At 57.5% G+C, this 66541-nt stretch overlaps 1 protein-coding gene and 1 long non-coding RNA gene across 6 annotated transcripts; one reads left to right on the top strand and one right to left on the bottom strand.

The window, feature by feature from the left end:
• Positions 1-21711: 21711 nt before the first annotated feature.
• On the bottom strand, positions 21712-30075 carry ENPP7 (ectonucleotide pyrophosphatase/phosphodiesterase 7). 2 transcript variants are annotated; one of them, XM_087854030.1, is made up of 5 exons: positions 29681-30075; positions 28308-28453; positions 26482-27108; positions 25454-25838; positions 21712-22515 (listed from the first exon to the last, which is right to left on the bottom strand). In XM_087854030.1, the coding sequence occupies exons 1-5, from the start codon at positions 29949-29951 to the stop codon at positions 22352-22354; spliced, it is 1593 nt and encodes a 530-aa protein (XP_087710156.1). In that variant the 5' UTR covers positions 29952-30075; the 3' UTR covers positions 21712-22351. The 2 variants fall into 2 exon arrangements, with proteins under 2 accessions (XP_087710156.1, XP_087710158.1); XM_087854032.1 differs by having other exon boundaries at positions 22452-24849.
• Positions 30076-31877: 1802 nt separating this feature from the next.
• On the top strand, positions 31878-59806 carry LOC123803071 (uncharacterized). Of its 4 annotated transcripts, none has more exons than XR_015721230.1 (4): positions 31878-31939; positions 36937-55300; positions 56294-59415; positions 59599-59806. It is a non-coding gene; the product is annotated as an uncharacterized LOC123803071 (long non-coding RNA). The 4 variants fall into 4 exon arrangements; XR_015721228.1 differs by having other exon boundaries at positions 36937-54629; positions 55221-59415; XR_006782744.2 differs by having other exon boundaries at positions 36937-59415.
• The last annotated feature ends 6735 nt before the right edge of the window (positions 59807-66541 follow it).

Here is a 66541-nt window from a genome sequence, read left to right on the forward strand (position 1 = left end):
CTCAGCCTTATAAAGACAGCAGTCATTGAATTTAGGGCCCACCCTAATTCCAGGAGGATCTCATCTTGAGATTCTTAACTCAGTCACATCTGCAGACACCCTATTTCCAAATAAGGTCACATCCACAGGTCCCAGGGACTAGCACGGGTCACATCTTTCTGGGGGTCACTACTCAACCCTCTACAAATAATGTACGGTATTATTTCTGTTGTGTAACCAGGAGTCGCGTGTTGGCGGGTGTGAACACCTTTCCTCCGAGGATACCCAAGACACTGAGAACAATCGGTGTCTTTTGCCGTCAGTGAAGAGTGCTTAAATGATCCATTTTTGGCCTTGTGAACTACGTGCGATGTTTTATTATTTTTTGAAAGATTTAATTTATTTATTTGAGAGAGAGAGCAAGTGAGAGAGCACAAGCGGGGGGAGATGCAGAGGCAGAGAGGGAAGCAGGCTCCCCGCTGAGCAGGGAGCCCGACGTCGGACTTGATCCCAGAACCCTGAGAGCATGACCCGAGCTGAAGGCAGACGCTTCACCGACGGAGCGCCCCTGTGCGTGCATACATTTATACAAAGTACAGTTTCCTGAGTTACTTAGTGTTTTAGCTCTTGGATCTCGTTGAGCTTTGATAAAGTTTAATTGAGTTTTTAAAACTTAAAGTTTATAAAAATTTTCTATAATAAAAATATTCAGGACCTGGTCGCCCTTTGAAATATTCTGGTTTCTTTATTGCTGAGAGATATTAGAGATTTAAATAAAGAAGACTCTGTTTATGGATTGGAAGATTTGCTATTTCTTTTTTAAGATTTTATTTATTTATTTGACGGAGAGATAGGCAGCCAGCGAGAGAGGGAACACAAGCAAGGGGAGTGGGAGAGGAAGAAGCAGGTTCCCAGCGGAGGAGCTCGATGCGGGGCTCGATCCCAGGACTCCAGGATCACGCCCTGAGCTGAAGGCAGACACTTAACGACTGAGCCACCCAGGCGCCCCAGATTTGCTATTTCTAAGATGTCGATTCTCTCCAAATTGATCTATGGTTGTAACACAATCCCATTCAAAATCATACTTAAAAAAAAATAACAAAGAAACATACGCTAATTCTAAAATTTGTGGGGAAATACCAAGGAATTGGAGTCTTCAGTACAATCTCCAAAAAGAGCACAGTAGGAGGACTCACACTCTCTGACTGGGATTTGCTGTCAATACGGAACCTGGCGTGGTGTGGCTTGGCCCAGCGAGGTCCGAGAGCCGGGAGCGCCGTCCGGCTGGGTGGCCGCCTGGAGGGCCAGGGCACAGCAGACTCTGGAAAACTGGTAGAATGAATGCAGACGGTTCTGCCTGCCTTTCAAAGTGAGGACAACCAGGGAGGGACAGGGATGTGGGGGTGGAGGCAGGGGAGACTTGGAAGCCAATGGGATAGTGTTGGGACTGCGCCTAGCTCCCCCAGCCGGAGGAGAGGCGGCAGTGGACTGCTGATGACCTCTGAAGCTTCTGCTGCACATGGAAACACACATCATCCTCATGGGGAGGAGGTGAACACCGGGTCCTGGGTCCCACTGCTGAGACAACGGTACCGGGAGCTTAGGTATTGCCGTTGGTCCTGCAAAGCCATGGCAGGTGCTGTTTGTACCAGGGGGTGGTGTGCATCAGGGGGCAGAATGCACCAGGGACACTTTGCAGTAGGGGACAGGGGACACAGGGGACAGAGGACACGGGGGACAGTATGCAGTAGGGGATAGTATGCAGTAGGGGACAGTATGCAGTAGGGGATAGTGGATGCAGGGGGCAGTATGCAGTAGGGGACAGTAGACACAGGGGACAGTGGACACGGGGGACAGTATGCAGTAGGGGCCAGTATGCAGCAGGGGACAGTATGCAGTTGGGGACAGTGTGCACCAGGGGGCAGTATGCAGTAGGGAACAGTGGACACAGGGGGCAGTATGCAGTAGGGGACAGTAGACACAGGGGTGTCTTGTGATGGGTCTGTTTCGATTCCTTCTCGACACCCCCCCCTTCAGTTACTAGTCTCCTGTTCCGGTGGACACGGGGGACAGTATGCAGTAGGGGCCAGTATGCAGCAGGGGACAGTATGCAGTTGGGGACAGTGTGCACCAGGGGGCAGTATGCAGTAGGGAACAGTGGACACAGGGGACAGTGTGCAGTAGGGGACAGTGGACACGGGACAGTGTGCAGTAGGGGACAGTGGACACGGGACAGTGTGCAGTAGGGGACAGTCGACACAGGGGACAGTGTGCAGTAGGGGACAGTGGACACACGGGACAGTGTGCAGTAGGGGACAGTGGACACGGGACAGTGTGCAGTAGGGGACAGTGGACACAGGGGACAGTGTGCAGTAGGGGACAGTGGACACACGGGACAGTGTGCAGTAGGGGACAGTGGACACGGGACAGTGTGCAGTAGGGGACAGTGGACACGGGACAGTGTGCAGTAGGGGACAGTGGACACGGGACAGTGTGCAGTAGGGGACAGTGGACACAGGGGACAGTGTGCAGTAGGGGACAGTGGACACACGGGACAGTGTGCAGTAGGGGACAGTGGACACGGGACAGTGTGCAGTAGGGGACAGTGGACACAGGGGACAGTGTGCAGTAGGGGACAGTGGACACGGGACAGTGTGCAGTAGGGGACAGTGGACACGGGACAGTGTGCAGTAGGGGACAGTGGACACAGGGGACAGTGTGCAGTAGGGGACAGTGGACACGGGACAGTGTGCAGTAGGGGACAGTGGACACAGGGGACAGTGTGCACCAGCATGCATGCCTTCCTTGTAGCTTTATCATCATGATTCCTTTTGGTCAAAATTTATCACTCTTTTTGGTTTGAAAATCTCATTAAAACATTCCAGCATTTTTTTTTTAAGATTTTATTTATTTATTTGATGGAGAGAGAGAGACAGCCAGCGAGAGAGGGAACACAAGCAGGGGGAGTGGGAGAGGAAGAAGCAGGCTCCCAGCGGAGGAGCCTGATGTGGGGCTCGATCCCGGGACCCTGGGATCACGCCCTGAGCCGAAGGCAGACGCTTAATGACTGAGCCACCCAGGCGCCCCAAAACATTCCAGCATTTTTACAACTCTGACATGAATTGCCCAATTGCCCCATGGAGAGAATCCCTCTGTCCTACAGCCCCCACTGCGCACACGCGCCCCCCTCTCTTCAGCAGGCTCATTCCCGCCCGTCCAGTTTGAGGACCTCCTGCAAGTGAATGTGGGTTCCTTCGTGTAGTTAATTTGCATATTGTTGTTTAATTGTTTCTTGGTTTGAATTCCTCCCCATCAGGGTATGAGTCCCCAACAGTGGGATTGCAATATTTGCCACAAGCTTGGCACAGACCTGGGACCCCAGCCTCAGCCACAGAAATGAGTAGTTTGAAGGTGGGCATGGGGCCCATTCGTCCCCAGACAGAGCGTATTTGTGATTTTAAACCGTCATGCTCTCAATTGAATTAAAAATCCATTGAAAAGGCACTGGTAAAGTTTGGGTGAGCGGTGGAAACCATGTGTAACATGACATGAAAAAAGTGGATTGGGGGGGCGCCTGGGTGGTTCAGCTGGTGAAGTGTCTGCCTCCGGCCCGGGTCGTGATCCCAGGGTCCTAGGATCGAGTCCTGCGTCGGGCTCCCTGCTCAGCGGGGAGCCTGCTTCTCCCTCTGCCCCTCCCCGACCCGTGTGTGCCCACTTGCTCTCTCTCTCTCTGTCTCAAATAAATAAATAAAATCTTAAAAAAAGAAAAAAAGGAAAAACTGGATGAGGAAAACACGCAGTGTGGTCTCAGTATTGTGAAAATAGCCGTGTATAAAAGTGCACAGAAGAGGGGAAAGAAAGAATAAAAACAGAGAAGTGCTGACAATTATTTTTTTTTCCTTCTCGTACTTGTCCGTTCTTTTCCAGTGTTTCCGCGATGAACACATAGGACTTTGACGGGTGGTGTTTCTGAGCAGACTCGTGAGCCACAGGCTTCTTGACTCAGAGACGTGGGTACGACGAGGGGCTGGTGTCGTTAAAAAGCATCATCCACGAAAATCATGAAACAGGAGAAAGGAAGTTATTACAGCTCAATCACACTTACAACCCATCCAGGGTTCCTATTCATGAATCGTACAGGAAACACACAGCGTATGACGCCCGTCAGGACAGCAGAGACTTCAGCACATCCTTCTGAGAAATCGCAGACTCAGAGGGCGCGAAGGGGTCAGGCCTCCCAGCACCAGAGCCTCGCGCTCTTGATGCCGGGCTGTGAGTCTTGTTTGCGGGGCGGGAGGGATGTGTATGTTCGGCTGCCTCACTCTGGTTCTGGGGAGGGCGCCCAGCTCCCCCGGGGTGTGACGCTCACCCTCTCCTCCTCCGTGGGGTCCTGTGTGTGTTGGGGGAGGCGGGTGGGCCTCGGTCCTGGGAGCTTCCGCAGCTCCCGGCCTCGGGACCGCTGTGACTCAAGTCCTCCCCTGGGCATTTGTCCGAGGACCGTGTGGAGAGTCTTGCTTCCTCCGAGGTCGCTGCATTGGAGGGATGCCCACCATGCCTGCTTGCCCCAGGATCCGCGCATCTACTGTGAGTGGCTGGGACAGCACACGGAGAGAAGCAGGGTAAGAGGAGAACAAGACCCGGAGACACAGACAGGAACCCGGCACAGAGCACGAGCATCGGGACGCACCTGGGGCCTTCCTAGTTGGGCCATCCCCTTGGTGGCTCGGCTAGTCTGAGCTGCGTGTCCGTCCCTTTGTCAACATGAGACCATATTTCATTTCCATTTCCCATCAAACATTTGTAAAACGTTTCGAAGTTCTAGGCCAGAAACAATATCAAATTCCCAAAATGGAAACAGGAAACTCCGTTCTCTGGTCACGACGTCGCGGAACAGGAGACTAGTAACTGAAGGGGGGGGGGGTGTCGAGAAGGAATCGAAACAGACCCATCACAAACGCAGGCGTGGGAATGTTACGCCTTATGCTGACCCCAAAAGATGCTCCGCGTCGTGGCTCGGCGGGCAAACATGAGTTCAAACCGCACGTCGTGAGAGTGGACGGGGTTTAGAAGAGCGACACCGCCAAGTGCTGGGGAGCGTGTGGGGGAGCTGGGACCCACGCACGATGCCAGGGTGCCGGGGCCGCTGGTGGCAGCCAGCAGGTGCAGCCGCTCTGGGAATCAGGTTGGCAGTCGCTTAAAAGCGACATAAACAGTTACCGTATGACCCCGAGGTCCCCCTAGGTATCTCTCCGAGAAAACTGAAAGCCTATGTCCGCGCTGACCTTGTCCATGAATGCTCATAGCAGGTTCACTCCTAATAGCCCCGACGTGGAGCCAGCTCAGACGCCCGTCAGCGGGTACACGGTAACAAGTTTCGGGGCAGCGTAGAGGGATGACGGCTCGGGGATGGGAAGGAAGGGGCGCCCACGACAGCGACAGCGGGGATCCGTCTCAAGGCGTTCCGCTCAGTGAAGGAAGCCAGACAGAGTTACATCCTAGATGCTTCCATTTCTACAAAATCTAGAAAAGGCAAGACTTACCGACACGGGAAGCAGACGTGCGGTGGCCTGAGCCACGGGCGGGGTGGGTGCTGACTGCCAAAGGGCACGGGGGCTTTTTAGCAGGATGCTCCCCAAGCTGGGCTGGGGTTGGAGTCCTGGAACCCTGCTTTGCGGTCCCAGGGGTTTCTTTTTCCTTTCTCACGGGACGGCCTCGCAACAGAATGTTTTATTACCATGAAGAAAGTTGTAGAACTTTTTTCTTCTTTTATTCTTTTTTTAAATGTTATTTATTTTTGCGAGAGAGAGAGAGCACGAGCAGGGGGGGCGACAGGCAGAGGGAGAAGCCAAGTCCCCGCCGAGCAGGAAGCCCGAAGCGGGACTCGATCCCAGCACCCTGGGATCATGACCTGAGCTGAAGGCAGACACTTCACCGACTGAGCCCCCCAGGCGCCTGAATTTTTTTTTTCTCGTCATGGGTGGACAGATATGTTAAGTTTTAAAAAACCAAATTTTAAAACTAGGTACCCAAAATGATTCCATGTTTGTGAACTAAATCTATGGGCACAAAAGTCTGGAAATACATTGTCTAATTTCTGCATATTTAAAAAAATAGTGTCTCAGTCCATGAATGTGTTTTGCTTCCATGATGAAAACATATAGAAGGTGTTTGTAAGAATCCCGGGGACCCTCCAGTCCAGTCTCCTCCTCCTCCTCGTCTATTTTCTAAAACTTAATTATGGAGGTGATCGCACACTGTATCCATTTACCAAAACTAACCGTAAATGGCTGTATTTTATTGTATGTGAACTGTGCCCCCCAAAGCGCAAAGTTAGCAGAAGTGGAGAAATCCGTGTATAAGGTCTGTGGATTGTAGGGACGGTGTCCTGTTGTGATGTCGTGCTGCGCGGGGTGTCACCCCCGGGAGAGGCTGGTGCCCCCAGGAGCTGACGAGGCAGGGAAGGGCCCTCCCCTAGAGCCTTCAGAGGGCACGTGGCCCTGTCGACACCTTGATTTCAGATCTCTGGTGTCTGGAACCACGAGGGACTAATGTCCTGTCGTTTCAAGCCACACAGTTTACAGAACTTGGTTCCGGCAGCCCTGGGAGACTCACACAGAGGGCTCTGACCCTCTGATGGTAGTGACGTTAGAACCAGTGGAGGGAAGGGATAGGTCATAAAACGTGCCGGACTAATTGGCAATCCTTCAGGGAAAAAATAATCACGTTGTACTCCTAAAAAAATTTTTAAAAATTCAGATGGACAAAAGGTTAAATTTGTAAACTCTGTGCCCAGGAGCTGTCCCTCCTCGTCCCCAGCCCCTGACGGTCGCTGAGCTACTTTCTCTCTGTGGATTTGCCTGTTCCGGACGTTTCCTAGAAATGGAACCATACAGTGTGTGGCCGGGTGCCTGGCTTCCTCCACTCAGCATTTGTGTTTCCCTGACCCACTCGTGTTCTTTGTAATCGGAGCTGGAGTTTAAAAGGTGGGATATTTCTGGGGCACCCGGGTGGCTCAGTCGGTGAAGCATCTGACTCTAGATTTTGGCTCAGGTCATGATTTCAGGGTTGTGAGATCGAGCAGTGGGATGTTTCTGGAGCTCCAACATTTGCCATCCCTTGAAAACCGTGGAAGGCAGGTCGCCCTGGGCTGATTTCCCACGGGGGCTCCTGCATGCACCTGCTTTCCTCTTTCCAACTCCTGCCTGCTATTCTGGACTTGGGGCCCTACCCAGCTCCCGGCCTCTGGATGGACGCCCCCAGGAGGGAGGGGTGCTGTTTTGTCTCATGCTGCCCCCAGACTCTGGGTGTCCAGCAGGTGTTAGATGTACTTATTATGTTACCAGGTGCCTGCTCCAAAAAGAGCCTGAGTCGAAGAGGAGGGACCCGGAGTCAGAGGTCGTAAATGGATGTCAGAGAGCAGGACAGAGACAACTGGAAGAGAGGCCACGGGTGTGGGAACCACAGGCCTTCCATCCCAACAAAGGGGCTGCTGGATGCTCGTAGGCAGATAAAGAGGCTTTCTTCTATCTCCACCCCAGGGAAGGAGGCCTTTTGCCCAGGAACTGGCCGCACGGGCCTTGCCCAGCGATGGTGGCAAGGTGTCCACTCGCTGAGGGGAGCACAGGGGTGGATCCGAGCACCCCACCTCTGCCTCCTGCGGAAGGTCCGCCCTGAGTAGTCGAGGTGGCGGGAGGGGACAGGTGACCATCATCCTGCTTTTCTTCTGCTGGAGTGGGTTGACTTGCGTCCTCCATATTCCCAAGTTCTAACCCTCGGGAACTGTGAATTTAATCTTATTTGGAAAGATGAATTTGCAGATGGAATGGTGGCAAGGATCTCAAGGTGGGATCCCCCCAGATTTAGGGCCACCCTAAATCCAATGACACCTGTCCTTATCTGAGAAAGATTTGAGGCAGACACAGGGAGAAGGCCACGTGGGGATGGAGGCAGAGACTGGAATACGTCTACAAGTCAAGGGATACCAAGGATCACGGGACAAGGTCTGGAAGCTGAAAGAGGCAGGGAAGGAATCTCTCTCCGGGTCTCCAGAAAGAACCAGCCCTGATGACATCTCGATTTCAGACCTTTGGTCCCCAGAACGGGGACAGAATACATCTCTGTTGTGTTAAGCCCTCCAAATTGTGGTAATGAGTTACGGCAGCCAGGGCACACGGCTACCCAGTATGAGGGATTTCAAGGGAGAATCTTGAGCAAATTGGGATAGTTGGTCAACCTGGCCTTTGAAATATCTGCCATGTTTTTTGAACTTGAGTCAGAACACGTGAGCTAGCTCTGGTTCACACAGGATTCAGTTTCTCTGGTCACGTCTGGTAACTTTCTGTGTCACAGTTCCTACCCTGTCCGTCCCTTTGTCACGGGGTGTAGTATTTGGGGCCTTCTGCCTCAGTGGGCCATCGATACCAGGGGGTGGGAATGGGCAGGGGGTGCCGTTAGCCTTCTCAGCAGCCCTGTGTGTCTTTGGGGATGTGCAAACCCCCCATGTCTCAGCTTCCCCTCCTTTGGAAAGAGACATGCTCCCGGCCTGGCCCTCACACAGCTACATGGACGACCCGGCCTCCCGCGGAAAGATGCAGCTTAGCCACAAAATGCCAGGCGGTCCTTCCCTTCCCGCCACTTGCCCCGGAGCCGGGAGGCACTCGTGGGTTCGCCTAGGAAACTGCCAGCATCTGGGTGCCAGCGGGAGTCCGGAAGCTTCACCCTGGGATGAGAGCCGGGCTGTCCCGTGGGCAGTACCTCCTGGGTTCCTTTTCCTTCTGCTTCCCCATCTCCTCCTGGACCAAACCAGCAGACCCGTTGATTCTCTAAGCGGTGAGATGACCGGAACGAACACACTCCCCACCACCTGCTGGACCCTGTTTTCCTGGTTATGGATATAGGTGCTGGGGGACTGCGGTATTCACCCCGGAGCACGGCTGTGGGCACCTCCTTCTCGCTGACCCCTTGGGGCTGACTCTGCAGCTATAGCAGAAAAGTCAGGTTTGTCTGGACACCACGGGAGCCTTGCCTGGATTCATCCCGAGCTCTCCTGCCTTCCCACTGTGGTCGATCGCAGGACACCTCCCCTGAAGTGCTGGATGTGGCCCAGGAACCCCCGGAGCCCCTCCCTCGGTCTTTGGCAGCACAGAGCCCTGCGGCTCGAGATGATGCTGCCCCGGGGCCAACCCCCACCCCCATCCCCCGGACATGGCCTCTGGAAACACAGGCCAAGATTCCTTTGATCTCACCATTTCTGGAGTGCAAGTATTTAGAAATGTCTCCCGCTCCAAAGCTGGGGTGGCCAGGTGCCAGGGAGGGGAGGCAAGACTGAGGAGCGTGGTGGGCTGTGGGCAGCCCTGAGAGGGGCCCGCTTGCACGTGGAGGGCCGGAGACAAATTCCTTTTGGGAGAAGCAGTCTCTCTGCTGAGCAGGGAGCCTGGAGCACAAGGTGCTTGTAGAGTCTGCAGGTTTCCCCCAAGCCCCAGCCAGCCCAGCCCACAATAAGATATCGTGGCCTAGGGACGCCTGGGTGGCACAGCGGTTAAGCGTCTGCCTTCGGCTCAGGGCGTGATCCCGGCGTTATGGGATCGAGCCCCACATCAGGCTCCTCTGCTAGGAGCCTGCTTCTTCCTCTCCCACTCCCCCTGCTTGTGTTCCCTCTCTCGCTGGCTGTCTCCCTCTGTCACATAAATAAATAAAAAATCTTAAAAAAAAAAAGATATCATGGCCTATTTTCACACCCGTCGATGGCCGCACAGTTACCACTCTGAGATGCGCAATGGCCTGGAGAAGGCCTCCTCCAGCCCCCAGAGCTCCCCTCTGTTTTCACTTGCAACCCCACAGATTGGTTTGGCTGTTGTAGAAATCTGTAGAAATGGAATCGTGCAGAATGTGCTCTTTTCAGTCCGGCTCTTTTCATGCAGCAGCTGTCTGCGAGGTTCGGAGAATTCACACTCAGTAGTGTTCCGTGGGGTGTCTACACCACAGATTGACTCATGTTTTGTGGACACGGCTCGTGTCCTGTAGGAGACATCATGGGCAGTGCTGCGGTGAGCTCCACATGCGAAGTGAGAGCGAGAGGACAGAGAGGACCCTTTCCAGATGGGAAATCTCTGGGTCAGAGGCGAGTGGAAGCCCGTCGCTCCTCCCGAAACCCTGACCGACAGGCGGCCGGAGAAACTAGGACCCTGTATTTGAAAGGCATGGAGAGGAAATGATTTTATACCTACAGCAAAGCAGGTAGGGTGGCTCTACTGGTGTGAGATTCGAGACTCAGCCGCTCAACTGCGTTGTCCCTTTGCTTATATGCCTTCATCGCACAGTGTTAAAACGAGAAGTGTCTGGTTTTTGTAGGCACTTTGGAATAAAACCCGCAGAACTGGAAGGCACCATCATTCCCCATCTCATTTCTGAGGCCACTGCCCAACTCGCTACAGCGCCCTTGCCTCTGAGCCTAGACGGGACCTCGGAACCCTTCCTCACCGAAAGCTCCCCGCAGTCGGCTGTGCCGGAGTTGGTGGGAGTTGAGGGCTCTCCGCCTCCATGATGACGTGTCGCCTACTGTTGGGTTGAGGAGAGGGTAGAGGTGGGGAGGAGGGTGGTGGACCGGTTGGATTGAAGAGGGGAGTAGGGAGGGGGGAGGCTGGGCCAGGAGGGTTCAGGATAAAGATGGAGAAGCAGTTCTTGGAGCAAGACCTGGGTTGACCATGTCTGTTGGTTCCTGTCCGTACTTGTTGGCCTGGCAGGTGGGTTGGTTTGGTGGCAAGGTGGGGCCTCTCCAGGGCAAAAGAGCAAGGGGCAGGGGGTGTGAGCCAGGGTGACCACGGGGAGCAGCTGCCGCTCCCCTCCCCAAAGTCTTTGATGTCTTGTTGTGGGCTGGGCTGGCTGGGCTTGGGGGTAACCTGCAGACTCTACAAGCACCTTGTGCTCCAGGCTGAAGATCTTTATTTATTTATTTGTATTTATTTATTTATTTTAAGATTTTATTTATTTGTTTGACAGAGAGAGAGGCAGCAAGAGAGGGAACACAAGCAGGGGGAGTGGGAGAGGGAGAAGCAGGCTTCCCGCTGAGCAGGGAGCCCGACGCAGGGCTTGATTCCAGAATGCCGGGATCACGCCCTGAGCCGAAGGCAGACGCTTAACGGCTGAGCCACTCAGGCGCCCCAAGGCTGAAGATCTTTAATGACTGGACATTTTCCTCTTCTCTCTCTTGTGAAGAGCGGCTTCAGGTGGCTTGGCGGTTTGAACTTGGACACTGTGACGTCTCTCCCCGAGGCCACTGGTGCATCCTTCCAACCAGTTCTCTGGCTCTGCGTCCCCCCAACGTCCGCTTTCTCAACCCCCTGGATAATGAAAGGTTTTTACATAATCTGAGGGAAGGATTTTGAGGTCCTTGCAACCTGAATGTCTGAGTGGCGAAGTGGGTGGCAGTAGGCTCCCGGGACACTCCTTTCCCGTGCGTCTCCTCCGTGTGCGTGCGTGCGTGTGCGCGTGTAGGCTCACACGATTCTCTGCACACACAATCCCTTTGGGCTGAACGAACGCCACAGACGCTGGGTTGAAAAGCCAAAACATCAAAGCTGTGCTCCATCTCCAGCAGGGGGCACCTGCTAGGGGACAGGCGGTGGGCTGGGCGCCAGGGTCACTGCCTCCAAGGAACTCTGCCCAGCTCTCGAAGCGGCAGACGGTGGGCTCGCTTTGCTGTCCAGCGGTGAAGCGTGGTCAGTGCAGAGCCCGAGGTGGGCCTTTTTTAAAATTCAAGCTGCGGTAAGAGTACACACAAGGGGAAGCACCGAGCACATTCACGGTGTGGCACAACCACCGCCACCGTGTGTCCCCGGAGCTGCCTCATCGTCCCAAACTGACACCGTCCCCATGAAACACCAGCTCCCGTCCCCTCCCTCAGCCCCTGGCAACCTCTCCACTTTCCGAATTTGACGACGCCACGTCCCTCACATGAGTGGAATCAGAGACGATTTGTCCTCTTGCAACTGGCTGATTTCACCGAGCACCATGTCCCCGAGGTTCCTCCCCGTGTGGTCGGTGTCAGGATGTCCTTCCTTGTTACGGATGAATCGGATTCCCTTGCGTGGATGGACCCCATATTGCTTATCCGTTCATGTGTCGATGGCCACCTGGGGGTGCTTCCGTCCCTTGATGGTAGGCGATAGTGCTTCTGTGGACGCATACCAAGCAGGGCTTCTAAATACACCGAATTGTCAACATTTAATACTTGGGAGATTTCACCCTCCAAGAATATCCAGGGTCCAGCTTCCTGTGAAAAATAAGGCGCTGTGGCCACACTGTCCTGTGTGTCAGTGACCGGCAGTGAGCGGCTCTCGTCCCGGGACAGTGGCATCTGGACACAGACCAGAAGCTGACTGCCGTACGTTATTGTGCTTACGCTGTTGTTTTCATTTTAGTTGAGGTCAGAAAAAAGCAAAATATTTCCATTACCTTCGTCGCTATCAAACGTGGAAAATAGGAAACAGGTGGAAAGGTCTCCATGTTTCGGGGACAGAAGAGTATTTCTGCGTGTGGAGTATACATGCAGGGGAGGTGTGCAGGCCAAGAGCCCAGTGGATCTGTGTCATCCCCACCAAACGGGTCCCTCTCACGTTTTGGTTTCCCATTTCGGTGACCTCTGGCTGGGGTTTTAGGAGTTGTGGGTCCGGGATGAGGCTCAGTTCCTACTAGTGGGTCACTGAGTCATCTAGTCATGGTATCCTAACCATGGGTTTGATTTCTGATCAGTGAAATCCTAATCGCCCCCATGGCAAACTTGCCAGGCATGGAAAGCAAGCAGGCATCGAGGGCTGAGTAGTGGCCCCTGGGAAGACACGTGCAAGTCCTGACCCTCCTCACCTCTGAACATGAGCCTTTATGGAAGAAGGGTGCTTGGGGATGTAATTAAGGATCTGGAGAAGACATCATCCTGGATTAACTGAGTGGGTGCTAAGTCCAATGACCAGGGTCCTTCTAGGAGACGGAAGAGTGGAAGGCACAGGCAGAAGGGGGGGCTGTGTGGCCACAGACGCAGAGACTGGAGTGAGCAACCACAAGCCCATGGGTGCGGGCGGCCACTGGGAGCTGGAAGAGGCAGGAAGGATCCCCACTGTAGCCTTTGGAGCTGTGGCCCAGCCGACACCTGGATGGCCGACTTCTGAGCTCCAGAGCTGTGAGAGAATGAGTCTGGGGTGTTCGCAGCCCCTAGTTCGTGCTAATTTGCCATAGCCGCTACAGGAAGCCAACACCGCGGGTGGATAAGAGGGAAGCATGGCATCCTTATGGATACAGGTGACACAGAACACGAATGATTTGGCTGCATGGTGGCCTCTGTGGTCAGTATAACAGGACAGGAGACCTTGCTCAGCCTACATACTAGCAAAAGGGCAAAACTACACGAATCCCCATTTTAACCAAGAGGAAAGTGGGCGCAGAGAGGGTGCGATGACTTGCCCGGGGTCTTGTATGTAACCCGTGGCAAAACGGAACACGGAATCCCTCCCCAAAACAAGGAGCAAAGTGTTAGCAGTGACAGTGAATGCTTCTCACTCAGGGTGAGGGGGGGCAGGAGGGCCCTAGCTTTGTAGGTTACCTTGAAGGAGCATTTTCAGGTCGCATAGCACCTCTTTGCAGTTGGGAATTGTGGGTCTTCATTAGGACCCTATGCTTGCTTACCGGTCATTTGAATTTCTTAGAACTGACTGTACCCATGTTTCATATGAGAAGAGCAAACCTCTTTTGAAAATGACACAAATAGAAAACACTAATTGTTTAATAAAGTCTTAAGAGTAGTGATATTAAGAATCACGTGGCCAAAAGCAAACCCGGAGCCAGAGACTTTTCTAAGGCTGATCCTCCCTCGGGGGTGCGGTGCAGGAGGAAGGACATATCCCAGACACACACGCCCTCCTTCCCGTTGCCAGGGCCGGACACCGGCATTCTGTGCCACCGGCAGCTGCCCCTGCCTGCCTGTTTACTTGAGGTTGTCGCATAAGACCCTGGCCTTCCAGAGGGCTTTTCTCTGCAGCGTGGTTTGCTCAGAAAGGCTGGTTCTTACATGTGTTTTCCAGAATGAGTTTCTCCCAAGGAGCTGCTGGTAAAAGAACCGCTTCCCTAGTTAATTCCAGATGGGAATACATTCAACCTGCATATTTTATGAGGAGGGTGGGGGGTATCCGTTAAGGTGTTTTCTCTGTTTAAAAAACAAGCAATCTGATGATTGCTTCAATCTGATGATTAAAAAGGGTCATTCTGCAAAGTGAGCCAGCAGGAGTCGCCGAATTCACCAGGATTGGGCTGACACCCTGCAACGGGGACCCAGCAAAGCCTTAAGAAGAAGCCTGGTGCTCACTGGAATGTCCCTGCCCACCTTCCCTGAGCCTCTCTGATGGAGGATGGGGGCTCAGCCAGGCTCTGGGGGTGGTGGGGGCACACCCCAGCTGCTCCTCCTGGCTCCCCGCCCCCCGCCCAGCCTTTGGGTCCCTCAGTGGAGGCATACTTACTAGCCAATCCCGGGGAGCAGGGCAGCTCTGGGGAAGCCAGCCGGGCAGACTGAGTCGTGCTGCTGAGGCTCCCTGGCCTGAAACACAGACCTTAGGCAGCCCCCCTGCTTTCTGTTTTGGTTTTTGGTGGGGTCCCGGAATCTGGTTTTTCAAAAATTGTGCTAAAATACACATAACATGAAACTTACCATTTTAACTCTCTCAAGCATGTAATCCAGTAGCATTTAGCGCATTCAGGATGTTGTACGAGCGTGACTACTCTCTCGTTCCTGGACATTTTCGTCTCCCCACAGGGGAGCCTACACTCCCTCGGCGGCCGCTGACCCCCCCAGCCCCCCTCCCCCAGCCCCGCAGCCAGCCGTCCACTGCTTTCTGCCTCCGAGGATTTGTCTATTCTGAACATGTCGTATAAAAGGAATCCTATGACGTGTGGCCTTTTGTGGCTGCTTTCTTTCCCTCGACATGTTTCCGAGGCCCATCCACGCAGTGGGGGATGGGGGAGCTGGGGGCGGGGTGCTTCCCTCGTTTCCAGGCCATGTAGTGTCGTGTCGTGGGGACGCACCGCACTTTGGTGATCCCTGCTTCTGTCTATGCACGTGTCTTGGGGCTGTTTCCACCTTGGGCAATTGTCCAGAATGCTGCTGTGGACATTCATTCTTGGGGCGCACACCAGCCATGGCATCGCTGGGTTACACGCGCCTGTGTGTGTCCCCTGCTGAGGAAGCATCCACCTGCTTTCCACGTGGCCGCCCCACGACCGCAGAGGCACCTGTCACCTTTCTCTCTTTCTTTCTTGTGTTATTATGCTAGTCCTCCTTGGGGTGTGGGGTGGCATTGCCTGTCGTGGTTTGGACTTGCGTTTCCCAGGCGAGGGTCCTCTCTGTGCTCCTTGGTGACTTGCTTGTCACTGACACCCTCTCCGACTCCTGGGTCCAAAAGGAAGTGGAACTAGGTCAGCCGCCTCCAAGCTGCTTTGTCCATGGAGCCCCTACAAGGGTTTGGAAAAATGCCCTTTTGGTACCCTTTGAGGCTGGTATCTACTGTTTTTTGTCATTAAGTTCGCAAGGGTGCAAAGGATGGGATTTCTGGTGTATTGTAAATACCAACTTTCAAGCCTAAAACAGTTCCTCGCTCTATAGAAGCAAAACCCGACATTCTGTCCCGTTTTCAAAGTCATTGAACAAGTTCTGTTCCTCCGTAACAGACAAACCAAACCAGCAAACCACTTTGCACCCTGAGATAACCCCAAGTCTCAGCGTCCCCAAATAAGAAAACCCTGTTTATTTCCTGTGAACCTCTGATAATAAGAATTTTAGCCCCGACCTTGGCTCTTCCTGTCATGTGTCCTGACCTTTAGGGTCAGCGTAATCACGTGAGAAAGTGGCTGCTGGAAACTTGGTTCTCTTGTGACTTTTTTTGCCTTTTAAATACTAGATGGTGTTTTTTGTTTGGTGAACCAGTCCTTCTGAAGTCCGCCTCCCCTGCAGTCTTTGCAAGAAAAGGTTCTTTTCTTTTTCTAAATGCAACTGCCTCCCACTTCCCTTGGGCAATTCTTTTAAATATATCAAATGAAATGTAAATAATAAAGTGATATGACCTCGCAATACCAAAGACATGGACAAATTCTTCTTGGTTCTTTTCTCTTTCACCTAGGGGGGCCCTGTCTCACTTCTTCTGCTGAATTTTATTTTAATAAAAACATTTTTATGTTTGAAAGTAATTCACTAATCACTCAAGCATAGGTTTCTGCAACAAAAGCATAATTTAAATTTAACATGTGTTATTTCTGGCAACTCTAAGGCTCTTAGTATTTAAAAAAATTATTCTGGATTGAGTAATGCAATTAATCAATTGACTAAACCAATACAAATATATTAAATTGTGGTATATATTTATTATATATAATAAATAATATAATCTATAAATATATATAAAAGTTAAAATTTTGAACTGCATCTCTTAATGAGATGGATGGGGCTGCATGTTTTCATTTTTATTTTTTTTTTTAAAAGATTTTATTTATTTATGTGACAGAGAGCCAGCCAGCGAGAGAGGGAACACAAGCAGGGGGAGTGGGAGAGGAAGAAGCAGGCTCCCAGCGGAGAAGCCCGACGTGGGACTCGATCCCGGAACCCCGGGATCACGCCCTGAGCCGAACCTGAGCCGAAGGCAGACGCTTAACGACTGCGCTACCCAGGGGCCCCGGGGCTGCATGTTTTCAAATGGTTCATGTGTCCTTGGATGAATATTTGTTTTTTTTTCTGAGACTTGGTTCACCCCTATTTTTCATTTATTAGTGTGGACTATCAGAAAACTTGTTTATATAAATTCACACATGATAATGGGAGAGTTTCTCTTTCTGAACTTTTAATTTTTTTAAAGATTTTATTTATTTATTTGAGAGAGAGAGAGCAAGAGAGCACGAGGCGGGGAGGGGCAGAGGGAGAGGGAGAAGCAGACTCCCCTCTTAGCAGGGAGCCCTACTTTGGGCTGGATCCCAGGACCCGGAGATCATGACCTGAGACCAAGGCGGATGCTCAACCGACTGAGCCACCCAGGGGCCCCTCTCTGAACTTCTTTGGAGATTTAAATCAAAAGCCACGCCCGGATTTATCACCAAAAACAAAATTTAAAAAATTGACTGGATTAAGTTCTCCTCTGGATGAACGAGATTCCAGGCTTTCTTGGCACTCCCGTATGGGAGTGGCTAGGGTCCCTCCCTGGTCCCCAGGTTCCCCCACCCTCCTCCTGCTCCTGCCACGCGGGATGGAGGGGTGAGGAAACCGGACCCGGACACCTTTGGACACCGCCCGCTGAGCTTTGGCCGCGCCTGCCCCGGGGTCCCCGCGGATGGCAGGCGTCTGGGCGCTCCCGGTAGGGTTGATGGTGGGGGGTCCGGGGCAGCCGCGGCGACCTTCCGGTCGGAGGGTGCTTGCCTAGGAGGCCATCCCTCCTCTGAAGTGACCCCACAAGGTGGATCTGCAGAGAGGGTCACAAAGGGGAGGGGTGCACCAGCTTGCTGCGCGTGCGCGGACCCGGCTGCGACCCTCTGCGGGTTCGTGCCTGCGAGTGTAGACGCCGGAGGGGCCTGTTCCAACAGCGCATCTTCCGGCGTCCGGGTCCCGAGTGGGTTTAGGGTGTGTGAGTGTGTGTTGTACGAGTATTTACAGTGTGTGGGGCTGGCATGGAAAGCGATGCGTACGGCGTGGGGTGGATGCGGTGTGCGGCGCGAGTGATGCGTGCGCGCGGGTTCCGTGCGCGCAGAGTGGCCTGTGTTCTGTTGTGTGCGTGTGAGTACACGGTGTGTGGGGGCGGGATGTGACAGGGCTGCGTGCTTGTGCGGCGCGCGCGGCTTTCCGTGTCCCGTCCTGCCTGCCCCCAGCTCTGCGCTCAGCGATTGCGCACCGCCTGCGGCGCTGGTACCTCCCGCGGCGCTGAGCAGAGCTCCGCGGGTAACCATGGCAACAGAAGCTCCTGCAGCTCCGCGGTCCGGGTGAGGGGCGCTGCGCACCCCGCACGGCGGGCGTGGGGGAGGGGAGGCCGCTCATCCCCCAGACACCCGGTCGAGCGGGGCTGCCCTCCGACACACCTTGTGAACCACCTCCCGTCGACACCCGTCCAGATGGGGTGCCCAGGCCCATCCTCGGTCCCTGCTGCTTGCCTGCGGGACCTGGACCCCTCGCTCGGGTCCCCGCAGGCCTGGGGCTGGCCGCCGAACCAGCCCAGCTGTGTCGCCTCGCAGCCAGTGGATGCGCAACGCACTTAGTCCTGCTAGGTACGGAAGCAGGGCAAGGCGGTCGGCTCCTGGGCCCCTGAGGATGGCCTGGACCGCAAGCACAGCTGTCGGGTTTTACACGCTCCTGTTGCGTCCCGGGCGGATGGGCCAAAGCGAGCACTCCCCTCCCTTTAGTGGGGAGGAGAGGATCTGGGCCAGCAGCTCACTGGGTTCTGGGAAGAACAGGCTTACTTGCGTCAGCAAGGAGCACCTGAGGGAAAGGGCTGGCCTGGCCCTACTGGGATTGAACTTGGAGACACCTGTGCTCCCTTCCCACTTTCGCTCAGGGCTAGGTTTCCATTCGCGCCAGACCAGTTTCCATTCATTCATTCATTCATTCATTCATTCATTCATAACCTTTATTTTTACTTTTTAAAGATAAATTTTATTTATTGATCAGAGAGCAAGCACAAGCAAGGAGGAGAAGCAGAGGGAGAGGGAGAAGCAGACTCCCCGCTGAGCAAGGAGCCTGATACAGGACTCGATTCGGGGACCCTGGGATCATGGCCTGAGCCCAAAGCAGCCACTCAACTGACTGAGCCACCCTGGCGCCCCCGTAACCTTTATTAAGTGCACCAATTCTCGCATGTGGTACTGTGGCCAGCAGCATGAGAATCACCGGGGAACTCCTGGGAAATGCAGGTTCTCAGGCCTACTCCAGACCTACCGATCCAGAAACGTGTGTGTGGTCAGGCTCACCTGCACAGCATCTGATCGCACCAAGCGATTCTGGGGCACACAGCTCCAGAGTGGCCTCTGTGCACAGCATGGGGCTACATGATCCCTTCCCTCAGTGCATCCTAAAACCAGATTTGGAAAGTTCTACTTCTCTTCTCTGAACTCCTGGCATTCACTCGGGGCTCCATCTAAAACTTGGGGAGACTAGTACTCTTTGACACCCTCCCCCCCAAGGCTGACGTGGTCCTTTCAGAGGAGCAGAGGAAGGGGAAGCTGGGCGAACCGAGGTTCTGAATTTCTATTTCAGAGGCTGCTTGAGGAAGGCTTCAAGGGGTGTTGAAGAGTTCAAGAGCGCCGCCTCCTGGTGACAGCATGCAGGGCTGGCTATAACCGGGCAAGGCCTCCTGACAAAAGGGGCTTTCATTGTCGCTCTTGATCCGGCCAGTCAGTACTTGGATGTTCTGCCCATTACTGCCAGCCCCTGGACTGTCTAAGATCAACAAGGCTTTGAGCTGACGGACAGACAGCTGTACGTGGATGGAGCCATCAAAGTTGAGTGTCAGTCACCTCCAAGTGGCTCCACAATGCAGGGCTCTGCTCTGTTTCAGCTGGAGTTTTCTCCTGCATAAGCTGGGCTGATAGTAAAATGAACTTTGCACGCTGAATTACAATGTTAGTTTTCCGTAGTGTCCTGAACTCTCCTGGGGGGGTGTCTCTGGACACCTGCCCAGGGAGACCCCGTGCTGCCCTCCGGAAGCTTCCTGCCTGGTCACATGGTGGGAGGGGAGAGGAGACAGGCAGGAGCAGGGGCGGCCTCCAGCAGGCTTGTCTCTGGCTCCCCTCCCGTCCTATTTATACGTTCCGTGCTGTCCCCCCCGCCACCCGCACTATTATGTAGTCGACATTTTTCCTTTAAATTAACTCATCCTTGATTACTTCCGTTAATTTTCAAAGGAAAAAATGGGAAAAAGCAGATATAAATGGAAAATCGGTAGTTGTCACTGCAAACGGAAGGTGATCATAGAAGCAAAGACAAAGCGGAGACCAGTGCTGTCACACGGCACTCTTGCCACACTGCCCACCCCAGCTCCGAGCCTGGGCCGTCCCCGCGACAGCGACAGCGGCGAGGCGTTTAAGGCTTAGTGTCACTGACCGGATCGAAACTTTCTGCGAGAGAAGCAGGAACGCTTGGAGGGGAACTGAGAAGAGAGCAGCTGTGACTTTCTCCCTGGCCGTTCCCTGCCTCTTCATTAAGTCCTAACGCGGAACACGTGGGCCTTCCGTGGGCCGGGTCCTGTTCTAAGCGGTTTGCAATAATAACTCATTTAGGGGCACCTGGGGGGCTCACCCGGTGAAGCATCTGCCTTCGGCTCAGGTCATGATCCCAGGGTCCTGGGGTCGAGCCCTGCATCGGGCTCCCTGCTCAGCGGGGACTCCGCTTCTCCCTCTGCCTGCCTTTCTGCCTGCGTGTGTGCTCTCATGCGCTCTCTCTCTCTCTCTCAAATAACATCTCAAAAAAATAACTAATTTAATCATTAGGACCTGCCTGTGAGACGGGTGCTGCTATTATTCCTGATTTTACAGTGAGGAAATGGCCCAGGGGTTAGCAACTTGCCTGGGGCCCACAGCATTGCATTCGTGAGTGTGGGGGTGTGGGAGCTCAGGGTGGCTCCCTGTGCACACGCCACCTCCACAGTGGCACAAATGGAAACTGAGCCTCACAGCACGGAGCCCTGTTTATTTTTCTCTCTTTGAAAAAGTCATTGAGCGGTTCTTAAGGTATCTGTCGGCCTATCCCCTGGAAGGTAGACTAGGCCGAGGGACCCAACGGTGGGCTCTTCTTACAGGAAGGCTGGGTGTGCTTCGGAGACTTGTGGGTCATGGTGGTTACAGCGGCACCTGTGTCTGCTCACTGCTCTCCAGCTGTGAACGCGCATGGATCCTTCCCGTGGTCCTCCCCAGCCGGACGGGGCCGAGTCCCGAGGGCCAAGACGGGATCTGGGCCTGTCCAGGGTCAGAAGCTGGCGTATGCAAGCAGGCAGGGCTGGGTATCCCAGGGTAGGCTGCCGTGGGAGTGGGGCGTTTCTTCTAGGAAAATTATTGGACCTGGGGCCGGGGGCAGAGGGCCTTTAAGGCCAAGGCAGGACTCCAGTTCCCGCAGCCCGTCAGGCAGCTGCCGAGGGTGGGTAGGGATGGACCCTGGAGATGGAGGAGGAGATCAGTCATAGGTAGAAGGGGCCCAGGGAGGGGAGAGGGGGCTCACAGGCAAGGAACAGGCGGATCCTGCAAACCCGTCCTTCAAAGGACGTGTCTCACGCTGGTACAGCCGGGTTTGTTTCCCGAGCTGTGCTGGACAGGTCAGCGCCCCACAGCAGTCTAACCATGCCCATGGCCACATGATGAGGCATGTGCCTCCACGCATTATCCCGGGCCCATCTCAGGGAGGCAAGCCGCTCCTTACTGCCTCCCCCCACCATGTTCAGATGAGCAGACTGAGGCTGGGGAATTTTCACCACCACCACAAGGTCACAGCCTGTGGGTGGGGACAGCCTGGAGGAGGAGCTGCTCTGCTCCAAAGCCCGTGATCTTAGAAAGTCGTTTTAATTCACGGTATTCAGACTAGGGGTGCACAGCAGCCCTGGTGCTCGTGGCCTGGCCACGCAGCGCCCTCTCTGGAGCCCGTCACTGCTGTCCTGGTGTTTAGAGGTGCCGCGTGCACACTCTCTCCCCCTCCCCTTCCCCACCCCCACCAAGGGTGGTCTACTGTTTGCAGTGTTTGCACCTTTTTTATTATTTTTTTGGTTGAACAATGTGGCTTAGAGTTTCTGGTCCCCCGTCAGTCCACAAAGAGCCTTCTCATCCCACCCTTTGTGGCACCTCTCCCTGGCAGGCCCACCCAGGGGCTCCCCAGGAGTTGTTAGGCGGCCTAAGGCATCAGGAATTCATCACGGCCTGGGGCCAGCTGGTAAGGCTGTTGGAAAACCCAGCAGGCTTTGGAGCAAAAGGCCCGCACCTTACAGCTGGCCACTGGGGGTGCAGCGGCCAGGCTGTCCTTCGCCCCCGCCGGAGCAGCAGCCGGCCAGCCCGGCGGGATGGGCACCGGGGCGGCGGCGTGCGGACTCGACGAGGCAAAGCGACCCTAGCCTGCGCCCCCGCTGGCGCTGGAGGCCGTTGTGAGGTCCGCCGGGCTGAGCCGCGGGTCTGCACGGTCCGGCGCGGTGCTCCCGCGCGCCCCCGTGTGGCCGCGGACGGCACGGCTCCTGGGGCGGGGCCGGCGGGAAGACGGGGAGAGGGGAGAGACGAGGGGAGAGGAGTGGGTAGAGGGGAGAGGAGTGGGTAGAGGAGAGGGGAGAGGAGAGGAGAGGGGAGGGGAGGGGAGCGGGCAGGGAGAGGTGGACCCTGCGCGTTCCCAGGCCTAAACGTGGGCAGTGGCCCTATTGCCAGCACCATAACGACTGAGCATGGGCTGGGGCTGGGGGGCACTGAGGTCTGTGGTCAGGTCGGAGACGGGCTCATCCATGTCCAGCAGACTCACGCCATGAGAGGGTCGCTCCTGGAGGCTTCCCGGAAGAAGCAGGCCTGGAAGAACAAGAGTATGTTGGTTGGGGGGAAGGGCTGGGCAGGGAGAGGACCCGTGTGCGGGAGGAGAGGAGGCAGGAGGGCAGGGAGGTTGGGAGTGGTGGGAAGCAGGCTGGGCCAACAGTAGCCGGACACTCACGTGAGGTTGTGACCGAAAAGGACCCTTGTGGGAACTGCAGACCCTCCGATGGACCCAGGAGGGCACGCGTGGGTGGGGCTGGGGGCACTTTCCTGGGCCTGGCTGGGGGTCATGCCACGCACACTGCAGACCCGGAGGGGAGGAGAGCCTGGGGTGCCTCGGTTTCCCCTGATGCTCTGCCTGCTCCCGCCTGGGTAGGGAGGATCTTAGGTCATGGTGAAGGGCTGCCCCGTGTCTCAGGCGAGACACAAGTCCTTCGGGCACTGCGTTTGGAGTGAAGAACCTGGCCCACAAGGCAGCAGCCTTCGTTCCCAACTGGATTCAGCAGCCGTGATGACCAAGCCAACAGCAGAGGTCGGCCCCAGGGCCCTGAGCTCCGTGCTGGGCGTGGGCTCTGGCTGAGGGCCGACTCTGTGGTCTCTTCCTGACCTGGCCTTTGCGATCTTGCTTTGGGAGCTTGAAATTGGCCTCAGTGGGAACACTGACACCAGAGATGGCAAAGGCCACACGTCGGCGCTTTTACTGCTTTTGGTCTGGACAGTGGGTTTGCTGGCGCGCTTCTGGGGCACCCCCACCCCCAGACCCAGCACAGTCATGTGGTCTTCCCATCCCTTTCCTCGCCTGTGAGGCCTGAGCCCAGCTCTCGGATGTCGTGGATGTGTTTTAGAGCCTGAAGGGCTAGGGAATCTTCTTACACCACGGCCTCTCACAGGGAGCGGGTCCCCGACTAGCCAGCTCACCTCTCCGGCTGCAGCATCCCGTCTGGGTAAGAGTGGGTCCGCCAGGTCATCTCCTGGTCCCATCCAGCTCTACCATTTGCTGGTGAGAGCCCCCGCCCCACCACACCCCCCGGCAGGCCCTCTGTCTTCCGGCCTCCATGCCACCTGAGCTGCCACGTCCCTGTCTCTCCTCGTGTCTCCGTGAGCCGCTCCGTCCTTCCCCGGGCAGCCCAGGCCTCGAGCTGCAGATGCGGACTTCGTAGCGCATCTGTATTGGTCCCGGCTCACAAACCTTGAAAGGCAGCCCCTTAAAGGAATCTTGAACCCATCCATTTTCCACCATCTCTACTCCCCGCTCCCCCCCCCCCCACCCCGAGATGTTCTGCACAGACCTCCGAAGGACTGTCCTAACCGGCCGTCCCTCCTCCCGAGCCTGGTGGTCCTGTGTTCCTTTAATCAGTGGTGTCCAATCAGGTGTACCCCTGTGTCACTTGGCAGGGGGTCCCCGCTGCCGGTCAGGGAAGTCCTGCTCCCTCTGTCCATGGACAGCTCATCACGTACGTGTCCACGCTTACCAGCCTCCACACACGGGCCTCCCTTCGCATCCCCAAACACGAGGACCCGTCCCCCCTGGGGGGCTGGTCCCACCTCAGGGGCTCTCCCTTGCCTCCCCGCCTGGAACCTCATCCCCTGGCTGGGTGAGGCTGGTTCATCCTCCTCGTTCGGGTCTCCCGCTCCCCGCCGTGGCCCGGTCCTCTCTCTGCCATGACACCGGACCCCATGCGTCACCTCGTGCACTGACTTGTTCTCTTCCTGTTGTCCGCCCTCCGTGCCCCTAAATCACAGACTCTGGGGTGCAGGGCCCAGGCTGCATCGTTCACTGCGGATCCCCAGAGCCCAGACCAGAGCCTGACGCCGAGCAGGCTCCCACCATGTGGTCTGAGAAGGAAGGAGGGATTTGCTTCTGCTTTGGTTGGAGGGCATGACACCCCAGGGCAGAAACAAGATGGGGCTGTCACACAGCATGCGAGTCCTTCCAGCTGGCTCCTTGGGTATTCCAGGACCCCTGCCCCTGCAGCTCTCCCTACACACCGGACCCCAATGGCTTCTGAGGTCTCTCTTGTCCCTGGCGGAGCCCTGAGACCCTGAAGACAGGCTGGCTGGAGGCTGGGGAGGGTTCCGGTCTTATGGGCTGTCTGCCTGCTTAGGAAAGACCTTCGGCAAGCCTAGAGCAGAGCGGCTGGAAGGGGCCCATGGGGGTCTCGAGGACTGACTCCCCTCCGCCGCGGTGTGGGGGCCCAGGTCAATAGTGAAGGCATCAGGCCGGAGCAGCAGGGAACACGGGCCCACCCTCCCTCCACCTCCTGGGCTTCTGACCTTGAGTGGTGGGGCTTTATGCGACCTTGGCTAGAAGAATCACAGCCACCAGCAGTCCGGTCACCAGGGGGGGCCGGCCGCTTGGCAGGAGGGCAGAGCCTGAGGAAATTCAGAGCATCCAGGGAATGAGGGAAGCGGGAGCATGTCTGCACCTCTTCTCCTTGATGGTGGGCCAGGTGCCCTTCCCCCGCTGCCCCACAAGCCCCTGACCTCGGCTCTCACCAAGGCCCCTCCCCTGCTGAGCAGGGCCCGCACACCACCGGCCAGGCCCCCACTGGGGTCTGCCATCTTGTCAGCTCCCAGGGGACCTCTGCTCCTGGGGTGGGCCAGGGTGGGGGTGAGGGGCGCGTGGGGGGAGGCCAATAGAGGAAGAATCCCAAAAGGAGCCCTCACATGGCCATGTGAGCGAGCAGGTCACGTGGAACCGGGACCCTGGAGGTGGACTTCGCCAGAGGACCAGTCCTGTGGGCAGAGCACCTGCTTCTCTGGCCTCCATCTCCCCAGGGGGCTCCCATTCACCTGCTCTCCCCTTGTTGCTGCCAGGAGCACAAAGCCTGCTGTTGCTGTCAGGGGCGTGAGATGTTTCCGGAGTCGGGGACAGGGAAGGAAAAGGTGGCCCAGGCGGCCGATGATGCTCCCTGGTCAGGGCGGTGCAGGCACTCGCTGTCCGCAGCTGCCTGGTGGTGGACGGGCAGCTCCTTACCTGAGGGGGAGCCCGTGGGTGAGCTGCTGGTTCCCTGGGACGTGGGCAGCAGGGTGCTCGCGGGACCACCGCTGGTTCCCTGGGGCGTGGGCAGCAGGGTGCTCGCGGGACCACCGCTGGTTCCCTGGGGCGTGGGCGGCAGGGTGCTTGGGGGCCTGCCGCTGGTTTCCTGGAGCGTGGGCAGCAGGGTGCTCAGGAGCCCGTCGTTGGCCTCGGGCACGATGCCCAGCAGATGGCACATGAGCTCGTACACGTGGACGCTCTCGAAGGGCTCCACCTCCAGGCCCCTCCTGAAGCTGGGGCCCACGGCCCGGAAGATGATCTTCATGTCCATGAAGTCGTTGTGAAAACCGTGCTCTCCGTTGTTGAACTGCACATTTGCTCTCTGCGGGGGAGGGGAGGTCCTGAGCCTCTGCTGGGACTCCCAGCCCTCCCCCGCCTCTCCGCCAGCAGCACCCCTGCGGGGACAGAGGAACCCTGGGAGGGGTTCACACATGGGGGCAGGAGGGTTTCTCAGAATTCTGAACCCCCAAAGATCCAGGCGCGAGGGATGGCCTCGGTGAAGACCTGGTGGCCCAGGCGCAGGCCCCACGCACATGGGGTGGCGCTGGGAGCCCATGGTGCCTGTGCTCATCAGCGCTTCTGTTCCCGAGTCCCTCGCTCCCACCTGCATCTTCCTTCCCCTCCGGCATCCCTCGGCTCTCTCCCCCGACGGCAGAGCGGGCTCCTGCCCTCGCCTCTCTCTCATTTCTCACGGCCAGTCTTCCCACACTTTACCCTACACGTACGCACACACATGCACACACGGCATGTACAAAGCCCATATGCACACAGACCTCACACATTTACACCCACGTGCACGATGCACACACTCCGACTGCATAGTGATGGGTGTGTCCCTTTGGTGGCCAGCGCCCCTCCACCTGGGGACTAGTGAGCACCAGGGCATGCTTTCAACAGAAATGGAGAGACCCCCAGCCGCCCAGTGAAGGAGCCCGTCCCAAGCCGGCCTCGGGCAGGCAGCTCACCCCGTGGATGACGTAGCCGAGGTCACTGTACATGAGCAGGGGCGTGACCCTGGGGTGACCGGCGTAGTGGAGGGACTTGGGGAAGGACTCCTTCTTGTAGACGTGGAGTCTGGGGTGGGCATCCTTGAGGACCTCGTACACCTTGTCCAGCATCCCCTCCTTGGGGAGCAGCATCCCGTTGGGCCCATAGTCCAGGAGCTCAAACTCGATGTCCTTGAAGGTGAAGTTGGGGAACTTGTGGAACTCCACCAGGTCCGGGGCCTGCTTGTTGACGGTGGTCATGCCGTGGTCGGACGTGATGATCAAGTTGAGGCTGTCCTCCAGGCCGCTTCTCCTGATGCTGTCCCGCAGGTAGCCCACCGTCCTGTCCACCTGCATCACCATGTCCTTCCTCTGCTGGGACTCGGGGCCATACTTGTGGCCCGTGGAGTCCGGCTCCCCAAAGTAGAGTGTGACCAGGTCCAGGCCCTCCTCGGTGAACCACTGCATCACCGTGTCGATGTTGGCCTTCCACTCCTCCTCGTTGCTGTAGTTGTGCAGAGCTCCCTCCTTCCGGCTCAGCGTCAGGTTCATGCCTTGGTACGTGATATTCCCGCCAGGGTAGAAGAAGGAGCCAGTTTTTAAGCCCTGCCAGGGAAGGCAGGATGAAGGCGACAGGCCTCCTTGGGCTTGTCCCCCGCCCGTTCCCGCCGAGGTCACCGCTGCCCCCGCCCGCCCACCCCTTCTGCCCGCTCACTCAGCCCTGCTCCCGCCGCAGGCCCTGGCCTTTCTTTTTGGGAAGGCCTTCTATACTCTTATGTTCCCATGGCTGATGCTGATTTTATAGAGGAAAGAGCAGGAGCCCAGTGAACCCAGCCCTAGTGACATAATGAATATAAAACTGTCCCCAGAGAAGCAGTGTCCTCATCGTCACCATGGCCCTGGGTCCCCAAGGCTGAGCTGCCCGGACAGCCCTCCCCTTCTGGCTTGGAGCCTGGCCTCTCCCTACTGTATTCTCGTCCGGGCCCTTCTACCCATGTCCCCTTGCCTGCCCTTCCAGGCTTCAGCCTGGCCATCCGTCTATCTTTTCATAAATCGATTGCTGATTTACAGATCCTGTCCTTTCAACCATACGTCCAAGCTCGCCCTGTCTGCGTGTCCACTCCCCAGCTGCCCTTCTGTTTAGACCAAGCACCATGCGATGCCAGGCTCTCAGCTCTGGCTTTCTGTGCGTGAGCCTGGCGTCCGCGGAGCTCCTTCTGGAGGGAAGGCACTCCGACCAGAGCGGACGCCCTGCCTAGAGGGCGGGCGCGGGCTCCGAAGTTTATTCTGGGCTCCTCTTGAAAACCTCCTGTTTGACCTCGCTGACGAGTAGCCACACGTTGGGGGCCAGGCATTCCCCCAGAGCACTGCGAGATGGGGGAGTTCCTGGGCTCGACACTACAGCTTATCCTTCGCTCTCAGGAAGTCAGCTGCCCAGCCCCGAGAGGAATTCGGAAGGGGGAAGGCAGAAAGCTGTTTCATCGTTAGGTGCCTTTTTGTTGAGTGACATTCTTTTTCCTGTGTGGACCCCCTCTCCCAGAGCCAGAACCAGGGGTGCCGTCTCCCTTCCCGCCGGGAGGATGGCCATCCCTCTGCGTCCCGGGGCTGCAAGGAGGACTGGGCACGGCCACGGAACCTGTTGGTGGGAGCACCCAGCACCCAGCACCCACCGCCCTCGGGGCCCCACTTAATACCCCTCCATGCTGGGAGCCCAGGATCGCGTCACAAGGTCATGGCCTTTCCGGTCCAGGTCCCTCCTTTCCCTGTCCCCCCACTGCCGTCCGTGGGCTCAGGGGCAGCTTTACCTGCCGCTGGGCTGTGATCCAGATGGGTAAGGTTCCGTTGTCCCACCACGCCTGGATGCCCAGCGTGGTGTAGTACGGCAGCTTCACCTTGCTGGTGGTATTGAAGTACATGTTGTGAACCACGCCGTGGTTCTCCACGTATTTGCCTGTGGGGAGGAGATGGCAGAGGGGAGGGAAGAGGTGGAGGGCAGGGGGGAAGCGGGCGGGCTTTCCCACACGTGGCCCCAGGGGAGCCCCGTTCGGGGTCACAGGCACATCCTCTCCATCCCTCAGGTTCTACGACCCATTCTGGTGGTTTCTCCTGCAGCTGAACAAGCACACGGTGTCATCTGCACCCTCGTGGGTTTTCGCAAAGACCAGGAGCGACACAGATGGTTATCAGGAGGGAACTAATGAAACAGTTGTGGCCCAGTCACAGAGCAGAACCCCCGGAGACACTTAAATGCACCACGTGGAGCTCCATCCCCGAGCTGTTTTCTAAAATTCACTTTCTGCATGGGACACACATGCCCTCGTGCCCAGAAGCTGCAGGAGGAGGGACGCTGGAGAGTGTGCCCCTTCCCCCGCATCTCCATCCAACAGGGGACACGCAGGAGGGGAGAACCTGATGTTTGCAGCGGGGGCCCTGGTCACAGAATGCTGGCATACGGATGAGCGCTGAGCGTCTGTACCAAATAGATCTCCCCCCAAGGTCACGGCGACCCGGAGCCTCAGCATGTGACCTTGCTTGGAAATAGGGTCTTTGCAGATGTGATGAGTTAGGGTAAGATGAGGGCAGTCTGGGTCATGGTGGGCCCTACGTCTACGGATGAGCGTCTTCACGAGATGAGGTGAGACACATGGGGGGCGGCGGGGAGAAGGCTGGGGTTGGCGTGACAGGCCATGGAAGCGCCACGGAGGCTGGGAGTGGCAGGCGGGGTCCCCTAGAGTCTCCCGAGGGAGCGTGGCCCTCCTGATGCCTGCATTCTAGACTTGCAGCCCAAACAGAGCCATGGAGGGTTTGAGGGCATCTCGGGGGCTACAGTGGGAAGAGCAGACTCAAGCTCATCTCTCCTGCCTGTCTGGAACCCGGCCATGCTCACTTCCTCCAGAAGCCCTCCTGGGTTGCCACCTTGGTTGGGGGTCACTATTTAAAAAGGGACTGCTGGGAATTTTGATGCCTTGTACAAGTTCCCACCAACAGTGAGCTTGCTGATGACCCCCCCCCCCCCGCCCCGGCTGTGCTGTGTCTCCCAGCGACAGCATCCCCTCCTTGGTCTCCTTTGTCCCTATGCGGCACGGGGGACAGAGCTCTGTGCACACAGCGGGTTCCCTCTGTCCATTCACCAGTCGCTCAGCCCCTCCCTGCCCCCAGGCCCCAGCCCGATGCTCACCAGTGACCAGGGTGAAGTGGCAGGGGCTGGTCGTGGTGACGAAGGCCGGTGTCATGTAGCGGGCTTTCACTCCATCCAGCGCCATGGCGTCCAGGTTGGGGGTGTCTACGTCCTGGTCATAGTTCCAGCGGAAGCCGTCAAAGGACACCATCAGCAGCTTATGCCGGGAGCCCTTCCTGCGGAGCGGAGCCCCTGCCCCTGGAGCCAGGAGCGCGGCCAGAGCCAGGGCCAGGAGGACAGCCGAGCGCCCCATGAGGAGCTTTCCAGACATGAAGGTGTCTGGGTTGGTTCTTGCCGAGAGCAAAGTCCCAGGGTCAGCTGGCCCAGGCTTGCCCTGCGCCTTCTCGGACTGTGCCTTCTTGAAGACGAGACTGCACGCACCTGCTCTCAGAAGGCAGCCCTGGCCCAGCCCTCACGCCACCTCTGCCTTTATTGCCAGCAGAGCCCTCTGGGCTGGCTGCCCCTCCCCCCTCCCCCATGCACACGTGTCCTCGTGGGGAGGATGGGGACCAATCCCGGAGGCCCAGGGAGCAGAAGGGGCCACTCCATCCTGCAGGCCTGTGTCCCCACTCCACCTCTCCTAGCCACTCTTTGCCCCGGTGCCCTGCTCACCTGGACCCCAGAGCCCTGGGAGGGGCCCCCTCCAGCTTGTAAGTTGGGGAGAGCTCTGGGGTACATGGGTCTCAGGCCTGCCTGGGTCAGGGCTATGGGGTGAGCTTCCCAGGACCTGGGAGCCAAGGGCCAGCAGCTCAGTACCAACCAAGTCTGGCATTCTTACACAGGGCAGGGGGAAGCCAAGGGAATGACAAAAAGTGATCTAACGTTTTGTGCCTTTTTAAATTTATTTTTTTTAGAGAGAATGAGAGCCAGCAGGGAAAGGGGCAGAGGGGGAGAGAGAGAGAATCTCCAGCAGGCTCCACACCCAGCATGGAGCCGGACACGGGGCTCCATCCCACGACCTGTGATCATGCATGACCCGAGCCGACACTGAGAGTTGGCTGCTGAACTGACTGAGCCACCCAGGCGCCCCACCCCTAATGGGCTTTTAAAAAACCAAGCTGTGGTACTTGCGGGACTGGGCAGCCTGAGGAAGGGGTGGGCTCGGTGCTGCGCAGAGAGGTGCCTGCCCATGTCGGGGCAGGAGGTGGTGGTGGCCCACGCCAGGGTGGCACGGGCACGGGGGGGCTGTGCTGAAGGGCTTTGCTGCCAGACTGCAGGTGGGGGAGGGGCTGGGTCTGCCCCCCAGCAGCCGGGGTGATGGGGTGTGCGAGCATACAGAGATCAGAGCCCGGGGGAGGGGGAGGGACGGGAACAAGCATTCCATTTGGGCCACATCCCATTAGGGGTCCTCCCAGCAGAGATATCCTGTAGGTGGTACGTCCTGATTTAAATTTTCTTCATCTGTGAACCTGCCCACAGCGGCCCTATCTTATCTGCAGCAAGCAGATGTGCTCGTCAAGTGATTCCCAGCTCACCAGCTCCTCAGAGGCCCTCAGAGCCTTCTCTGAGGTGTGGCCTAGGGGCCGTGGGGCAGATTCTTGGGCCCTCCCTGCGAAACCCGCTGAAACACACCCTGGGGAGGAATCCTCGTACAGCAGCCAGCGCTGGGAACCCGGGGCAGAAGGACCGCTTGGTCTCCTACAATCAGCGCGGGGTGGGTGTGTGTGTGTGTGTGTGTGTGTGTGTGTGTGTGTGTCGAGTGGTGGGCCAGGGTACAGCAGGTGCAGGGCTGCGGAAGTGCTGCACCCTCCCTCCCACGGCGCAGGGAAGGACCGGGCAGCTGTGTGCGCGTGGGGGCAGGTGCCCTGGGAGAGAACAGCGGGGCCACATTCACACCAGTGTTGGGAGCAAGGACCAGGAAGGCTGCTCTGAGCCTCTGACATCCCAGGAGCCCTACTGGATGGATCCAGGCAGCGGAGTGGGCAGGGAAGCCTTCCAGGAAGGGGCCGGGCGTGCAGGTGAAGAACTGTCCCCCGGGTTCCCAAAGGCGGTGAGGTGGAGGAGAGGCGAGGTCCGGCTGGAGGCTAGAGGGCAGGCCATGGAGGAGCCTAGGTCTTAGGCTAGTTGTCTTCCAGAATAAAATGGCTGCTAAGAATAAAGACTACATTTCCCAGCATCCCCTTCAGTTAGGTTTAGCCATGTGACTCTGTTCTGACCAATGGGACGAAAGAAAACTGTCACGCGACAGCCCCAGCCTCTTCCCTGTGGAGTCTTCCTCCGGCTGGTTCCTGCAGCTGCGGGGCTGCCCCAGGCTGGACGGTGAGCGGCTCCCGGGCAGCGCGGGTGTGCGCCGAGGGGGCGGTCCCCAGGGCGTCCTCGCCGGCGCGGCGGGCCGGCTGTGGCCTCGCAGGGAGAAGTGCACACACCCTGTCTTGCTTCTGTTTCCTTGTTTAGGTTTTCCGTTGGGCTCAGCGGACCCGGTCCCAGGCTCTGGGCGGCCTTGCTGAGTTTAAGCAGGGGGCGACCTGAAATGCAGGCTGCTGTGTGGGCAGGGCGGAAGCGGGAGAGAAGTCGGGCCGACGCTGTGCTCCAGGGGCCTAGGCCTCGGGCAGGGGTGCGCAGACCTGGGGTCGGTTTGGGGTCAGCGCTCGTCCTGTTGGCAGTGCGTGCAGGGGTGTGGGTGAGCGAGGCCTCGGTGACCTGTTCTCACCGCGCACTGTCTCCTGCTGGCCCCGTGGGGTGTGTGCGGATTCAAGCCCTGCTCACCCTCGCCTGCCTGTCTGAGCCTGCCCTGGCGATGGCAGGAAAGGTCTGCTCCCTGCCCTCCTCGACATCTCAGCTGGGCATTTCCCCCTCCGTACCTCACCCGTGGCTCACCCTCCATGGGGTTCCTTTCTTCCGTGGCCTTGGAGAGCACTTCACAGGAAGAGGGTGTCCTTGCGGGCCCTAAGCAGCAGTAACAGGGCATCTCTGTAGACCAAGCCCTGGCTTTCCCTCATTCAGGCGTCGAGGTGGTTCTGGAAGGCAGGGTTAGTAATACGCTCACTTGACGTGGGGGGAAGCGGAGGCGGAGAGAGGTTTCAGGTCACTCAGCAAGTGCTGCAGCCCCACTCAGGCTCCACGACCCTGCTATGACCACTTCTAAATGCCATTGACCTACCAGCCACTTAGGACCCTCTTGCCAGGCTTTGGGGCTGTTGGCTTTTTTTTTTTAAGACTTTATTTATTGGGACAGAGAGACAGAGAGAGCACAAGCAAGGGGAGCAGCAGAGGGAGAGGGAGAAGCAGGCTCCCCGCTGAGCAGGGAGCCTGACGTGGGACTCAATCCCAGGACCCTGAGATCATGGCCTGAGCGGAAGGCAGAAGCTTCACTGAGCCCCCAGGTGTCCTGTTGACTTCTTTTCAGTGCAGTGCAGCAGTGTCTGCGGTGGTACCACTGACTTTCCCTTTCACGTTCCCATTATTTCCTTGGTGTGCGCTACCTAGGAAGGGGTCCTTGGACAAGGACGAAGCGGCGGCTTGGTGCTCAGAGCCCTCCTGCTGCCAAGAACGGCTGAGGCTGTCAGTCTCTGGTCCCGCCAGCCACGAGTGGTCCCATCTCCTCTGCCCCACGGTGTCCTTTGGGTTTTATTTTTTACTCCTGTTGTGTGCTTCGTAGGTGTGTAATGATGTCTGAAAGTGTAACCTCAGAGAGGCCAGGAGATTTTCCAAGTCACACTTTCTTAGCTCTGCTGCCCGTGGGCAGATCGTTGGTCGTGTCTGTCTGTCTGTCGGGTGGTCCGAGCGGCTGCTGAATCTTGGGGCTTCATCAGTTCTGTATCTATTTGGTAATGCATGTGTTTTGGAATCGATTCTCTGGAATCTGTTTTTCATTGGCATTTGTATTTCTGTTTGTCAGTCGTGAAGTTCTCCACTGCCTGCACACTGGTCCTTGTTCAAGTAGACGTCGACCCGAAGCTCCCGGAAGACAGGGCTTGCCGTACTGTTCGTTGTCATATCCCCAGAGCCTGGCACGATCGCCAGCCCAGGGGAAGCACACACCCTGATTTGGTGGTTGAATAGATATGCTTCAAGGAAAATTTGTTCAACTATCATACTTTTGGTCAGGGAAAACACTTTTTAAAAGAAACTTTTTTTTTTTAAAGATTTTATTTATTTATTTGACAGAGAGACAGTCAGCGAGAGAGGGAACACAGCAGGGGGAGTGGGAGAGGAAGAAGCAGGCTCCCAGCGGAGGAGCCTGACGTGGGGCTCGATCCCAGAACGCCGGGATCACGCCCTGAGCCGAAGGCAGATGCTTAACGACTGCGCCACCCAGGCGCCCCTAAAAGAAACTTTATTTGATGACAATCGTAGGCTTATGGGAACATTGCAAAGATGGTAGAGTTCCCATGTGCCCGCCGCCTGGTTTCCTCGGTTGGTAACATGTTACGGTCTGTGTGTCTGCACAGCGTGTGAGGAATACTGGTCAGTTACTCTGTTCAGTATGGACAAGTCTACATTCTACTCAGATGTCCTCAGTGCCTGCCCCGCTGCCCTGGCTCTGTTCCAGGATCCTGCTAGGTCATCACCATCCCTGCACACCGCTTGGGTGTGATCCTTGCTCAGCCTTCCCTAGTTTCTGATGACATGGACGGTTTGGAGGAATGCTGGTCAGGTGTTCCATAGAATGTCCCTCCATTGAAATTATCTGTTGTTTTTCTCTTGATTAGACGGGGGTTATGGGGTTTTGGGAGGAAGGGCACAGAGATAAAGTGTCATTCCCATTACATCATATCAAGGGTACATCCTATCAACCTGACTCATTGCTGCTGCGGTGACCTTGCTCACCGGCCAAGGTCGTGTCTCCGCAGGACGGTCATTCTTTCTCGCGCTCTCTGTTCTTTGGAAGGAAGGTCACTATGTGCCACCCACGCTTCGTGAGCGGGGGGTCCTGCTCCACCTCCGTGGGGGCAGAGTATCTACATCCGTTACTTGGAATTCTGAGCAGATTCGTCTCTTCTCCGCATGTGTTCATCTGTTCGATAACCTGTGCCGGACGGACTCACGGATGTCTCTTCCGCCCTGTGGATTATGACCCACTGCCACCTGGCTGATGTCGTTGCTGCAGTTGCTCCGTCTTTGGCCACCGGGAGCTGTTTCTGTGGGCTCCTGGGTCCCTTGTCATGCCCGTCGCTTGGCTTCCACGCGCACATCCTTGGTCTCCAGCACCGGGGGAGGCTCTAGGCTCCCCTCCTGTGTTTGCCACCCCAGCCCCGGGATCACGCTTTTCTCAAGGGCCCTGGTTCCTTTTCTTGGCGCTGATATTAGAGACCAAGAGCTGGGTGTGACACGTGACAGTGCCGTTGTTTCTGGCCATGAGCGATGCGTTCTCCCCGTCCCCTGGTCCGGTGCCCAGCGCGCAGTAGGGAGGAAGGCAGGCAGGCCGGGGTGGCACAAGCAGGGTCTGGACTCTGACGGATGTCCTAGCTTCTCCTTCGTCTCCGTGCAGCCGTTGGAGTGATGTCTCCAAACCAGGAATCATGGTCTCCCTGTCTGGCTACCGTGTAGTCCTGGGCTGGTGCGGCCTGCCAGGGAGCCCCCGACGCCCCGTGCGGCCTGCCAGGGAGCCCCCGACGCCCCGGCGGGGGGATGGGGCAGGGGAGTGGGTGCTCTAACCAGGGGCTATCCCCTCTGTTGGAGGCGTGTGGAAGTCCTGAGCCCTCCCCATGTCCACAGTGACAGGTGACAAACTTGGGTCTAATGGGTCTCTCCCAGTGCCTAGGCCATGACCCTTCGGAGCAAAAGCAGTGGTGTTGCCGACACACTATTTGCTGGAGAGGAGTGTTGCCATCAGGATGGAAATGAACAAAGAATTTGACTTGGGTCCATGGCAGATGACCCTTCCCAAACAGGATCCCGGGTGTTGCCATTGCCATGCCAGCCACCTTGGGAGGGGTTCCCTGTGAACCCCTGGCTGGGGGCTCGACTGGGTGCTTCATCCTCGTGGCCCTGGGAGGCCTGAGCCATTGAGCCTGGGACAGGTGTCTGGGGGGCCGTGGGAGGCCATCAGGAGCCACACGGAGACGGGCCTGGCGCCACAGTGGTGTTCCTGCGGGGAGAGGCAGTGGCCCGAGGCTGGTGGTTCCTTCCCAAAGGGCCATAGCGGTCCCGTTGCCCAGCGGCACTATGGGGGGAGAAAGAGCTGAGAGGACCAGCCTCCCTCTGCTCCCTCGCTGGAGAGATCAGCAGACCCCCCAACGATAAGCACCCTCCCTCCACTGTTGTGGGAGGCGGCCACCCCTGCCCATGGCTGCGGGGACCTGCCTGCTGCTGGTTGTTCCCGATGACCGGGCCTGACCTTCCCGACCTTCACAACAGGATTTTATTAGTGCAACGGTCACTTGATCCATTGCTGCCACCAGTCAGGAGCTCTATCTCAGCGGCCACCTCGCCTCCGGCTAAATGACGATTAATATTCTAACAGGATTATGTGCTGTGGGTCAACAGGAGTCTCTGGGCATGCGGGGCGGGCCCCTCCCTTGCAGCCTCTCCCCTGCCTCCAGGCTTCCCTCCTGGTGTGTGGGGAGGTGGGGTCCTGAGGTCTGAGGTCGGGGAGCTGGGGCCACATGATTCTGGACTCCAGGATGGGGGGCGGGTGGGAGGGCTCTGGGCCGTGGGGGTGGTTTGTCTTGAAGAACGGGTCTGTCCCAGGGTAGGGATGGCCCTGCAGGGTGAGGTCCCTGAAGAGACCAGACTATGTGCTGGGGTCAGTGGGCTTGACCACCATGGGGGAGAAGGGAGGAGGATGGAATGGGAGCTGGGGGTGGGGGGAGATAGGGAGGGAGGGTTGCCCACTTGCCCCAGCATCTCAGCCCCTGAGTGACACGGCCTCTAAATTTGCTGTATCAGGACTTCTTGGGCTTTCTGCTGGGAAAATACTTCCATTTCCATCAACATTTTATAAAAGTGAGACCGTTCCCGTCCCTCTCCTGATTCTATCATGTAAGGGACAAAACCCAGGTTCTCAGGTGGGGCTTCCCGGACCTGTGCGCTCGGCCCCCATGCATCCCCCGTGTCGGGGGGACCCCTGCCTTGGTCCCCTTCCCCAGAGCCACCATCTCCTTCACGAGCTGAAGGAAGGTCCCGCCTCCAGCTTGGCAGTTGCTCCCCATGGCCCCAGGCAGCGCCGGGGACCTTTGTGGTTCTTCTAAATGCTTGTCACCTCTGTGAGGATGACTTTGTGGGTCTGCTTTCCCCGCCACTGAGGAATGAATGGGGGGGTTGGCTCCCTGAACGAGGCACCAGGGCTGATATTTGCACACTCGTATTCACAGCGGTGACTCACAGGAGCTAAAACACGGAAGCAAGCAGGAGCCCATCATCGGATGAGGGTCTGTCCATGCGGTGGAGTGTCCTGCAGCCCCCGACTGGAAGGACGTCGGGACACCGGTTGGCGTGTGGATGGACCTGGAGAACATGGAGCCAGGTGGAGTGAGCCAGTCTCAAAAGCACAGGTGTGGGATTCCATTTACGTGAGGTTCCTAGAGTCTTCAGGCTCATAGGGACAGAGCGTAGGATGGGGGGTGCCAGGGGTCACAGGTGGGGGCGGGGAGTTAGTGTTTAATGGGACAGAGTGTCACTTTGGGACAGTGACAGAGTTCTGCCGAAGTGTCACGACAACGTGAATGTGATTCTCACGTTCTCTGTATTTTATTACAAGTAAAAATGTAAAGAGACCCTGGAATCCTGGGGCCTTTCTGAGATGCCAAGGATATTAAGGGGGATTCAGCCCTTGGTTGGAGAATTCTAGATTCTGTCTGGTTGGTGGGTGACCCCCACGAGGCCCCGGCTGTGTCAGGGGGTTCCGGGCAAGGGTAAGGATGGGGTCCCCGCCTTTGGCGGAGGGCAGACCTGCACACCGAAATCACGGTCGTAAAACCTCTACCCACCCCCGCCCCCATTTTACATATAAGTAAAATAGTTTTAGACATTTAGCGATAACTAAGAAGATAATTTTGGAAGTAATTCATACTCATTTCAGAACATTTGGAAATTACAGAAGAGCCTAGAGAGGAAAATAAGCATAATTTTGAAGCTCACGACCGAAGGGGCTGGGACCACCGATGATCTTTTTCCTCGAACGTCACAAATGCCCCTACGTGCGGGTTGAGCGTGACGCAAATGTTAGTTTTGATTCTGTCTTTCTCCCTCTTAGTGCTTATTTAGCGACGAGCTGCTTAACAGAACGTCCTCGGTGGCCAGTGTGGGGACGCTGCTTGTGGGGGCGTGGGGTGGGGGCGTGGGGATTCCAGCCGGCAGGGCCCCTGAGCCGAGCTCTGAGGATCAGGACACCCCAGGCCGTGCTGAGCCTCGCAGGCCTGGGACCCCTGGCTCCCCATCAGTGGCCTTCCTGTGAGACAGTCCACAGCCACGAGGCCCTGGATTTAGGCCAGTTTGGGAGTCGGGGTCCCCAGCCCTCCTCACCCATCATCACCTCCTCCCCACCCAGCTGGGCTTGAGGCTGTGCCCTGGACCCCAGGCCCCAGGCAGGCCCCGAGGGCCAGTGCTCGCCCCCTGGGGGCTTTGGGTGAGGCTCTGTGGCTGTTTCTGAGTGGAGCTGGCCATCCTTTGGGGTCATCATCCTGCTCGGAGCCCTCCGTCCACCCCCCCCTCCTCCGCCCCTGCCCTCCATCGGCTCTCCTCTTGGGACAGCTTGGCTCCCATCCTGGCGCTCGCCCTCTCCCGGCTTCCTCTTGCCCGCCCTTAGCTGTCCCGCCGTGCTCCTCACTGAGCACAGCTCTCCGACATTTATTCAGGGACACCACTGCCCATCACGAGACAATGGACTCCCAGCTCTGGTGAGTCTAAGGTCTGCTCACCTTGGAGAGCGGGTCGAGGGCTGGGCTGGCTGGACCCCCAGACTCAGCAGGACCCCACCTCTGGGACCTCCATTCAGGGGCCCGAGGAGGCGTCCCCGGAGGTTTGTGGGGGGCAGTGGGGCTCGTGGACGGGGTGTGTGGCTCTTCCTGTGCCCTCCCTGTGCTTCTGGTTGGTGCCCTGTGGCACCTGCTTGTTTAAGAAGCTCCTTTCTGGATCGGCATGAAGGAGACGCCTCCCTTCACCACCTCGCTGGCATGGAGGACCCCAGAGGGGCCGGGTGGACGCTGACCACGAATGGGGAGCCAGCCGGGCTGGGGAGGCTGGGCAGTGGCTGAGTCTCAGCTTTTCTTGGCCAGCGCCAGCCTGGAGCAGCCCAGCCCTTCCTGCTGCCGCTGGCTCCTGTGAGGCGAAGGGTGGGCCCCGGTCATTAGCCAGTGAGGCGCTGTCCTCGTACTGAGAACAGACGAGCGGGGAAGGACTCAGTCACCTGGGAAGGATGCAGGTGGGGTCTCGGGCAGGTGGCACTGGGCCCAGCACCCAGGGCTGGCTAGACTGTCCCGTTAATGCAGGCTGTGGCCGCTGGTGGCCTCAGGGGCTAGTTGGGATGTAGGTCACCCCTCCAGGCACATTTCCAGTAATGCCTCTTCCACTGTCGGTTCATCTGGATCTGTGGATTTATTTGCAAGGGCTGTGTGTGGGAGGAGAGGGGAGACACCCCGGTGCCCAGCCCAGCACGCGGGTCATGCTAGGCTAGTCGTGCTGTGGAGAGCTGGGGGGCCCTGCGGCCCTGAGAATCCACCCCAGGGAGGCCTCCTTGGCCTGTCTTGCTTCCCCCAGTGCCAGCAGACCCCAGCAGGTCCATCACAAGGCACACGATGAGAAATGAGGGTTCAGCATCAGTGTGTCTGTCCCCGGACCAGGAGCTTTCTCCCTGGGCTGTCCCCACCTTCTCAGAGACCTTGGCCCCTGGAGGACAAGGCGGGGTTGTGTGGGCAGGGGGAGTCAGCACTGTCAGCTGATTGGGGCAGGAAGGCAGAGGGGACAGAGCAAGGGGACCTGAAGGCACGCTCCTGCCTTCCCACCTGGAGGTCCAGTGACCCCGCGGTGGCTTAGCTCCTGACTGTCTGTGTGCGGGGGTGGGGGGGGGGTCCAGAACCCGCCCTTTCCTGGCCCTGGCTGGCTAGCTTGGTCACCCCCTTGGTCCTGTCTGTGGCTGAGCCCTCCCCACCCCCTCTAGGGGGGAGCCCATTGCTGGCTGCCACCCCTTTTGCGAGCCCGTCTCCCCTGCAGCTGATCCATGAGGGTTTTTCCTGGCACTTGCTTTGTCATTGTCCCCTAGGTGTTTCAGGCATAAATTTTTCCCTCTGCTTTTTTCTCAGAACTCCGGCTAGTCTGGGCCTCTGACCCCAGCCGTGGTCTCCAGGAAGACTCAGGCCTGGAACCTCCCCAGAATGTGTTTCTGGGGTGTGCTGGCATTCGAGGCTTCCCCTCCTGCCCCAGCGGCTGTGCTGGGCAGGGGCGGGGGCGGGGGCCGCAGTCATGGCGGGAGGGCCTGGGGGCGCTGGGCCTGGGGCTGTGTCTGGGGCTCTCTGCAAAGCGTAAAGGGTGCCTGTCCCTGCTCTGGCTCCTGGCACACGGCCGACCACCCTGGTGGGTGGGGGTGGGGGGTGGGCGTGGTGGTTCTGACTTTGCCCGAAGGCTGGGCCAGTCGAGGGCCCTTCTGGACACTGGGCAGCAGGAAGAGGACAGATGGCATCCGGGTCCATTGGGGCCGCTGTCCCAGGACCTTCCCAGAGCACCTGCTATCTCCAGAACCATCTATTTTATAGCTGCTTAGATGCTGCGTATGCCCAGATAATGAAGAAGGACCGTACTGGGCAGATAAGGGACTACCTTTGGCCATGCTGGGCAGATAAGGGACGGCTAGCATGGCACTGCTGGGCCTGTTCCTCCCAACTCCTCGCTCCCACCTGGGGGAGGATGGTGTCCCTCTCGTGCAGCAAAGGTCCTTGGTCAGAGAAGCCCCTTCATGTGGGCGCTGCTGTCGTCAGAGTCCTTCACCAGCGGGACACTTGGTGACCAAGTATGTGGGGCCGAGCCCGGGCTGTAGACGGATGAAGTCAAGAGCTGCACTGTTGGCCACTATGACCCACTTGGGCCCGGGTCCGAGGGAAGGAGGGGGGAGAGAGTGTGGATGTCCTTCCTGTGCTCCAGCCACTGACACCCTCAAGGGGAAGGTTCAGGAAATCTCGTGGGAGGCTGGCGTTGTGTGCCACGTCATGTGGCCACAGCAGGACAACTTGTTAATTTACATGCGTCTCTGTGACCTTCTATCTCAGCCTGCGTTGTCTGGGGGGACCGCTCTGTTCGGCCAGCACTTACGGGGCACCTGCTGTGTGAAAGGCAATGGGGGAGGTGCATTCTAAAGTCTGGGGGTGTAGACGGAAATCTGAAACCCATGACCCTCCCGGACAGGTGGCTCGGGGTCTGAGAGGCGAGGAAGGAGTAACCGTCGGGAGGCACCTGCTTGTGGGCACAGCCATAAAGCCCCCCAGCACGCGGAGAGCGTGGCGCCTTTGCTCTCGGGTGTTGATGGCCCCGCTCGGTGGGCGGAAGGACAGGGGCGTCTTTGGTTGCTGGAGAGACTGCTTTGCCAGCTGAGAACGTTTTTTACCAACCACATCTAATCTGGTTTCTGTGAAGGATAAGATCCTGCTGAACCATCAGACTTTTATCACCAGGGACTAAAGAGCGGGCTAGGCCTCTCAGGGACTCAGGGTGCTGCAGTTTATGGGGACCAGGCAGGGACTCCACCTGGGTGTCCAGCCCCGCTGTGGGAGCTCTACGGACTCAGCGACACAGGGACCATAACCCATGACACCGGCGATGTTCCCTCCCCAAGGCAGGTGCCCTGAGAAAGAGAGGAGACGGGGGTCAGGGATGCAGGATGGGTCAGCGTCTGCGATGGTGCATGTCAGATGAAGTTTGCAGGAGACAGGACGTGTCTTCCTTTTAAAAATGAATCATGAACGTTTTCATAATCCCCGAAATACACAATACACAACACAGCGTCCTGTGCACGTCACCCTGCTTCGACAGTTACTGAGAATCATCACGTTTGCTTGAGTTACCGTTTCCTTGCTCTTTGCTCTTCTCTTGGGCTGAGGTATCCTTAGACCCGGAGCAGACATTCCACAGTTTTGCTCCTGCAAATGTTGGGATGCAGCTCTCCAAATCCGGGAAACTTTGTGACATAATCACAGCTCTGATAACACAGTATCAAAGTCAGCAGGAGTCCCCCTACGGGCTAATGCCCGGTCCGTGCGTGCCTGCTTCTCTGATGGTCTCGGAAATACCTTCTTGCCACTCCTTTGTTTAAACTGGGTTCCCAACGAGGTCCACACATCCAGTTTGATTGCTGGGCCTCTTAAATCCCTCTGCATCTAGACCAGCCATCACCCCGCCCCAATTTCCCTTGTAGAAGCCAGATCAGCTGTCCCGCCTGCACGTTCTCCCTGGGACTGATCTGATAGCCTCCTGTAGTGTCACTTTGTTCCCATGCCCCTGGAAACAGAAGTTTAGCTCCAGAAGCTTGAAGGGAAGCAGGCTCGTCTTTCTGCCAGAACCCTTCACGGGCAGGCGTGTGTCTCACCCGGAGGCTCGCCTGTGATGCTGGGACGGGTCTGCGGGGCACGCCCCAGCTCCTCGCTAACATCTTTCATCGATGGTCCGTGACTGTTGCAAGAAATAATTATGTCACGAGAACTTGCAAAATGGTGATTTCCGAATGGCATCAGCCTTCTGCCGCGAGGAGCTAAATCCTGGTAATCAAACCAAAGTGTCCCCATCAGCTGGATTTACGGATTACCCTGGATTCCAGCTCAAAAAGGGACGTCCTCCATCCGTTTCTTTTCACGAACACTTTTCAAAGTAGAGTTGGGGCCCTATTACGTCTGGTGGGTTTCCAGTGAAATTGTTTGTTTTCTCTTTTCTATGTATTTATCTATTTTATGTGTTTAGCGTGTTTTAACCAACAGTCTTCGCTTTAGGCTTGATTTTTTTTCCTCATTGGCCAGGGATTTCTGATTTCCCCCCCCTCAGAGGTGGCAGGCCAGGGGTGCCTGTCACATCAGGGGCGGGAGGAAGGGCGACTCCCTCGGGCAGCGGGTGACGGGCGTGCTAGCCTTGCAGGGGGCTCAGTGGGGAGAAGCTCTTTCTTTGCGGATTTATTTTGCTGTCTTGTTGAAGTGCCTGGGCCCTCTGATAACTAGCCCTATCTAAGCAGAATCCTATTAGAGGGCAGGGGGTTCTGATAGTCACGGAGCCCTGCTGGGAAGAGGGAAAGAAATCCCTCCCCTGAAAACCCCCCAAACCAGAACAAAAATGTCGCCTGGCTTTGTGGTCTCCGAGAGGGCCACCAGGTGGCGCAGTCCAGCCACCGAACTGCCGGCCTCGCTCTCAGCGCTGCTGGGGCCTACCCCGCTTTGTACCCATTTGGTTCCACTGCCGGCTGCTCCAGCCAGGCCCTGGGGGCCAAGGGAGGACAGAGTCCTCCCCACAGGGTGCGTGGATGTGGGTTTGCTGGTGCGGTCCCCAACCCCAGCACGCTTGTGCCCGCGAGGGTGACAGCCCTAGAGCCGCTGGGCTCCACCCTGCTGATGGGGGCTCCGAGGTGGGCTGGTCTCCACCTGTTCCTACAAGGAAAACCGACGTCTGTTGGTTAGCCAGCTGGGGCTGGGGGGCAGGTGGGCGTCACTGGAGTGAGGTGGCCTGCTGGTGGGTGCGCCCAGGGTTCCAGCTTCCTGCCCCTGGAGGGAATGGGGGGCCCACTGTGATGGGTGGCAGGAAGTGGATCCACAGGCTCTAGGGTCTTAATGGATGGGAGGCAGGGCAGGGTCCTGATCGGGAGAGGGAGAGGGGCTGTAGCAGCAGGTGGGGCTGCTGTGTTCCAGCCCCTCACCGCCCTCCCTGCTGGGTGCTGTCCTAGGAGCTGCTCAGGGCAGGATGGGGACTAGGGGGCCTGTGGGGCCAGACAGAGGGACTGGCCGCCTGCTGGGCTGCCATCCGTGCTTGGCAGTGTGGACCTGCTTCTCTGTCTGACCCTCCAGGAAGAACCCAGACAGAGAGTGCGGTAGGCCCCTCCCCAGCCCTCGCCCCTGCCAGCCCTTCCCTCCCTCCCCCTCTCACCCAGTAGAGCTCATGCACCCCACATTTCTATCGGACTGATCGTGTCACATTGTGAGGGGATCCAGGGAGGCCTCGGGGGCCTGGGGGATTTCATCTCTTGGGTGCATTTGTCAACATGGCTCAGCCACCCCCCCCCCAAGGGCCTGCAAAGCCCTGTGCCCGAGGTGGGGTTCCAAAGGCAGGCCTGGCCCTCTCAGCACCAGGTTCCTTGGCACCGCATGGCTGGGAGATTTGGGGTTGCCAACACAGGGGCCTGGTTGCTGGGCCTCAGAGGCAGAGCTGGGGCGTCTGATGGCCCTCCGCCATCACCGGGCTGCCCTTGGGGTCCTGGAGGGAGATTCCTCTTCTTCTCAGAGAGGGGGAGGCGCTGGCCAGCTCCCAGGGACCCTGGAGGAGCTGCCAGCTGGGAAGGGGCAAGCGGAGTGGGCAGGGAAGGCCTGGACAAGGGGCCAGTCAAGGCCTTTTTGGCAGGCATGCCAGGGCTTGTGGCGAGGAGGAGGGCTGTGGCTGCTGCCTCCTCCAGGGGCGAGGCCCTCCCGTCCTCCCTCTGCCACCCCCCTAGTCATGGGGCAGCCATCGTGGAGGTGGCCCTGCCCTGGCTGGGTTCCTGCCGTCCCCTTCCCCAGGGGTGCCAGATGGGGTTGGCCCGAGGCAGCCAGGTCCGGGCTCTGGCTCCTGCCCCATCCCCTCCCATGGGCCCTGGGGGAGCCAGGAAGAGGGCCAAGCAGGCCGGCAGATGGTAGGCCGGGAGGAGGGGCTGCCCAGGCAGATGGGCCGACTGTCAGGACAGATGGTGGGCTGGGCAGGGGTCCGGAGCCCGCCCCATCTGCTCCAGGCCCCTGGTGGGGCTTTTCTCGTCCACCTGGGGCTGAATTGGGAGAAGGCCCAGGCCTGCTCATGTTCTGCTGGGTCCCTTCTGTCCCAGGGCTCAGGGCTGGGTGTCCCTGCCTAGGGCTGGTCTGGGGTCTTGTAGCCCCCTCCCTGCGGCCGGCACCGGGCTGGTGCTTACGGAGCTGGAGTGATTCCTAAGGGTCCAGGGGTGCCCAGGTAGAGCATGTGGCACCAGGTGATGCCAAGGGGCTTCCCGATAGACATGATGAGTGCTCCCTTGTCATCAACAGTCAGCCCGCTACAGCGGACGAGGGGGTCACAGACGATGGTCAGTGCCGAGGGAGGGTCACCCTGGTGGGGGGCTGGGGTGGCTTCTCAGAGGACGGGATGGCTGAGCCCATGCAGGCTTCAGGGTGGGACGAGGGCAGGCAGGCAGGCAGAGGGAGGCCAGGGCAGGAGGTGGGGGGTGCAGTGACTCCGGGCACCCAGGGGAGGCTGTGGGGTCACCTCCCGTGACGTCTAGTCCTCAGACCCCTGCGTGGGGTGCCATGGCTGTGTCTTGGGCTTGAGGGGGTTGGGAGAATTAATCATATTGTGTTCTCGTGTTGATGATGACGCTCGAAAAATACCTTTTTCTTCTTTTTTAAAACCAATCACAAACCTTTGCAGCACCGAGGGCAATGCACATCTGTTTCCACGGAGCTCGGCTTCAGACTGGGCGTTGGGGTTTCCTGTTGCCAGGGAGCAGCTCCGGTGAGGGAGGCTGGTCCCCCTGCTCCAGGCAGAAGGGAAGGGACCAGGCAGGGGTGTGGGGGCGTCAGGGTGGAGGAGGGGGCATGACAGGGTCCAGGTTGCCTTCCAGAAGGTTCCCTGGACGCCGGGTAGAGTGTGGTCCTGGTGTCTGCGCCATCGAGGGCTCAGGGCTTGGGCAACGCCCCCTGCCCACCCCACCAGTGGCTGTAGGGAGCTCACCATCCCTTGCCTGCTTCCTGCCACCCTCTCCCCTGGGCGTGCCCCTGTCCACGTGTCGTGGGGCTCCTCGTCTGGTATAGTGGCTGTGGGTGTGGGGGACCCTGGCTCTCGTGCCTTCCTCCTCTCCCTCTCCATCCTGTCTGCTCCTCGCCCACTGTGCCGGGCTTTCCCTCTGTCCTGCCTGGGGTGACCAGGACCCCCATGGGCACCCCTGGTTCTGCAGGTGTCACTTTGGGCTGTGGATGTGGTTCCCTTCTGCCTGAGACCTTTGGCCTCCAGAGCAGACGCAGAGCCTGTGTCTTGCTTCCCCAGCCTGGAGGGGCCCTGGGGAGACTGGGAGCCAGGAGGGAGGAGCTCCCTTGCACCCAGAGAACTTTGTAGAGCTCTCTACTTAGGGACAGTGTGGGGACGACTCCTGCTGTCCTGCTCCTGTCATTGTAGTTGCCACAGTGACTCCTGTTCCCGTCTCAAGGTGAGGACAGAGTGCCCAGGGCATCTGTAAGGTCCTTGCAGGGGGCTGGCATCTGACCCAGGCCCACGCCTCATGGGACAGAGACCTGAGAGTGCTGCCTGGGTCTCGAAGGGCCCGGGGTCGGGGACAGCCAGAGTGGGTCCAGGGTACCCCTGGCCAGCCCCGCTGGGTCTGTGATGGAGAGACAGGGCCGTGTGGACCAACTGACAGGTCCACTGCCCCAGCGTGGTTTTATTTTTGCCCTGCACAGGCCCTCTCCTTCATGCCCAACGTCAGTGTGCGGACATGTTTTTCTTGCTGAGACCCAGAAACCCAGGAGGGAGCTCTCACTGGCTCAGGAGTGTCTTTGCCGGTCCCCGTGAACAGAATGCGCTGGGGGGGCACCCTTAGCCAGGCTCACGGAGTGAGCGCTGCAGTGTGGCTTGTATCACCACTGAAGTCTCTCCGATCCCTCCGAGGGGCCCAGAGACGTCAAGTGGCCTGCCTGAGGCTGCACAGCTGGCATGCGTGCCTGCGAACCTTAGGAATGGAAGTTGGGGGGGGTTCCACCCCTGCCCTGGTGGACAAGGCTCCGGTTTCTGGAATGGAGGGGGCGGGGCTGCCTCTGTCCAGCAAGGGTGGGACCGGACCAGAAGCAGGCCCCGTGCACCCCTCTCGCAGATTCTGAGTCTTAGGCAGAGGGCCACTTGGACGAGAAGGTAGGCTGACCTGCCCACATCCTTCCCTGAGTCCTGTGTTCCTAATGTCGTCCCTACACCTTGTCCTTCCCCCATGCCTTGTCCCTTCCCTTCAGGGCCCTCCAGAAGGAAGACAGAATACCCAATGCCCTCCCCCTTCTCAGCAGGCCCAGGAGATCTTCTGTGCTCTGCTTGCACCAATTGACTCATTGAGCTGGGTGGAGGAACTTTCTGGTGAGAAGCCTCAGGGGAGGAAAGGACGATGGGATTACACGGACGATGGGATTATGCCCTTTCCGAGTTCCCTGTTACCCTTGGGCATCAGGCTCCCACCTCTGGGTTAACTCCAACCTGACCTTGGAGGGAAGCCTCTGTCTGCAAGGAAGGCCCCTCCCTTGGGATGCGCCCTGGCGGGGGCGGGGGCGGGAACAGGAAGAAGCGATGGGGGAGGCCCTTGAGATGGTCCCAGTGGGCAGAGGGGGCCGGGGCCAAGTTGGGCCTGTGGAGGCTTCTTGCTGGGGCTGCAATCCCTCGTCTGCAGAGCCCCTGACAACCCTCTCCCCCTTCCTACCGAGGAAAGTCTGACTCCCTGCCCTGAAGGATCAGGCCAAGGAGAATGTCACAGAAGGTACACAGTCCAGTGTAGGTGTGGCTGGCAAGCCAAGGGGGCCTCTGCTCCCTCCTTCCCTCCAGCCATAGCTGGGCTCTGGCCTTTCTGCTCTATCTGAAGGCTCAGTCCCCAAATGCCTGGCCGCACCCAAGATTCCAGTCCCCCAGCACCCAGCACTGATCTTGTGTCCGAGTCCCCTGGAGGACTTCACGTTTTGCTCCTTTCAGCCTCTCCTGGAAATGAAGCCAGTGTCTAAGGGCCATTGAGTGGGCAGAGGGGGTGTCTGGGGTCAGTCCTCGCCAGCAGGCTGAGAATCAGGGAGGCAAGGTTGGCTCGCTGCTGGCGGGGACCCCCTGGGGATACTCTGCCCGTTCCATGGCACATTCTCCCCTCCCCTGGGCCAACCCCACACATCATTCGAGCCATCACATTAACGGGTATAAAATATTTACTTAACTCAGCTTTTTGAAAATATTCCTTGGGTTCCTTTCCCTCTGCTGGGAACAGAAGCTCTGCAGCTGACAGGAGCTGAAAGGGTTGGGTGTTGAATAATACAAGACAAGCCATTGAAGGCCGGGAGGCTCCATGAGTGTCTGGATCACCCGCCTGCTAAGCCCTGTCCCCTGGTCACCGCACGGGCAGACGGGCCACCACGGGGGCTGGAAAAGCTGCCTCCATGAATGGGGGTGGGGGTGCGGGCAGACCGGGGTGGCTACTCAGGAGACAATTAAAATCACATTTCCAAAGCCTGCCATCCGCTCTTCTAGAAGCCAGTTGTCGAGACCTTCGGGAAAACAAATGAGAAATGTTTAAAAATGTATCACTGCTTTATCTTTTAATACCTTTTATTGAAATGTTTCCTTTTTTATAGGTTTTCTTCTGACTGACATTTTGCTCCCCCCTCTCTCCTGGAACTGCAGCTCCAGGTCCCTGAGGCTTAGCGGAAAAGCCCTAAAATAGAAAATGTATTCGGAGTGGCCCAGGGGTCACCTGCTAGCTTCTCTGGGTTAGTCATGAATCGCTGCTTTCCACCCCATCCTTTGTGTGGTGCTGGTGGGTGAGAGGGAGCCACCAAGCACGTGACCTGGGGCCTCTGGAGCCAAGGGGTGACCTGAAGCCAAAGGACTTGTCATCGTCCCAGGGGTCTGTCCCTAGAGCTCTGCTGGTGGCAGGAAGGGGTGAAGAAGGCAAGCGTCTTCTCCGAGAGCCTGAGGGCGTGGGTGTCCGGGGGCCCTGGAGCCTTGGCCTCCTGACCATCCCTCCCTCACGCCTCAAGGATGCTCAAGAGGGTCCTCCTCCAGGAAGGGCAGTCAGATCAGAGGTGTGGGAGTGGAAGAGTAGGGTTTTGCAGGTGGCTGCCAGGCACTGAGAGCCACCCTAGCCAACAGCTAGCAGGACGTGAGGGCCTGTGACCCCAAGGAAGGGAGTTGTGCCAATAGCCATTGGGAGCTTGGAAGTGGCTCCTTCCCCAGGCGAGCCTCTGATGAAACCACACACCGGCCACCCTGGGGATGGCAGCCCGCGGAACCCCAGCGCGGGGAAGCCAGCTGCACCACACCTGCTTCCACCTGCAGGGATGTCGAGGTGGTAAGTGTGTGCTGTTGGAGCAAAATGGAGTAGCAGCTCTGCTGTCTCAGGAACGTGGCTCCGTGGCTTCCTTGTCTTGGAATGAACAGAAAGTCATATGCTGCTGGCAAAGAAGCAGCACAGATCCCTAGAACAGTTTAGGTCATCGAAGAGACACGATGGATCGATTTCTCCCTGTTGTCCTCCTGCCCTGGGCCTGTCACACTGCGGAGGCAGGAAGCTCCCAGAATGATCAGTACTTTGTCGGGGGCACTGGGGCTGGGGGAATCTCCCCAGGTTGAGACAAGTACTCAAGCGTTAACGGAGCACTGCTTTCTCCTTACACGTTAGGGCCACGCTGGGAGTCCAGAGCAGAGGTGGAGGAGACGAGGCGTTGGGGGGCGTTGGGAGCCAGCTGGACAGCAGAGCCCCGTTCCTCCTCCTTCACCTGCCTTCTTCATGAGCCTGGGGGGCCAGCAGGACCAGGAGACGGGTGACAGCATTGTCCCACTGTTGGGGACAGCACCTGGGTGTGGACGATGTTCCAGCCTGAATTTTTCCTTTTTTTTTTTTTAAAGATTTTATTTATTTATTTGACAGAGAGAGGCAGCCAGTGAGAGAGGGAACACAAGCAGGGGGAGTGGGAGAGGAAGAAGCAGGCTCCTAGCGGAGGAGCCTGATGTGGGGCTCGATCCTATAACGCCGGGATCACGCCCTGAGCCGAAGGCAGCTGCTTAACGACTGTGCCACCCAGGCGCCCCTGAATTTTTCCATGTTTTGTCTGGCCCCCGGTGGAGCTGTGATGGCCTTACCAGTGAACTCTTTCCAAGCGAGAGACGAGCGTTACCTCTGGCTCATGCTGACAGTGCGTCCCGGTCCCGCCGAGCTGGGTCCAGGGGGTTGAGGGGCAGACATGTCCCTTGGACTTGGGGCAGCAGGACTAGCCCTTGTCACCCCTCCTCAGGGCCAGGCAGGTGCGGCCACATCCAGGTTGTCCGTACAGGCCCAGAACAAAGGACGCTAACTCAGAGGCCATGCAAGCTGATCCAGGGCCTGGCTGCCGGCTTGCGCTGTCCTTGAGCTAAAAATGGTGAAAAGGATGGAAATGTGCTCTTTTGGCAAAAGAAAGAGGAAAGTGAGGCCGGCAAGCTAGCCCAGAAAACAGACGGTTAACGGTTAGTGAGGGACCTGTTCACTTCCTTGGGGAAGAAAGCTTTGGGGGTTTGGTTTACATCCTGACACTGTCATGATGTCATGGGGGGTGGGGGAGCTCAGCAGGACCCCTCCCGGGCAGGAGCCGCCAGGGCATGCAGCCCTATACTCCCTCTCCCCTCTCTGCACCCCTGCCCTGCATCGCCTGGGCCTGGACAGGTTACCTGCAGGGGGACCCCACGCTGGGCCCCCCCTTTCTGCCGTGGCTCTCCATGGAGATCGTGGGGTCCGTGAGGGCCAGGCTGTGCTCCCCGTGGCTCGCCTCACACACAGGCTCACGGAGTTGACTCTTCCGTGCCTGTGACCTCTACCTCCACGTGCTTTGGTGACAAGCTATCCCCACGGAGAACACATTTTTCCTTTATGTTCACTGTGGTGCTGCCTTCTGTGGCTCTCAGGCTGTGCTCGCACAGCACCCGGGAGGAGGGCCCGCTCTCAGCCCCGTGATGCAGCCCCAGAGCTGCTCAGTGGGTGAGAGGCTCGGGCCACGGGGCTGGGAGGGTGCAGTGGGATCGGAGCCTGGCCTGGGGATGCTGCCGTGGGCTCTCCACGATCCTGGGGCCTGTCCCGCGTGAGCAAGAACGTCTGATTTATTTTCTTGGCAGGGCATCTTTCCATCGCGGTTGGCTCTCTCAGTTTCCTGTGGGCTCAGAGGATGCCTCTGTGCCCACCGGCTGGGAACCAGCCTGCAGCCCAGGGGCAGTGAGGGAGGGGTGCCCACACCAGGAGCCTCCCTGGGTTTGCAGCCAAAGCCAGGAAGCTGCTCAGCTCTTTCTTCACAGTGAAATGCAGATTTTCCATTAAAAGGCAAATCTTTATTTCAAAAGGTTCAATAGGATGCAACTTAAAAAAAGATCTCCAGCTGTTTACATTTAGGGCAGGGCAGCAGGCCCGGTCCTGAGCCTTGGGAGGGGCTCGGCAGGTCCCCCGCCCTCCCCAGCCCTCAGCCGCCTTCTGCGGCTGCTTTTCTCTCCCTCTGAGTCAGACACACAATGCAGATGGGCCTGCTGGCCAGAGTTATGCTTACTTAACATAAGCGACATCAGCTGGGGGGTGGCTAGCTGGAGATGGCCCCGTCCCGCTGCGCGATACCCTCTCTGCGAGGTGGGCAGGACGCGCCCAGCGCCCAGTTCTCTTTCTCCTCCCAGTGACCCCGAGGCCCTGCAGCAGCTGAGCTCTGGGGCCTGACCCAGCTGTGTTTCTTCCTCCTATTCCTGTGCTCCTGTCCCTATTCGCCCCCATCAGGCCTCCTGGGGGGCAGGAGGAGCCCCTGGGAGTCAGAGAGTTGCTCTTAGACCCAGTCCCCTGACAGGCCAGGTGAGCTGGGGCAAGTCACCTGGCTGCTTGGACCTGGCGGAGCCAGAGGGACCCGCCTCCACGGTGGGCCAAGCCCAGTGCCAGTCTGCAGAAGCCCGCAATGGACATCAGGCTCATGGGAACCTGGACGGGAGGAAACCCTATGGTGGGAAAAGGGGCCAGCAAAGTGGTGGGATTGGGAGAGCTGGGGCTGTATGTTCTCGAGGACATGTGTGCACATGAGTGGGGGGCTGTGGGTGGTGTGAGAAGGTTTGCACTTGAGGGTTTCATAGCCTTTCCTCCCTCCCCCTCCTCCCTTCCCTCCAACCCTTCCTTCTTTCCTTCCCTTTCCTCCCTTCCTTCCCCCCACTCCTCCTCTTTTCCTCCCTTCCCTCCTTCCCTCCACCCCCTCCTCCTTTCCTCCTTCCTTCCCTCCACTGCCTCCTTCCTTCCCTCCCCTATTCCTACACCCTCCTCCCTTCCCTCCCATGTCTCACCTTCCTCCCTTCCTTCCCTCCCCTTCCTCCTCACCCTTCTCCCCTTTCTCTCCTTCTCTGGCCCCTGAGAAGCAGCTCTCTGCTGGTGGCATTAGTGACCAGCCTCAGAGGCCAGCAGGGCCCGGCCCAAAGGTGAACCAGACTGGGCAGGAGTCTGGGAGCCCCGCCACTTCACGGGGCCCACCGCTGGGCCACACGGCCTCCCTCTGCTCCTTAGCTTCTCTCCCCCATTCCCTGGACTGGAAACTCGAGCCGGTGGCCCCAGCACACCCCCCCCCCCCCGCCCCCGCCTGCCCTGGTTCTTCTCCTTTCAGTCTCTTTGCTGGACATAAAAGCAGATGGATGGGCAGAGCGTGATATTAGTGCCAGAACCTAATTTCACAGCATTTTCGTGCAATACTCCGTAAAACCGAACACACTGGCTGCCGTGCAAATCCACCGCAAAGGCCGGGGAGTGTCCAGATTCCAGGGTGGGTGCTGAGGAACCCGCACTGTGGGCTCTGGGGGTGTCCTGGGGGGCTCAGCCCAGGATCACAGGGAAGCAGAGCCTGACAGGCAGGATCTCGATTTCTTGGGGAGGGTGGTGTAGCCCCCAGGCAGGATGGACAGCCCAGCTCCCAGGACCAGCCTCCAAGGGGCCTCGTGAAGCACCTGTCAGGATGGTCTGTGCAGACGGAGGAGAGGGAAGACTGGCTCATGGCATTCTCCTGGACTGGAGGTTAGCTGCCTTGTGCTTGCGTGCATGTGGGTGCCGAGTAGGGTTCTAGGGCATCCCTCCTGGGGCAGGTAGAGTGGGGTACGGAACAGGGTTTGGCCAAAGGGTATGGGATGCCATCACTGCATGCGCCTCACCCCCTGAGAGGAGAGCTTTGCAGGGAGAAGAGGCATGGCCCCTGAAGACCTTGGGTTTCTGCTGTCTCCCCACAGCATCCAAGTGGAGGGGGTGCAGCAGGGAGCCCCCCCTCCCCGCGCTGGCAGGTGGGAATGAGGAAGGAGGGAAGGTAGGGCTGGGCCAGGTCCCCCAGGGCGAAGTTGGCTGGTGCCCCATGGACATTTCCCACTAGCAGCCGGGCCAGCACCCCTGTCCAGCCCAGTTCAGCCCAGGGAAGAGCCCCGTGGTCATGCCATGGGAGCCCCAGGCAGGAGGGCAGACGTGCTTTGCCTACGCCATGCTCTGGTAGGGTGTCAGACTCAGAGATGGGCCCCCTCTGTGGGACAGGAGGACAAAGCATCATGTGGGACTGGGAGACACCCCCATCAGCGGGTTGGGGGTGCCGCCCCGATTGGAGATCACGTTGGCAGCTCCTCCCTGCCCCTGTTCTCCTTCCCTTCACTCCCTGTCCCATCGTGTTAGCTTCTTGCTTTGCCTTTCTGTTCCTTGCTTGCGTTATGAAATATGCATAGACATAGGAGAGTAAATAATAAATAAGCACGATGTGCCTGTGGACCCAGCACTGGCCCCGAGGCACAGGCGGGTGTCCTGGCTTCCGCCCCCTGCCCCTCCTGGCTCTACTCCCTGTCCCCAAAAGGGAACTCTGTCCTGTGTTTTGAAGTGTTCATTCCCTTGCTTTTCTTTATGGTTGTAGCTACTCTGTGTCTACTCCAAACGGTGCATGATTTCCTTGTATATTTCTGAACTTTATTTGAATAGACTCACACTGTATTTTCTTTTGCACCTTTTTCCCTTTTTTAAACTCTATGTTGTTTTTTCTGAGCTTCATGCATGCGAAACGTGGTTCGTTTCTTTTCCGTGCTGGGTAGAATTCCAGCGTGGGAATGCACCAAACCCCCACCCTTCAGTTGTTGGATATGTGTTTAAGGATGTCAGGCTGCATTTTTATAAACATTGGGTTCTGGCCAATTGACCGCTGAGGGTGCTGGGCAGAAGCCCCAGATTTGGAGGCAATCCCTAGTTCTCTGCTTTTCTGCTGTTGCAGAAACAAGCCTTCTCCCTCCCAGCATAGCTGCTCTTTGCAGTCAAGGTGCCCATGAGAGCCTGCTTCCCTGGCCTGCAGGGGTTCCCACTGTTTCCCCTCAGGAGCAGCTAGCTGGTGACATCAGCAAGAGTCACCCTGATGGAATGGTCTGTTCCTCTAGGACCTGATCCTTTCTTCCTGCCGGGGAAGTTTGTGTGCAGGTGGGGTGAGTCTCTGGTCTGCCTGCCACTGTTATGGCATGATTTCTGCCTCTATCCCCAAGGCTAGGCACAGGAAAGCTACACTGAAGGACTTGATGGATTTGCTTGTTCATGGAAGGCAACCAACTTACCCCGACCTGCCTGGAACTGTTCTGAGTTTTCTGCAACTCAGAAAACCTCTATGGGGTGCTGGGCCAGCTACGATGGTTGGTTATGCCATGTTCACATCATCATAATGCAATAGAGGCAGCACCTCATCCATCCATCCACCATCCATCCATCCATCCATCCACCATCCATCCGTCCATCCATCCATCCATCCATCCATCCATCCATCCATCCATCCACTTACCCATCCATCCATCCATCCATCCATCCATCCATCCACTTACCCGTCCATCCATCCATCCATCCATCCACCATCCGTCCATCCACTTACCTGTCCATCTATCCATCCACTTATCCATCCATCCACCATCTGGCCATCCATCCACTTAACCATCCATCCATCATCCATCCATCCATCCATCCATCCATCCATCCATCCATCCATCCATCCAACAAATGTTTCTTTGGTGACCACTGTGTGTTAACAAGACCTTCAAGTATTTCATTGACTTGCTTTAACTCTTACAGGTTGGCTCCCCTTCCCTGGTCCCAGCTACCAGAGCCCCACCACCCACAGCCAGGGTGAGTCTGGCAATTCTGTCCCACAACTGTGTGGAGCCAGTGATAGGGTTACCCATACAGGGAGATGTGAAGCCACATTTTCACCAGCAGAAGAGCTGAGTGTACATCCCATTCCTGGGTGTTAATTGGGACCCTGTAGTTTTGTGGTTTGCTCCTTTTACAGAGTGTGGGTTGCTGCCATCTCAGAAGAGCTGTGCAGCGATGGTCAGCAATCATACCAGGGCCACAGGAGTCGCAGAGAGGGAGCATCTTGTCTCGGCCACATTAGGCTGCTGGAGGAAGACCCTGGTTCCTTGTCCCTGACCTTGGGGGCCTGGGGTGGGGCCAGCATGTCAAAGCCTTAGCAGCAGGCAGGGGAGGTTCATTCCCTTGTGGAGCCCGGGGCCCATGAACCTGGCCCTTCTGTGCATGACTGGGAGAAAGCCTTAGGGATGGGGAGTCACCTTTGATTCAAAGGCACAACTTCACTTATTCATTTATTTGTAAGTCCTTCATTGAGCAGCTCTTGTGTGCCAGGAACCATGCCAAGGGCTTGTACAGGGGACATGGGACCTCAGGAGGTGGCCCACATGCAGGGTGTTTGCATTCCAGATGAGGCCACGGGACACACATCGCTGTATGCTGACTGAGCCAGGACCAGAGCAGGCTGTCCTGAAACAGAAGGTTCAGAGGTGGGAGCGGAGGGCTGGCTGGTCAGGAGAGCCAGGGAGGCTTCGTGGGAAGTGGGACATAGACGGGGGAGAGAGTTTGGGTTGCTGTTTAGCAGACATTCATAGTCTCTCTCCTGCTGTGGGCAGAGAAAGAAAAGTGTTTTCCTCTCCCCATCGATGCTGAGGTAGATCAGGTGGCTTGTGCTGGGCAGTGGGGTGACCGTGGGGAAGGCGTGTGCAGAGCGCATGCTTGGGTCCTGTGCTCTTGAGAGCCATGAGCAGGGCCCCACCAGCCCAGGCTTTGGATAGATATGCGGGGAGCAGACCTGGGCCCAACCCACAGCCCGGAGTCAAGCTCAAGCAATACACAGCCTGAGACGGGCTGCCCTGCCGAGCCCATCTGTAACCAGTAGAGGAGCTCCGTCCGCAGACATGTCGGAGTGAGGGCAGATTCTGTAAGCCGCTGACTTCGGGGGTGGTTTGTTATGCAGCTTGATGTGGGCAGTAGCTGACGGGTGCACTGGCTCTAGAAGAGGCTGGGTGTTGGGGAAGTGAGGTTGGGTGAGGGATGAGGCTGTCCTAAGTGTTGGGGAGGAGAGGACTATGTGGGGGTGCACAAGTAAGAAGACAGAACTCTGAGTGTGGTTGGCAGGGAGGCTGGAGAGAGTTTGAGGTGGGGGGAAGGGGAGTTGGAAAAGCACGTTGGAAGCAGGCTTTACAGACTGGTGGTGGTCTCAGAGAAGATCCCCTACCGCAGGGCATAGTCCTTCTCCCCGTTATCATGACCTCTGTATCCAAGCTTGCTCCTGAATTGCCATAGAACTTGGGGAAAAGGTATTTCCTCTGGCTGATTACAGGTGCCCACTGCTCCCGGCCAGAACACCTGGACACGTCAGTGAGGGGCTCGATCCCCAGAGGGGTATTCTGAGCAGGTCCAGGCTCTGGGCTTTAACTTGGTCCTGGGGCCTCGGCCCTCAGCTCCCCTACAGGGGCCCCATCCAAATGGTCTCTTAGGACCCTCCTTCCCAGATGCTGCAGCCAAAGAGTTGTGAACACAGACGCAGGTGCCAGGATCAATGAGTTGCCTGGAGGGAAGCAGGATGGGCTTGGAAGTCTGGATGCATAGCCTGGAACCCGTGATGGTCTGGAGAAGAGCCACGGATGCAGCTGGTACATGGCCCCATGCTCATGGTACAGCTCAGAGGGCGGCTTGAAGGCAGGGGACCAGGGAGGAGGGGAGGACAGGGGGCCGAGGAGGGCAGGGGGCTGGGCAGGAGGAGAGGACCGGGGACCCGGCAGGAGGAGAAGATCAATCCAACCTGAGCCCCATGAATCCAACAAAAGCGACAACCAACACAGTAAAGTTTCCAAATATAAACAGCGCACATCCCCATCATGTGAATTAGGGCTCGTTAGCGGTGAACAACCCCGGGAAGCCTGAGGAGGCAGCCTGGGTGGAGGACGTCTCCCGGAACCTTCTGTCTGCCCCTGGCTGCTCAAGCCTGCGCCCATCTGCTGGGACCCCGGGGCTGCCCGGCCTGCACACATGCCCCACACACCCCTCCCTCGGGGTCGTACTGCTCTGGCGGCTTGGTGTCTGTGGGCGCGGGGGTCTAAGGCATGAGGCGCCGCACAGCATGAAATCCATGCGTAGTCTGCGGCGCGCCGGTGACAGGCGGTGATGGATTGAGGAGCCGCGAGCTGCTGGCAGCTGCCAGTCCCGGGTCACAGCGGGCGGGTAACCCGAGCCCCTCGCCACGCTCGCATCACCAGGTGAGGCAGGATCCATTCGCGGGGGAAAGAGGATGTAGCTCCTTTCTGCCCTGCCCACTTAGGTAGTAGCCACAAGATAACTCCGCTTAGAGCAAAACCAAACAAGACATCAGTGTGGGCCTGACGCGCTGCCTTTTAATTCTCCTTACCATTATTTGCACCGCTAAACTTGGGATGATCCGAGGCGCCTTCCCAAAGGTTTTGGGCAGCCCGGAAGCTGCCGATAATTGCCATCCCGGGGTGGGTCCCTCCAGGAGGTGTGACCAGAGGGTCCAGGTGGAGCTTGGTTGTGTCTGGTCTCAGGACAAGGAGAGAATTTTGCCAAGCTCTGGTTTTCAAGCCCATCAGGTGGGAGGATGGGGAGGAGGAGGGAGAGAGGACCAGCCAGAAGGGTCCCTGCTGGAGAGGGTGCTGCTGATGCCTGGCCAGATCTGCCAGCTTGCAGTGGCCCCCTCTCTGGAGCACCGCCCCCCAAGTGACCAGCCGGCGACAGGCGGTGCAAAGGGCTGGCCCCAGGCTGAGGTCCCCTCCTGCCACTCCCCTGCCCCAAGTGTGCCCTCCCTCTGCCTTTTCTGGGGGCCCTCACGGTAGTCACCCACCAGGAATCCCCAGGTCGGGCGCTCCTTCTAGGGCACCCACTGAAGACAGCTGCAGGGACCTCAATTAGACATCCTGTAATTGTGAAGATTTCCAAGATGCATGCAGATGTCAGCCCCCCAACAGGTAATGGGTGGGCCGTTTCTAAGGGTGAGGGGTAATGGCCACAGTGGGTGTTCTGCACGTTCCAGCTCATGCTGGGGGGTTTGCACTCTCCACCCCCTTTCACCTCTCACCTGCCAGCCACCTTCCCTTTCCCACTGCCTCCCCTGTGGAGCTCACGCTCCTCAAAGAGACAGCTTACCCAGCTCCCACAGTCGTGGTGTGGAGTCGAATCCCCATAAAAAGTCCCCCTGTGAGAGTGTATGTACAGGTGTGTGTGCGTGTGTATGTCTGTGTTGGTGCATGTAGACGCATGTGCACTCGTATATGCACACACGTCTGTAAATGTACACCAGTGCACACATGCACACAAGTAGTGTATGTCTACGTACACACATGTGCACACGTACTTGCGCACTTCTGTGTGTATATCTGCATGCATGTGCATGCATACATACATGCCCGTGTATTTTTGTATGTTCATGCACACACGTCTGTGCATATGCATATCTGTGTGCATGTGCAGACTTGCGTGCATGTGTGTATGTATACGTGCACACGTACAACTGTCCATGCGTGTGTGTGCATGTGTGTGTGCTTGTACATACATGTGCACATCTCTGTGTGGCATGTGCGTATGTGTGTGTGCACAGCCCTGTGTATATATGCTTGCCCATCTCTGTGTGTGCGTGCATCCATGGGGGTGTGCATGACTCTCTGGGTGTGCACACGTGTGTGCAGCTGCACAAGCCAGTCCCCTGGAGCTCTGCTGATCCTGGGGTGGGGGGGATACGCCCTCCCACCTTCAGGTCTCAGCTCCACCGTCCTCTGCTCACTCCTCCCGACCACTTGCAGATGCTGACGGGTCTCCCCCATGGTCTGTCACCTCCTATCATAGCATCTGGTTTTCTCTTCGTAGGGCTCAGAGGCACCTGCGGTGACATTAGGACTTTTATTCTGATGTGCTCTGTGTCTCCCCAAGGGCTGGTGTTGTTCCCAGTGGGAAGCCCAGTGACTGAGCAAGGCCTGGCTCTCAAGGTTCGAGCTGTCCATGGGCTTCCTCCTTGGCCGTAGTGGGAATTTGGACCCTGTCTCTGACCTGTGTGGCTGTCAGTCTTTTGTGTTCTTTAGGCCTGGTGACCAGGGCCAGGCCTCTTCCGTATGTAGAGGATGCACTCCGGCCCATGAGCGTCCTTGGAAACAGCTGTCTGGGCGCCACTGAGACAGAAGCAATTTCCAGGCGCCCAGTGTGGCTGGCCCAGCTGTCTCACCAGCAAATGTTTTCATGAGTGTCCGTTTTATTCCTGGGGGGGTGGCGGTGGCTGAGAGGGCACGGCTCTGGGGCTGGCCAGGAGAAGGCAGCCTGCGGGCGTGAGCTGGGCCTTGGTCCCCGGGGGAAGGCCTGCTCCGTCACAGCCTGCCTGCTGTCCCTCTAGGTGGGCTGAGAGGGCAGCGAACGTGCTGGAAGCAGCCAGGTCCTGCGGCAGAGAGCTGGAGAGGAATAGTTGTCCTTCCCCACTCTTCCTGCCAGGAGGACTTCCAGGAGCCGATTGCCCCAGCTCCTGGGATAAACGAACATCCCGAGGGTCTGGTCTCCAAGGGGAAGGAGCTCAGGAGTGCCCGTGGAAGAATCCTTTGCCTCTCCCCGCTGCTAACAGATTTCGGTCAGTGCGGCAAGACAATGGGGTGTGTATGCGCCGGTGTGTGCGTGTGTCCAGGGCTCCAGGGACTGAAGTGGCGCCTGGGGGCTGGTGCATCTGTGGGTATCTGGAGCCAGGGGGCCGAGCAGCTGGGGCTGGACAGCCTGGACGCCTCCCCTGCCCACCCGGCCCTCTTTCCGTCCACAGCTCCGCCTTCAGTCCTCGTCACCCCCCAAGCATTTCAATTTGCAGAGCTGGCTGGACACGTCACATAGCAAGTGGCCGGCGCGGTGAGTTCTTATTGTGACCTTCGCCCCGGAAGGAGGCCGCTTTGATTTGAAGCTGCGTTGAACTGTGTGTCAGCTGAGACCGGCCTTTTCACTCCCAGCGAACAGATTAAAATCCTTCAATGCCTTCTGGTGAAAGGAACAGTGCCTCTTTATCCCTAAAATGCAAGTCAGCAAGGAGTACCCTGCCCAGGGCCCCTTTGGGTTGGAGGAAGGCTGCCTGCCCCTGCGACCTAACCCCATCGATTTCCCCAATCTGCACCTGGTGAGATGTGGGCGGTGATCAGTATCCACGCAGTCCTGCGAGTGAATGCGGACGAAGTCGGAGGCAGGGAGCCACGGGCCGGGGACACCGGCACACGAGCCAGCCCTGCTAGCCATGGGAGAGCCCACCCGTCCGGCCAGAGCTGTACCCCAGAGGCAGGATGGTGATGAGCAATAGTCAGCCACACGCGGATCCCAGGACCCCAGTGGGCGTCAGGTGAATGGGAAAGATAATTCACACGGGCACGGCTTGACCCCAGCTCACCTTGCGTCCGGTGTCTCTAGCAGCTGCCCGCTGGAGGGCTCTTGCGTTGGGCTTCACCTTCAGTCTGCTCCGGCCATGGAGACGCTCAGCCTTGTTACCCACTGGCTCTGTTTGGCTTGTAGTCTCATTGAACCCAGACCTCGGCAGCCGATTCATGCTTGTTGAATGACTGAGTGTATTTCTGGTGGAGCTGTCCTGTCCCCTCTCACTGTGTCTGGTCACTATTTGAGCTTTTCTGTCCCTCGTCCCTTGGCCCAGGACTTCTGTGTGGGGCATGTGCCTGGATACTTCCACTCTTGGAAATCCTCCTACACATCCTTCAGAACCCTACTCAAATGTCATCTCTTCCAGGAAGCCTTCCATCGCCTTCAGCTAGAAGTGGTCCTTCCCTCCCTGAGCTCAGGCTGTGCGCTTAGCGGTCTCAGAGGTGACGATGATGGCTGCTGCTTTTTTGTTCTCGCTGGATAGTGCAGTGTGTCATGGCAGGCTGTCCTTGGCCTTATCTGGGGATCTTTGTGGGAGGAAGCTGGATTTCGAACGTCCCGTCATCTCTGTGCCTTGGCTAGAAATGCTGCCACGCCACCACTTTGAAGCTAAGTCTCAGATCCGACCTCTTTTTTTTCGGGTGTCTGGTGCCGGGCCTTTGCCGGCTGCCAGCCCCTTAACCGTGGGTGCTTTCCATCTTGTCTGGACTCCAGTGGCCAGTAGGACCGTTGGTACGGCTCTTCCCCTGCCACTAGCCATGCTCCCTGCTGCTGCTAAGGTGATAGACTTAGGGAGGGAATCTGCTGGGCTCCCTCTCCTGCTCACGCCCAGCCCCTGGTGGCCCTGGCTGCCCAGCACAGCCGGCGGGTCCCCGTCTCCTGCCATCTGCTGGTCTGCCACGCCCCACAGTACTGGCCCCTCACGTGCCTCCTCGTGCCTCTGCATCTTTGCTCACCTGTGCCCTCGGCCTGGCGTGTCTGCTCCATGTGTCTGCACCTGGCCTGCCTTTGAGACCGACCTGAGGGATCACCCAGGAGCCCTGAGCCTCCGGGGGGCTGTGTGTCCGGACCTCACCTCACCCCCCGGGTGGTTAGTCCCTTTTGAACTCATCAGCATCCGAGGCCAAAGGCTGTGTTTTGTCCCTCTCTGGACCGCCAGCCCCTGACCCAACCTTTGCTGAGCCCACTGCGGGAGGCTGAGCAAGACCACCCTCCAGTGGCCCAATACAGGGCTAGATCGCGGGCTGGCCTTGTCCGTGACAGGCAGGCATGACCGTGGCCCACACCACGGGGGTGTTCTCCGCCAGGGCCGACGCCTCCCCCTGAAACCGACACTTATCCTCACTTAGCCAGGCCGGAGGCCACCCCCGGAGCGTGGCTGTGTGTGGGGATGGACACGCAGTCCTCAAATGCCACAGTCAACACACTGCCTGCTTATTTCTGCTCACGACGTCCAGCTGGCATCTCCCCTGGGAGGGACTCAGCTGGCTGTGGAGGCGACGTGGGTGCAGTCCATCAGGGTGTGGCCACCTCGGTCTGAAAGTGAAAGCACATTCTTCCAATCCTCTCCCTTTGGCCAGAACCAGACATCTGTCCCCCTCCCCCCCGCATGCTGTGGGGGTGCGGTGGGAAGGGCAGGCCCTGCTGGACGCCCGGCTCCGGGGCCAGCTCACTGTCTCTGCCATGGGACTTCGGGCTTGGCTGGGACAGTACGTGACAGCTCTGTGGCCCCCATTTCCCGACTTTCGAAGTGAGCACAATAAAGCTATCGTGGGGATTAATGTCCTACCATCGGGCAAATGGCTCTCATGAGGCCGCGCACCAAGTGTGTATTTGCCCTTGGTGGCCACTCGGCATCCCACGGTGGCAGAAGCGCCTGGAAGCGGTGTCCGTGACAGCTCAGAACACTGCCCTGTGCAGCCGGAGCCCCCATCCCTCCTCCCACAGAGAGCTCCCTTTGATTTCTACCCCTGGAACCCAGGGTCAAAAGCCAGAAAAATCCGCTGATGCCATGCCTCGCACGCGGCACGCAGCCCAGGGCCCCGCACGTGGCTTCACCAGAGCCGAAAGGGGTGGCACCCAATTTATAGTTGAGCAAAGAGAGGCCCAAGGACTTGCGGTGATCCCACCCCCTTTCCGGCTTCCAGGCCCTCCCTCTGGGCTCTGGTCCAGGCGCCCTTCTCAGTGAAGAGGCCTCCTCCCCCAGCTCACAGCAAGTGTCAGCAGGATGACAGTCTGTGCAGAAGATGTCCCACGCGCTCCTGTGGCAGAAGCTAGCGGGACACAGCGGAAAACTCAATAAAAGGAGATGTGAGAATGCGGATGGTGCCTCGGGACGCGAAACAAGTCCTGGGTTTCCTTGTTGATTAAAGAGATTAAGCAGGGGCGCCTGGGTGGCTCAGATGTTTAAGCGTCTGCCTTTGGCTCAGGTCATAATCTCAGGGTCCTGGGACTGAGCCCCACGTTGCGCTCCCTGCTCAGTGGGGAGCCTGCTTCTCCCTCTCCCTCTGCCTGCTGCTCCCCCTGCTCGTGCTCTGTCTTTCAAATGAATAAATAAAATTTTAAAAAGACAGAGAGAGTAAAGCAGAGACCGGGGGGCTTGCAGAGTCCTGTCTCCCCTGACCTTCCCCCGGAAGACACAGATGACTACATTTGCATGCTAGATGGAGAAGTGTGACTATTCCCCACAGCAGCCAAAGGGTGGAAGAAGCCACGTGTCCATGGACGGATGCATAAACACAGGGGAACAGCCACACGGCGGAATATGACCCAGCCTTGAAAAGGAAGCGAATTCTGACACCTGCTACGACGTGAATGGACCTTGAGATTATCATGTGGAGTGAAGGATTCCAATCGCAAAAGGACAAATATTTAAGATTCCACTGACACGAGATCCCTAGACTCGTAGGTTCATAGAGACAGAAAATAGGATGGGGGGTGCCCAGGGCTGGGGAGGCGGGAGAGGGGTTTGTGTTTAAAGGACACAGAGTTTCGCTTTGGGATGACGAGGACGTGGGTGGACGGTGGTGGGACTGCTCGACGACGTGAACGTACTCGGTGCCAGTGAGCTGTGCACTCATACACGGTTAAAATGCAAAATTTTATGTTATGTGTATTTTACTACAATTAAAAAAACAAAAAAGCAGCGTGAGTGTTTCTGTCGGCTTCCAAGTCTGTCTTAGGCTTTCTTTGACCCTGGCCGCGATGTTTCTGGCAGCCCCAGGAGCCCCTGCAGGCAAATGCTGAGACTCTGCAAGGCTGCCACGTCCCGCTCGTCAGGGCCTGCCTCATCGGGAGCGGGCGTCTTCCCCCCACCTGAAGCCCTTTCTGGATTTCAGGTTTCGTGCTTCTGCCCTCCCCCGAGCTTTGCTCAGCAAAGGCTTTGCAGGTGGTTTGTACCGTTGTGCATAAATCCAAGCTTACAATGGGTACCGCGTCGGTAACTCCTGACGGGGTAACTTCAAATGCAGTCCGCACTGAGCTGTGTCCACGTGCAGCAACCCAGCCTCTCTTTTTGGTGGAGGGCTGAGGGTTGGGGAATGAGGGAAGGGTGACCCGGGGCATCAAGTGCTTGCAGAATCTGCTCTGGTGGGCGGGGGGGGGGGGAAGCCCTGTTGCACTCACGTCTCTGAAGTCCTTGGCAAGGTCTGGGCCCCCACAAAGGACGTGGGAGGGGAACGGCCTCAGCCCAGGATGACTTCGTTGTGGAGATAGAAACTAATTCCTGTCTAAGTGGGAAAAGGCTCTTTAGCTGCGTTAAGAGGCTGAAATCTGATGAAAAGGCGAATAGATTCAATCTTCCTTGCACCAGTCGCCTGGGACTTCATTAGACTCAAACCGATTAGAAAAATTCACATTGAAAGCATCGTTTATAATAGACCAAAATCATAGAAAACATTTGGCTTGGAGGGAGGGAGGAAGAGCATTTCCACCTAAGCCACAATCTTTCATTATCTCCCCTGCCTCCTTTATGGGGTCTGACAGCCCTGTCTCCTCCCCAGGACCAATCATTAGACTAATTAGTGGCTAATCAATGTTTAATTAAAACCTAGCCATTAATTACAGGAAGTGCCATGGCAACTTGAGAATAAACTGGTTGCAAGTGGGATTGGATTTCCGTCAGCATGGCTGGTGACCGAGGCAGGAAACTTTCCTTCTGGCCTTTGTTGGAGCTTCTTTGCACTTTGGCTTGGGTGGATCTGGAGGTCTGGAGAGGGGAGAAGAGGAGTGGGGAGCAGCATGGGTTGATCTGAGCATCTTGGCTTCTGGCCCATTACCCAGTTTCCCCACCCAGTCCACGGGACCTTTCCCCATGGTTCTGGCATCACTCTTCCCACGTCTCGAACTTAATCTTTTTTTTTTTTTTCTTAAAATCCCTTATTGGGCGCCTACACACTTGCATTTAGACTAACACTCAAACGTGTTACCGTAAACTGCAAGGTCCTAGATAAGTGGTTCTCAACTGTGGCTGCATGTTAGAGTCACCAAGAGAGGTTAAAAAAATTTGAATAGAAGGCTAGACAAACAGACCAATGCACGGAGTAGAGAACCCAGGAACAGACCCAGCATATGTGGGTAAGCAACATACGACATGAGACAAAGGTGGTCCTTTCAAGGAGGTGGCATGGATGATCTTTGCCATCAACGGTGCTGGGTCAGTTGGATAGGCACCTGAAGAAAACCCAGCTTGACCCCTACCTCACACAATACATGGAAATCAATTCTACCTTCTAGAAGATAATATAGAAGAACATCTGGAATATTTTCATGATACAGAGAGCACTAACCATAAAGGAAACGATGGACAAATGGAGTTATATTAGAACAAAGGGCTCCTGTTCACCGAATGTCACCACTAAGAGAGTAGAAAGGCAAGCACTAAGCAGGAGGAGATGTTTCTGGAGATACGACTTACAGAGGGGCTCCCAGGGAAACGGGCAAGAGACTTGAACAAGTACTTCACAAAGTGCCTTATTAGTCGTCAGAGAAATGCAAACGGAGATACCGCTCTAACCAGTAGGATGACTGAAACCAGTAGACTGGTGACTCCAAGGGCTGGTAAAGGTAGAGGACCACAGGGACATTCACACTTTGGAAAACCATTTCGCAGAATCTCCTAAAGCTGAGCATATTCCCGGCCCGGGGCCCCGCGGCCCCACCCAGACATCCACTGATGGACGTACTCGCACCTCTGCACCCAGGCGCACGCACTGGAGAGCGAGCGCGGCACCATTGTTCTAATAGCTCGTAACGGGAAGCACCCGAATGTCTTTCAGCAGGAGTACGGCCGAGTAAAACTGGTGAATTCATACAGGGGGATACATACACTCAACGAACCTCCCCGAAGTAACATAGTGTGAAAGGACCCAGGCCCCAAACTGGGTGTCAACTGTATTATCCCATTCCTACAGAGTTTAGGAACAGGCAGGATCATGGCGGTAATTATCTTTGGGGAGTGGGAAGGGGGAGTCCCCAGGGAAGGAGGGGGCCTTCGGGGGTCTGTGATGTTCTACTTTGTGACCTCAGTGATAAGTGCATGGATTGTCCACTTGGTGACTAATCATCGAGCACACACTTAGGATTTGTGCACTTTGGGGCATATGTGTTATTTTCTTAAAGAAGAAAGCAATAATGAATTGAGGCCAGGCTCCAGGCCGGAATCATTAGGTCAGGGTCCCTGGGAGCGGATTCAGGTGACTCCTCGGGTCTGCCCACCTGACCTGGCTTGCATGGCCAACCTCCTGTCTCCTGCTCGCTCCTGCCCCCTCCTTTCTGTCCACTTCATCAAATTCCATTTCATTTGCATCTTCCTGGATTTCGAAGAACATGTTTTCTGCCTCCATTGCAGTTAGGTTGGGGCCGGTGGGTTGTGCACAGAGGTAACACACGCCATCTCCAGACCTTGCTACAGAACCTCTTGTGGGACCGTCCACACTCGGTATTCCTCTTCCACAGTGACCGAGGTGACCACCTGTGTAAGATGGGAGAGCCCAGGACGTGAGGAGCTGGAGCCCGGAGTCACGGAGAGGACAGCTGCCGAGAGTGGCTGCTGAGCCACCCTGGTTGTAGGTGAGAAAGGACCTTCCCACGAAGCACTGAGCTTTCAGGCTTGATTTGCGCCTGCGCAGACGGTAGACGGTCCCGACTCCTGCAGCGCTTATGCGATCTGAGATCACCTTGTTAGATTTCTCGTCTGTAGGTTTCCTTTCTGTCTCTGTCTAGAACGTGAGCTTCTGTTTACAGCTGTATTTCCAGCCCGCGGGCACAGGCCTGGCATGCAGAAGCCCAGCAGCCTTCTGTGCAGGCGATAAATGATTCAGTGTCGAGAGGACTCTGGATACAGAGACAAC

Source organism: Ursus americanus, chromosome 23 (assembly GCF_024610735.1).
Source record: "Ursus americanus isolate L20-20 chromosome 23, mUrsAme1.1.p, whole genome shotgun sequence".
In the NCBI taxonomy this organism is placed as follows: domain Eukaryota; kingdom Metazoa; phylum Chordata; class Mammalia; order Carnivora; family Ursidae; genus Ursus; species Ursus americanus.

Bases quoted from the DNA above. Each gene is read 5' to 3' on its own strand.
- ENPP7 (XM_087854030.1), bottom strand. From the start codon at position 29,951: ATGTCTGGAAAGCTCCTCATGGGGCGCTCGGCTGTCCTCCTGGCCCTG. The intron at 25,839-26,481 runs GTGAGCTGCCTG...CCTCCCCCGCAG, and splicing joins TCGGCTACGTCATCCACGGG to AGAGCAAATGTGCAGTTCAA. The intron at 22,516-25,453 runs GTAAGGAGCTGC...TTGTTCTTCCAG, and splicing joins ACCCACGGGCTCCCCCTCAG to GCCTGCTTCTTCCGGGAAGC.